Consider the following 72,089-nt stretch of genomic DNA (forward strand, 5'->3'; position numbering starts at 1 on the left):
TTCAGATAGAAGATTACTTTATATTCTATACAGACATAAGTGGTAGTAATCCACTAGACATCAGAAAGCCAGATCCCATGAGTACAATGATTAAGATTAGGAATAGTGACATATATATCACATAAGTAACAAGAGTTACATCAAAAATTGCAACAGTACAAATCACCCATCATTGGGTCATCACCATTACAAAGATATTATATCACACATAGATCAAATAAATATCCAACGTCTTTACAAACCAAACAAAATCAATCATATCACATTTCAATAAGGGCCCATTTGGTTGCTAGAATACAACTGAAATAGGAATAGGAAATTAGAATATGATTTGTATTCTTTATTTGGTGCGTGGAATATGAATAGGGAATAGGAATACTTATTCTCATTTTAGCCCCAAAATGAGCTTTTGTCCATTTGAAAAAATACCTATAATTGGAATTGCTATTCTTGCATTCATTTTCACTTTCTCAAATTTGATTAAATTTTCAAATCTGCTTTGACCTGGGTGAGCGCAGGAACTTTGTTTTCAATATTTTCAAATATTTCAGCGATTTTCCAATGGCGCCGATTGCATCTTCAAAAATATTTTCAAACGGCGCCGATTGCAAGTTAACCCTATTCCAATTTACGCTTGCATAACCAAACAAGGGATAAACAAGATTGGATTGCATTTTTCCATTCCTATTCTTTATTTTCCATTCTCATTCAAATTTTCTATTCTAATTCTCAATTCCTACACTTGCAACCAAACGGGCCCTAAGGCAAATATCAGATACAGCGAATAACTTCAGACCGGTATGGTAGATATCACTTTTACATTATGATAAATCTGTAATAGTGATTATTTGGTCTTGCAAATTGCTCTACAGAAATTCTAATGATACTTATTGTAGATCAGTAATCAACATTAGATCGTCAGGATCTATGACATTAGGTCATTTAGTTGACTATCACTATACTTCCAACTTCAATATATATAATCCTTGTTTAGTCTTTAATATTGATTGGATTGAGAATTTTCACAAAGTCATTTCCATCATTATTGGAAGAGTTTTTGGTTATCAAAGTTTGATTGAAGATATTAGAACTACTTAAAAAGACATTTGCATATTGTTCGTCTACATTCTTTACCAAAGATTAGTTGCATCTCTCTAGCAGTGAATTAAAGAATATATTAGAAGCATGGGTGATATTACTTTTACATAACATCAAGATACATGCACAATTGTATTGATATATCTACCTCGAAAAAATATCATTATTAATACCTAACATTTATTTGTGGCAAAATAAAGAATTGATAAAAGTAATAATAGAAAGAAGTTTATTGTGATTTAAAATATAAGGATTTAGTCATAGACCCTTAGGAGTCATATAAGGGAACATCAAACATTAGCTCTAACCTCAAATAAGGGATTATTAACAAGCTGAAAGTTATCCTTGTTTTCTGAAGTCAAATCTCTCTTCTTCCAAACTTTCCTTGTCTGATTTCTCTGGACAACATTTCAGGTCATAGGTCTCAGCTAGGTTGTCCACTTTATCATTTCTTCCTTTGTCTTTTGGTTCCTTGAAGTTTTTTGTTCCTACACCTTGATTTTCTATTTTTTATGTTTTCATGAACATCTATCAACTTATCATTTTTTCACTTATATCAATCCTACGATATATAGTTGTTGATCTATTCTTGCTTACTGTCTTGTTACCTCATTCTTAAAGGACTTCAATGCTATATGTTGAGATTTTTGACAAGGTAAATGTGAGTGAAGTTATTGAAGAAATATTTGAATTACAATACTTAGTCTGAACAATCTCTCCTATTTAATTTTTTGCAACTTCTCTCTTTCTTGTGAAGCTATCGTCTTGGCATGCCTAGATATCATAGTTCTCTTTCAACATCTTCAACATGATCCCTTAATTTCCCTAGTTCTTCACTTGCCATAGTTTCATCAAAACATTTTCTCACCTACTTGTTCCTATCCTTCACTATCACATCTCTTTGTCTATCTTCCTCGAGGTGATTAGATTTGACACACAATGTATTTTTTGATTGACTGACATTAGAAATATTACTCTTCTCATGCACAAACACTGACATGCTAGTCAATGTCATGTACTTTTTAAAAGGTGAAGGATAATTTTGATCAACATCCTTATCTCCAAGTAGCTTCACATAATCTGAATGATGACCCCTAGATTCAATCCCTACAATGTCATCCTTAATGTATGATGTTGAGATGTAGTAAGAACAATCTCATAATCATCATCAATCCATGTACTCATTTCATTTGTGACAAAAGGAGGACTCAAAAAATTAACTACTTCTATTCCTTCCAAGTGTCAAAAACTATTTTCTCTCCATTTATCTTGTTACCACTATCTTTGAGAGGGAAAGGTTCCTAAGAAAAGAGGAACATGGTGAAGCAATGGAAGATGTTTTGATAAAAAAGGATGATGCTTTGAAGCAAACAGCTAATGAGAATGAGGTTGAGGAAAAGAACCTAGAAAAGGATGATATGAAGACAAGTTTTCCATTTGAAGGACAAATAAAAAATGAGCAACAATCAAGTGTTGAAGGGCAAGGAGAATCTAACACCAAAAAGGTTCAAAAGGTTGTAGAAGAGGTAAAGAGAAAGGATGCTGATGAAGATAGAAAAGGATTAGGTCTTGAAGGGCTTGAGGGAAAGGAGATGATTGGAACAAAGATGAAAAGTACAAATGCTGATGTAAATAGCAAAGGAACAAGGCTTGGAGAAGTAAATATGATATTGATTGGTTCTATATGGTGTCCATTGAAAGTTGGACAAAGAAAATTCACAAATACAATGATGACTTAATCGAATAGAATAGCCACCAACCAGGAGTTGGTATACCAAGGCAAATGGCAAGGGTGTGAAGACATGTTGCAGACAGTAGTAGAGGTCTCAAGGTGCAAAGAGAAGGATGAAAAGACAATGGAGATGAAGAGCCAAGGGAAGGCTAAAAAAGGTGATTATATTCCAAGCATGGAGAAGTATGAAAATATGAGTTATTTTTTGGTTAGTTATTCTAATTTTGTTGTAGGCATATAAGAATATGATGGAGATTCCTAGTGTGGGGAAGATAGTAATAAGTGGGAAGAGTTATGTTCTAGAAGGAGCTTGTTATTGCTTCTTGTTTCTACCTATTGTTAGTATCTTATTGAGCTTCACTTTGTTTCGAGAATAGTTTAATATTCTCTACTAAATAGGGCCAACCATGTGAAGGTGGAAGCTCATTTGGCCCCACCCCCCTCCCCCTAACATCACTCTACATTCCCCATTAACATCTAACACTCATTCATTCTTTCAACCATTAATAAAATGTAACATTCAATCAATATCACATGATAACATTCATTAACACATTAGAGTCATTAACATGCAACATTCATCAATATTCTACATTAACACATAATTCATGAACATTCATTAGCACATAATTAAATTCATTGAGACATAAAATTCAATCATTATCAATTAAGGTATGTAGATGACAATAATTTATTTTTTTTCTTTCTATTTCTTTTTTCTATGTAAGCTCTAAGAGGAGCATCAGTGTCATCATCAATTCCCCCCTCATCAGTTGTTCTGTTCTCTGTTCTTGATGATCTCAAATTCCTATGCTGTTGCAAAGGGGGGTCCTTTGAAATAACAAATAAAAGAGTTAAATTAAAAATAATTTATTATAAGTGTTACAAGTATTTAATTATTTTAAATAACATAATTGTGGCACTCTTTACCTGATCTAACCACATCATTTTGTCTGGACTCAACGTCAACACGGTCATGAACATCGACCCCTCAATCCTCTATAGTTGCTATACAAAATGTTACTTTAATCCAAACACCAATTGCAATTACATATAAAAAATTTAATAGCAAATGTATACCTCCACCACTGGGATGCACATCATGTGAACCTTCGGCATCCACAGATTGTGTAGAAGGATTGTTAGGTTGCATTCCAACATCCTAAGCATTGTTATCATTGCTTGCTTAAAATAGATATACTCACTTTATATTGGAACTTAACATCAAATAGACTAATTGGTAAAGTATTCAATTTGAAATAAATTTCATTTAGCTTATTTCCCTATGGCTCAGATGCATCATTATTAGAAGCTTCCACACTGATTTCAGCTCGTAGCCGTTCAGCCATGGCTCTATAGCCTTGTTGGAAGCCAATTCTCTTATCCTCTTCTGTGAGGTATCTCTTGAACTTTGAGCCCTACATTTTTGTGTGGTATGGTGAATTTTACTTGCATTGTTTCATCAACCAATGGAGGGTAGTTAAAATATCAACAAAAAATCATCTATATCCATCACAATATAATAGGAGAAAAATCGAGCAGTTTTGATGGAACAATCTACTATATAAATCTTACATGTTTGTATTCTTTGCTTGTACCAACATATTTTCTCCAAATTCTTAAGTTGGGTAAGAGTTAGTTCAGCTCTTTGGAAATAAAAATGGCTGCAAGTGTTGCTGCATTCCCTCATTCATCACTGCCTTTATTCTCAACTATTGCAGGAAAATTCAGTCTCAACCATGGCCTCCATTTGTGAGATTTCTTCATATGAGGATTTTGTGAATGAAGAGGAAAGTAAAATATTAGTGATTGGAGCCACTGGTTATATTGGTCACTTTGTTGCTCTTGCAGCTATAAATGTAGGCCATTCTACCTATGCTCTTATTAGACCCATCACTACCCATGATTCTGCCAAAGAAAAGTGCCTCCATGAATTGAAAGATTCTGGTGTTAACATTGTCTATGTATGTCACTAGCTCTATTCATAACTAAGATTTTGTGGTAGATATGTATGGCACAGTTGTAAAGTGTGTGTACTTGTTTAAAATATTGATTTTACAGACTGTAGATTGTTTAGATTGGTCATATAGGTTTAGAATATATGATTAAGCTTTGCTTGTTTGTTCATGGTAACTAGTATTGTAGCTATTTGCTAAATTGTTAGATAGCGGTCATCTCACAAATAATCATGTTTGACTGTCTTGTTGTGAAGTTGGGTATTTAGAAATTATGTTAAGAATGGGTGTTCGGTCAATGATCTCCTTATCAATGAGTCTAATTTGGTTGGGATCATGAGCTATATTATAGTTGTAAAAATTTGTGTTATAATGGGTTTTATTAATGTCTACATGTTCTGTAATGGGTGTTCTATAGGGAGATTTAAGTGATCATAATTCAATGGTAAAGGCCATGCAAGGCATTGATATTGTTGAACTTTGATGCAGAGGTTTCTTCCTTTGAAATTTGGGCATGATATAGATAAAGCCAATCTAGTAGAACCAGGGCTAAGCTTTGACAAAGAAAAGAGAGTTGTTAGGAGGGCAATTGAGGCATCCAACATTCCATACACTTACATCTACTGTAATTCTATTGCTGGGTGGCCTTACTTTTATCATACCCATCCCTTTGAGCTTGCTCCTCCCCAAGATCAGTTTGAAATCTATGGAGATGGAATCATCAAGGGTGAGATTTTAAATAATGTCATATTAGTAAATGAAGGAATCTTCACTAATCTAGATTGCAGAGTCTGACTTCAATTGTTGAATTGTTTATATTGAATATGAAAATCCACTACTGTTATTATATTCTATTCACCTATTTATAATTGATGAGCTAAATAAGGGAGTCCTAGCATTTCCCATCACATTATATTAAAAATTTGATACAAATTTTCATTTACTAATACTTACAACTCTTGCTTGAAGTTTCGAAAAACCACCAGAGCTGAGCTTGTGTGTCCCATGCTTTTCTAGTCTTGCCTTTGTTGCCTTTGATCTGTCAGGCAATCTATGAAAAGTTTGAAATATGTTAGATAGTATAAATATAGAGGTTAATTAGTACATAATTAGATTCTCAATAGTATCACGTACCTTTCTATACTCTCCATTGGTGTAATATTATTTTTCTTGTCAGCTTTATACTTTCCATCCAAAATCAAAGCCTGCCACTCAGCCTCAATAACATAGGGCAGACGCTCGTACCTAGGGTTATCCCATAAATTTTTTCTATATTGGTTCCTAATATACTTCAAACATAAACCATATTTTTCAAGGAGCTTGTTTCTCTCGAATGCACAAGGTCCAAAGAGTTGGGCCATGCTCTCTATAAGATCATCCTTCAATGGTTTGCATTGATTATTCCACCTTTTAAGTAAAAAAAAACATGTTAGACTCATAAATGAAGTTAAGCTACCTTTAATATAGTTCAAGAAATGGATGAAAAGGAAAACTATTATAGCAATGATATGAAATCAAAATAGTGGTTTGGGATTTTAGCTAGGATATGATGTTCCACCAAGTACGCATGGTGGGCTTGAATATTGCAAACACTCATCACCAAGTTTTCTCCAAAAAAGATCATTTTCTATAAAACAATCATGGGATCATTAGTCGATGAAGAGTGATCAAAAAGTAAATTACTATTATATCACTATAGAATAATAATAACTTTAAAGTACCTAGAACTTTATCTACTTTTAATGGAATGCCTTCATCATCGCTGACGATCAATGTGACATCCTTCATGGTTCCTATACTAGGAACATAAGGAACATCCAGGAAATGATGTTGCAACTCCTATTGCAAAAAGTTTCATAAGTTTCATAAGTCTTTGTCACGAAGTATAAAAGAAAAAATGATAATTGATGTTAAAAAGTTGTAAAAAAAAACTATTTGTTGCTGTCATAAGAGACAAAAAGAGGGATTTGTGTACCAGCAGATGGTGCAACAGTTGATGCCTGTAAGCTGCGTGTTGCTGACTCAGTAGTCAAAAAGAGATTTGTGGTTGTCCTGGATGGAGGCAGTGTCATCATAGGATTCAATTGATGTGAAGCTAAAGAATAAAATTGTTAGAGCATGCATAAATATAGAACGCGTGGACTAGCATGGACAAGATTGTTAGAGCATTAAAAAAAGGATTGTTCGAGCACGTATTGTCAATGATTATGATCATTCCTATATATATTCAGTGGAAAATAGAAGTGGGGAATGGAACATGTGATCTACCTAAAGCAGCTGCAGCACCCTCATCATGGGAACGAGGCTCAAAATTAAGCAAAAAACTCTGTAAAGACAACACATCCATATTTTAATTAATGCCATACAAGAGCATAACATAAAAACCATTATTGAACTCTTGTTATAATTAAAAATTTCATTAATACTTACTTTTAAGGTTTCAGAGGTGTGCATCAATTCAGCTCCCCTTTCTCTTATTTCCTGAGTAGTAGGCTTTATGGTTGCCAAACGTAAAATTTATCTACCAATTTTCTTTAGCAACTTTTTAGTCAAACTGATCGAGTCATCGGTGTCTACTAAATCAATATAAAAGGGTCCTCCTCAAGGGGACTATTGATTAGGGACTATAGGTTCCTTTCCCTCCCTTCGACCACTGGCCCTTTGTGACAACAATAGTATTAGTATTATCAAAATTACTCCAAAACAATGAAGAAAACAACATTAAAAAAATAACATTTGGCTTCTATCTAGTTTGCACAATTACAGTGAGTTTTACCTGCTCGTGTGTAGATGATTTGAGAACATCTCCAGCATCCCCTCCGGGCGGTTGCTCCATATTGTGCCCCTGTGTCAAAGATCAAGTATAAAAATGTTAGCCAAAAACTTATTGACTAAATGGTATGTTTGAGTCATTGATTAGAAGTTGGTTTAATAGTATGTACCGCCCCCATGATAGTAGCCTTGTTTGTATCTATGTGGTTCAAATTGTAATCAATAAGAAGCTCTTCCCTTGCACATATTGATTTTATCGCACAGATGAATACATGATTTCCCTCGCACGCCTCAAATATGCAATTGGGTTGCTTTATAGTTGACCCAAGTCGTGTACTATTTATAAAACTTGCAATATTCCCTGTTGCTTTTGGCCTTCCATTAATGCATATAGCCACACTTTTACTTTGATTATTGTCTTGCTATTGTATATAATTTTCCGAGAGGGCATACCTACGCATACTTTTTTTATATTTAACAATATGCATCCAACTTTTGTAATCGTAACATGGTCCAACATACTCCATCAATTCAGAAACTTTGTTTTAAGACACCTTTATGCTTTCCATAGAAAATAGGCCCAAACCATGTAGTGATGATGGTGCTATGCGATATATCCTCTCGTTAACACAAAAATCATTGTTTATTGGAGGAAGTTCCTTGGGTACCCAATGTTTCCGTAGATGTTGGTACCTCAAGGGCACCTCGATGTCACCTTCTGTCTCATCATCATAAGAACACGATCCCCCTTGAGAAAGGAAAAATTTCATGCATTTATTGAATTTCCTTCTAGTCCTTTGACCTCTAGTTAATCTCCCTATTCTAGATAAACTGCATGTCTCACTTTCCTCTTCTATTCCTATATTTCCCTCACTCGAGGAAGACACTTCTAAAAACTACCTATTCACTGGTACCTGAAAATGGGAGAGATCTTAGAAGACATCAATCTTATTATTGATAAGTGTATTAAATAGACTATCTATAAGGAGTATTGACTTATACCTGTCGATCCATGAGACTGTGCGGGATGCTCCTGAAAGGGGTTCAGTTTCCTGTAAATGTAATTCAATTATCATGAGCATAATCACATCATAATCATAATCAAATCCATCATTAGCATCACACAAAAATTAAAAACATTAAAAGGTACACAATAAAACACTTAAATCAGGCTCACATTATAAGCCTACTAGGGAAGTAGGCCTAGTGAAGGGCTAAAATTGGATTTTTGTATCAGCTGATGAGTTGAGGGCTTAGTCACCTTGGGGACATGCTATTTCAAGTTGTTTGATGTGTGTGGAGGTGGAGGAAACACTTAGTTAAGGTGAAGTCAAGTTTGGCACCTATTGAGGCATTGTGAGCATTTGATAGTATGTTGATTAGATTGCTTGGATGAATCTATTGGATGGATTGAGGGACATTCATGGGATTATTCCAAAGATGTAGAACCTAAGGTGGCATAAGGATTTGGTGTGCACTCTGATAGGTTATGGAGTTGGCTTGGATCAAGGAGAGGGATCTTATGAAGATGCTTGGTTGGTGTTGTGAGAACACTATGGAAGTCCCTCTTGTTATGAATGATTGCAAGACCACCTAGGGTCTCTGCATCACCTACGAAGGCAGAATTATTAACCAAAAAATTGGGTAAGAACTTATATTATGTTTTCCCTATGAATTTTATTCTAGGTACAACTCCCTTTTATAGATATTTAGTGAATTCTCTTTTCTAAACTAAACACTTACAAATGCTTTTGACCTAAAAGAAAATAAGGCTCAATACATTCACGCATCAATATGTGTTTTAAATAGTTTTATTTAATTAATTTAGATTAATAGTTAATTTAGATTACCAGTATTCTATTTGTAGTTGAAACTTGTAGCTTTTAAATAGATAATGAATAAACTATGTAACCATATATATAAGACAAATATATTTCTATCAAGAAATGAATATTAAATAGATTAAGGATTGATGGCATACCTCTAAATTACATCATCACCATCCTCATCATCATCGTCATCATCATCATCCTCACCATCATCGTCGTCGTCGTTGTCGTCATTGTCGTCATCATCATCAACATCATCATCAACATCAACATCATCTTCATCATCATCATCAGTAGCAACATCATCGTCATCATCTTCTTCTTCTTCTTCATGAAAATTTGTGTCAGGAACATCATCCAATTACTATCGATCGTGATCACCATCTACATCATCTTCTACTTCTTCGGTATCTTCTTCTTCCATCGCATTATACTTTATTGGCCTTCCTCTCGGTTCATGTCTAACAACAAATGACCAACCCAATTTATGTGGAACCTCTAAGTAAAATACCTGCTCACATTGGCTTGGAAGAACATAAGGCTCATCCCCAACTGGCTCAAATGACCTTGTATTAACCATTGTAAATCTATTATCATGTTCAATAACAGTTCTAGCAGGATCATTTGGATTAAGTTATAGCCTGTACCATTTGACAATGAAGAGTACTAATTTGAAGGAACTAAAGTCACACTCAAGTATTTCATCCAAAATGCCATAGTATCAATTTCTAGACTCTTGAGGATGTAAGTCATTTCTAGATGAAATATTAGTCACTTGAAAGACTGTAGTTATTCCTGAATCACAAGTTTTCTTTGTGTCATCCAACACTTTGATGCAAAATTTCTAACCATTACAGAACATAGCCTTGTGGTGTTTAACCTGCAATAATATGTGAAACATATCAAAATTATTGTATCGTGAGTTGATAAACATACAGGTGATTAATAAATTTGTACATGCCTGGAAATCTCTTGAACCACGTGCTAAATCTATTTCCCTTTGCGTAACATTGGAATCTCCATTATGATGAGCTTCTTTAACCAATGAAGATACACCTTCCCATGTTAATGTGCGACCAAAATGTTGACATCATTCAATCCATACCATCATCCAATCAAGATTGTTTGCAATATACAAATGTAGTGCATCCCACTCTTGAGCACCTGTACAAAAAAAAAATAGACAACTTACAACTGATTTATTTCGAAGATTAAGAAATAATTTATTACAATAAAATCTTATAATTTATTACCTCTCACTTTCCTCAATGTACCTTTCCCCATCAAGTACTCCCCTTCTAATTTTTTAAAAGGCTCGAGATCCAAAATGTGATCTACATGGATATTTGATGCAAACTTAGGAAGATATTCAGTAATGTACACCATAGTTTGGTATACCATATATCCCTCTACCATAGAACCCTCAGGATGTGCTCTTTTTTGAATCAAAGCCTTCAAAGATTTCAAATGCCTCTCAACCATCCACATTGACCAAGTGTGTATAGGTCCACACAATTCAATCTCCTCATCTAGGTGTATGAGGTAGTGTTCCTGTGCATTGAAAAAAGTTGGAGGTAGACACTTTTGAATTTCACATAGTAAATGAGGAATTCTTCTCTTCCAATAGTTTATATCTTCTTTATGGATTTCTTTAGATGACAACCACCTACATTAAGAGATTCAAATAAAAAAAATATATAGATATGAGACTTTACAAAATAATATACAATAGATTACATAGCAAGAAAAAAAAATCGCGAATATAATAAATATATAGAAAAAATTGAACAGATATTATTGCTTACCTCATATTTTCCAAGATCGTATATCACTTGTTTGATGTTATTGTTTAAGTGCTCTAGGAGAGATAGAGGAAGCACATACTGCAATAATTATAAACCAATCATTTCATTGTTTTCTAACATAACATAATGAATAGTACACGTAGTTTATGAATATATTGTAAATATAGAAGAACATAAGTTACCTTGACGAAAGTATGCCAATCATGCATTTTGAGCCCTGGCCCAAATTCACTTTTTTTTGATATGAGATTGTTTATGTTTGCAGAAAATCCTATGGGAAATCAAATTTTTTGTATGACTTCTTTTATGGCATCACTTTGCTACTCTGTTAATAACCATGGAAGGGCACTTATATTAATCTTATCTTTGTTGCTATTTGAGTGAATGAAATTTTTCAATGCATGATTGGATTCATGTATGTCATTAAAAATTTTGACAATTTTTTCTTTGTCATGCCTTCCATCCAATATTTCCCACAATGTCTCTATTATATTCTTTCTGATATGCATAGTATCAAACAAATGCACAATTTGTAAGTTCTCATAGTAGGGAAACCTACTAAATTTTCTGGGATAGCTTTTTAGTCCCTTTGGAAGGTTTTTAGTATTGCCTTGATGACCTTCACGATCATCAATTACACAATTAGTCAACAAAAATCACAATAGAAATATATAAATTAGAAACATAAACCATTAGGTGGAACGGCATTACCTCGATAATTAATTCTATTATATTCCAACTTCCATAGGTGAGGTTTCATTCTTCATAGCTTTGATGTAGTCTCTTCTTTCCCATTGAAAAGAGGTTTTTTCGTACTTCGATACTTATGATTCCTATGGAGGAAGTGTCTACACTCATCAAACACCTGCTTTCCTAAACTTTTTGAATGACGAGATTTCATCTTTGGACCACAAAGTGGACATGCAAATTTTCCCTTTGTTTGAAAACCTACAAGATAATGATGTAATTGGATTATTAAATATGTTGATTTTTATAATTAGAATTATTGTACGCAACTTGAATTCACTATAACATACCACAAAAATGTGTTAGCCCTGGGGCATCATGTATTGTCCATGCAAGTAATGCATGGAATTGAAATTGTCTTTGTCATATTGGTCCAGACACATCATACATAGTGACATCGTTCCATAACTCCACCAACTCATCGATAAGAGGCTCAATATATACATTCATATCTTTTACTTGATATTTACCTACTTGAATGAATAGTAACATTACATAATTATTGTGACCATTTTAGTACAAGATTTGTAAGTACATGTAAATTAATAACTATCAAATGATAAGATACCTAGAACAATCATTTCCAACATAATGTGCTCCCTCTTTATTGACATCCATGGAGGAATGTTATTGTTGATAACGAAAATAGGCCACACCGAGTAAACAAATCTCATCTCTCCAAATGGATTGACACCGTCCGCTGCCAATGAAAGCCTGAGATTACAAGGTTCTTCTTTGAAGTGTTGCCACTTTTCCTCTATGTGCATAAATGCCAGACCATCTATAGGGATTCAAATAATGTCATCTCGACTTCTATTGCGTGCATGATAATCCATAAATTGAGCCAAGCTACTACACCTGAATAATTGTCGCATCTGTGGAATAATGGGGATATAACGAAGAACCTTTGGAGGCACCTTTTTTGTTAGTCGATCTGTTCAATATCTACTTGTATGACATACAGGGCATTGTGTTGAAAATTCATGTTCTTTATAATATATAATATGATCATTAGGACAAGCATGTATTGCTTCATACTCCATTCCAATATCTTTCATAACAATAGTTAATTCTCGATATGAGCGAGGTAGAATATTTGATGATGGTAACAAAAACTCACCTATAAATCTACAGAAAAAAATATAAGTTGTTAATATAAACAATATTAGTGGTACATTATTCACCCTTTGTTAACTATAAAGACATTTATGACATACCTTAACATACGTGACATTGTTATGTTGGATAAACCATTCATAACCTTCAAGTTCAACAACAAAAATACAATAGAGAGAAGATTTGTTTGGGAGTCTTTGTATAGGGGCTCGTATGCCTTCTAAATTAGAGGTATATTGAGGCTATCATCATCATCATGATCAGATATGCTTGGACTAGATGTGTCATGGATCAATGTATTTATACCATCCTCTTCAATTGTGTTTTCTGGCGCATGATTGTCATCTTCCATGGGATCATTATCTTCACCTTGGATATTTGCACCTCCATGTTCCTCCACTTCGAAAACCATATTCTTTGTATTGTTGTGGTTCATATCATGTACTTCCCTGGGAAGATCAACCTATATAAAATTGATTAACATAAATAAACCATGATCATCAACTCATCATCAAGTGATTTCATATGTATATAAATTGTTAAAATGATATAATGAATGACTTACCAGTGGATGATAGTCATGCCCCCCTTCAATGTGACCATTCTCCCTACAATGTCTCTTAACTATTTTGATTAGCAGTCTTCTACAGTTTAAGCCCTTACAAATATTGCAAGGACAATAACATTTTCCATCACCTTTTCTTTTCAAGTTAGACCACAATCTAGCAATTGTCTCCCTATTTTGTTCTTCACTTATATTATCTGACATGATCGTTCTTTGTAGGAAGCAAAAATTGGGCTATGAAAACTTGGGTCTAAAACTTTCACAAACTAAGCAAAACTGTCGAAAGTACACAAATCTTCTTAGACCTAGCTAAATACATTAATATTTTAAAAATACTTTCTTTGACTTTATTCCTAAGATTATTTGTAAAACTTTGACCAACCACCTAAAGGTCTTATTTCAAGAGACCTTACAACATTAAGCCAGTAAAAGCAATTTCAAAACATATAAGCTAAAAGTCTAGTTAAAATATACATTAGAATAAAAAAAAAAACAATTTTCATACCCGAGCGCGCGGCTATAACTCATGCAACGGCCTTCTTACTTAGTTGTAGAAGCTCTCCAACAATCAAATTATACAAACTACAAGGCCTAACAAAAATTTCAAAACATATATGCTACAAATCTAGTTAAAATATACATTAGATTAGATTCAACAATAGCAAGCAATGTTATTCAGAATTAGATTCAACAAACCTTAGCAGTGTAAATAGCCATCTCCTCTAAACTGGACTCTAGACATGAGGGGGCATTCACATACTCTTCCCCTAAAGGTATCCTGAAGAACAAAAGCCACTATTCTTGAGTTTGTGAATTGCACCTCAAGATGAATGAAGCTTAAAAGGAATGAAAATTGTTTTCATACATTTAAATTAGGATGTAATATTTATTCATAAGTATATACCTTGCAAGCACTTAAAATTGTTGTTATATGTGTTGTGGGAAAAGAAGAAGTTTATACTTATGTGTATAGACACACTTCCTGTATGCGATCCAAAGCTTGAATGTTATGAAGTGTGTCCAATGATGGGGAGAGACCTCCATGCAAGCAGAAGATCTGCAATGAAACAAAAGAAAAGAAAATTTTCTTATAGTAAGAACAAGTTTGTTATGCTACACAGGGTACCAACAAAATAGTGTATAATATCTTTTTCTTTACTTGGCTTTCAATTCAGCATGAGAGCCTTTAATAGAAAAGTCAAGTTGATAACATATTTAACAAGAGCTGCAGGGCAGCATAGTTCCTGCGTAAGTCCAAGAAAATGTGTGAGGATTGACATAGATTTGCGTAAGTCCAAGAAGATGTGTGAGCATTGACATAGATTTTGTGAACATTTTCTATGTAATGAAGATTTTACTGCAAATGGAATGAACCTAGGGGTTGATTGGTAAACTGATTATTTGTATCAAATGGTGTAAAATTGAAACTAAAACCATTTCAACTGGCCACACCACTCATTGACTGTTCCTCCATATGTTATAATACTTTCATCATATATCACAAATATGAAATAGAATATGTAGCACACTGAAATAAAGCATTAAAAGATAGTGTCTAAATGTAATTAAATATATGGAACTGGTTATAAGAATACGTACAAATCAATCAGAATGGGTCGAAATCAGTGCATCTTACTTCAACATTTCATGTAACACAACCAAATCCAAAAGAAATTTCGTAGACAAACTACCTGAGATTTATAACCTTTATCTTCCAATTTCCAATGGCTCCTTATAGGCGTTAATACAAAGAAGCCAACTGTCAAAAACTGTGGCAGTGATAAACATTTTGAAAAATAAAATTGTAATAGGTATAAATAAAAAATAGTGAAGAATGGTGTAGACTTGTAGCCAGAAGATAACACAGTGAAAATTGATGATCTCTTTGTTATCACCCACCTCAAAGAAACGTGTATATCAACTCCAAGTGTCAAATGTCAGCTATAAGTGCAACAATGCAAGTTTTCATTTGTGTAACTTGTTTTTCTGCTACAATCAATGCTGATACATCCTGCTTTAACATAAATAGATTAGTCACCAAAAAAATTATCAAGAGACCCTATGGTCATCATCATGATTATTTGCTAAGCCAATTTCAACATTAAAGCCTCTAATATGAATATAGAGGATCATAACTAGATCCCATGTGATTGTCAAAGAGTGAGATCTGAAACATTGTGATTCAAAAAATATATACAATCTCTTCTAGAAACAACATCAAGTAAAATCCTGGATAGCAGAAAAATTGTTATGTATAATAGAAAGTTGTTTTTAAATAAACTGAAGCAATTTTTAATTTACCAAAGTTTTTGCTAAGCCCACATTTTCCAACTGTGTAAGGAACTTCATATGATGCTACGAGGAATGTGTTGATGAAGCCAAAAAATGTGATTTTTTGATTAATCACTAATTGCCAACATTCATGATTATGTAATTGTAAAGGACATGTCTGAATTGTATCTACTCTGATTTAAAATCAATTTTCATCCTATCACTATGAAAAATGGTAGTGTGATGTTGCTTGTATTACAAAAGGGATGTTGCTTGTCAATCTTGCTGAGGGTACTAACCCCAAATCCCTATAAGGGACATTGCCTCTTGACCCTTTTAGGTGCTCCATCCCTAAACCTGTGCCAACGATTGTCCCCAAATCAACCCTTGCTAACCACCATCCCCAAATCAAGATCCTAGGTCCCACCCTTCCCAAGACTCTAAAGGAACATAGAATTTTTTGCAACTTTGTACTTAGCTTTTAGGTTGACTTCATACAAACGAAATTGTAATTGAAAACTATCAACAATTAGTTATCATTTATGCAATGTGTAGTATGTGTTGTGCAATACAATTTAATCAAATACAATATGAACATAAATAAGAAAAAATGTATCTCATAGTTTATGGAATAAGCTTTCATTTTATTTTATTTTTGTATCTCTATTCTATAAAACCATGTTTTGTTAATTTTTTCATCTTTATTTTACGTGTGTTGAAAATATGATTTTTTCTTGATTGATTCATGATAGTTCGATAATTTTTGAATCTTTTGGTTTGCCTTTTTTTTACTAAGAAGATTTTTACTACTATGGTAGATAGTAGGAAACCACTGCAAACTTTCGTTTACATAAAATATAATGCCATGATCAATAATGTTACAGGCTCTTTTAAAAAGAGAGAATTACAATTAACTCTTGAAATGAGCTGGCCTATTACAATTAACTTTATCAATGTGCTGGACTATTAAAATTTTGATTGGAATTACATGATATAACAATGCACTTGCGGTCTGGTCTATTGCAAATTGACCATTGTTTCCAAAAGAATATGTTGCATTTTATTCCATTATACAGAATATGATACTGCGAGCCTGCATTCCCTTCCAAAAACTACACTGTATTATGGTTATGGCACACAACTTAGGAATTTGACTTCAATTCTTTTGGCATCTTTGCTGCTCTTGTAGAAAAAAATGATATTGCAAATATATAACCATGTAGCTCAAGACAAAATTGTAAACCTGCTATATTATAAAACCCGTTACAACCATACAAACTCAACAAGAGAATCATCAATAGGACAATGCAGGGCTGTTGTGCCTCCTACCAACATTCCTCAGGGTGAACTAAAGAAATAACCAACTCAGATCACCTTGAAAAAAGAAGCGACTAGGTTATCCCCAAATTTTCTCAACAATTGGGTTGCTACCATCAAGCAAACCCATAGTTAAAGAAAGTGGTCAGACCAACCATCGATTGGAAAGCATACAACAACACCATCAGCGACTACCCAAAAATTAGATCCTATATGGACAAACAGACATCATCCATCTATCTAAAAAAAAATTGCTATAGATGAGACAATGTAAGTCAGATATAAAGAGGAAATTTTCCACTTGGAGCCAAATTGAGGGCCAAGTAATATTTACACATCAGAAAACTAGATACAAAACATATATAAACAAGTGCCATGTTGAAATATCTACATTTCTCAACCCATGTAGTGAACATCACTCATTGCTCCTTTCAGGCTTTTTGTCAACCAAATGGTTGTTTCTCTTGGGGAGACTTTACCACATCCAAAAGGCCTCAAAACTATGCCAAGTTCTTCTAGTCTCTGCTATTGGAGTAATTGTGCACTAAGCGCTAGCAAGCCTTCAAGAGCTTCTACTCTTTGTTGATATGATTTAAGATCTATTCCTCCTTTTACTCATTTTTGAGAATAATCAGAATCTTTGCTAGAGGTTAAGGTTGTCTTAAGGTGCTGATATACAATATGATGGCCAGTAATAGTTGTCCCCATGGGAACTAATAGGACATCTAAATCATTATTGTCTGCATCTAAAAATGAATTCACATCTATTCTTCCTTGCAGCAAGCTGCTCACAATTCCTCTCTCTGACTCAGCTTGATCTGTACCAACTCAAAAAGCACTATGTCTAATTACATGAATAACATCATTGAAGGTTGGTTTCATGTGAACAGAAGTAGGAGCTTTTGCATTGATATGGATCATGCACTTCTCCTATGTTCTATCATAGTTTGCATCATCCCTATCTGAACCTGAGCTTGATGAGGTGGACCTTTCTAAATGCAATCCATATGGGCTACTCTCTACTCTCAAATGATAACTTTCTTCTCCAAGAATTTCTAAGCAAGTACTCTTAACACGCTATTTTGCAGCAGGCAAAAAATTTTTAGAAGGGGCTATGGAGAACTTCGCAATTTGATAAAGTCTGGGTGCATTAACTGATACATCAGGACACTGCATAGCTCAAAGCCCTGAATATTTTTTTCTGTTAGAATACCACAAAGTGGTAGCTTTAGAAACATAAGGTGACTCAGTAGTTGCATCTTCTGGAGTAAGGTTTGATCTCTCAGTGAGTGCTTCAATTCTTCCAAATGAAGATGCTGATGAGCGTGAAGTTAAAGAAGATTTTTGTGGCCTAGGTGTTACAAATTCATTGTTAACAACTTTTACTTTAGGTGTTCCATTCTGAGGACTGTTAGTAATGAATGTAGACCATGAAACTAATGGATTTGTTGGTAGGGGCAGGGAGGCCTTACGACTAGAAATACCTGGAGTTGAACCTGGTACACAAGATGGACGTTGAGATTGTTTTGTGTGTGAATATTTACCATCCAATTTTGGTGTCAAGACAACTCGTGGTGAAGGTTCTCCATAAGTTAACTGTCAAATTTATGACTTAAGTTAACATTATAGTTAAGATAACAAAAGAAAATTGTAGAAATAATAAGAATTTGGAACTTATAGATTGCCTACCTTGAGTAAGATGTGCCTTCTTTATAGAATCTGTTTTTACTCTGGGAGTGGGAAAAAATCGATCAGGGGTCCGAGGGCTTCCCACTCCAATAATCTCTTTTGCAAGTCACTTTATTGCATTTGTAGGAGAGCTTTTCTTATGAACCATGGGGTACTTTACTTCTTTATTTCTATCTACAAGACTTTCCAGATTTTCTGCAAGAAAGCTATGGCCACAATGCCTATCCAATGGAACATCCTCTAAACACAAATTTGATTCCTCTAGTTCCTGCACAACTAAATATTTATTTTAAAAAAACTGCTTGGAAGATTTTGGTAATTACTTTCTTGTGTATGACCATGTACCTTCACTTCCAATGTTGTGTGAAAGGCTATCATGCAATGCACTATCTCTAGCATTCACATAATCACGAGGGGGCCTTACTGGACAAGTTAGATCACTATTAATGGAACCTTCTCTATCACAACTCCTATTGCTTTCATCTATATTTTCCTGTTCAAGATGGTATCCACCCCTCAAGACCCTATCTAGGGTTGGACATTGAACAAGGCCAAAATGTGTCCTACCTTTATCAATGTAAGGCTGAAAATGAGGATGCCTCAACCATAGATGGAAAACTCATAGATTACTCAGCGAGTTTTAAACACTCGCCGAGTATTTAAGCTGGGCGAGTAAATCCCAAAAAAAATTGCCGATTACTCGGTGAGTTTTTACTAAAAACTCGGTGATTTTTTTTTTAAAACTCGGCTGCATTGTTTGATGCCAAGAACTATTTACTATTTTGCTTCTTGCCATGAGCATTCCGCATGAGAATGCAATTTTGTACGCACTGTGCATTTATATTTATCTAAACTCTTCTTGTTTATTTTGTATTCTCTTTAATTAACTTATTAGATGCATCTTCTCATTAAATTTTGCAAAATAAATGTATTTTTAATTAAATTTCAACAGTTTTTTTAAGTTCCCGAGTTTTCCTGAGTTTATTTTTAAATCGCCGATTTTTTCCCGATTAAACTTTTGGGGGGCTTGGCGAGTTTTTGCCTTTGGCAAGTTTTCCAACTATGGTAGATACTATAGACCTTTGCAATGAGGGACATACTTTCATAACTATGCCAGATATATAATACCACTGCATTTCTATGTAAGATACATGCAACCAAATGTACTTTTTATTATTGGCCATTTTGTGGACTTAGGGCCTTTCATTTCCAATGAAAATAATGTTCTATTATTACTTTTATACTTGAATTAATGAATATTGAGCAAGGATTTTTGAATTTTATTCATTATATGAACGTTTAAACTTGAATCTTGATCTCATGTAATGGGATACTTGTAACAATTTTCCAACTTGTATGCCAAATTTTTAATATATAGTCGTAAATCTGTTGCTACCATCCTACCATAATGGGATTTGGGAGTGAGATCTTACCACCCAAGGCTATGCAAAATAAAATAAGCTTTGATGCATTGGACTATGAGGAACAACAAATTTTCATGGATTTTGCATGTCCTTTTGTTGACAAATCCAAGCACACTGCCATGGAAGTATGGGAGGCATCAGCATGGAGCTCTCAGCATGCAATGCAAACACTTAAAAACAAGTGTCTTGTTCAAGAAATGAAAGGGCATTCATGAGAAACATTAACAGTTATAATGAGAATGCATGACCATCTTTGGGACATGGGAAGATAAATTGCAAATAGCTTGAGCCTAGTGAACCAAAATACAATTACCAAAATGAATTTATCTCATAAAGGTTGATATTTTGCAATTTTCTGTGGTCAAATGTAGATTGCCATATTGTTGTCAAGACCATAATGTCTTATGATGTTTAAACTAGAACTTGATGTTACCAAACGTTAATTTCTTGTGATGTTACTGGAGAAGGATGTGCAAAAGACATGCAGAAGAATGCATAGAGCTCATTGGCAAGAGCCTCTCGCCAAACACAACAAAAGCTCACCAGCCCCAATTGCTGATGTGAGGAAAACAAAGGATTCATTAAGAACTGGTTTTATGGCCTCTTTCTTCTCTGTGTGTACCAAGGTTGAAGTATCTAAAATGAAGAGTGTGAATGCAAAATATGTTGATAATTCCTCATAGTGCAAACACATTCACCCACCATGACATCAACTAGGGGGTGATCATGACAAGTTAAAACATAAGGGAGCAACATCTTGTATCACTGTAAGATAAACATCCAATTATGGTGCAACAGCATGGATTGTTGAAATAAAAGTAGTGGAAGAACTGTAATTTTTTGGCATTTAGATTGCTCTCCTATTCATGGGAATTAAAATTTGTTTGCCTGTAAGTTGCTTTCTAATTTAGGTGTATTCCTACTACCATAGATATTTTGTGCCTATAAATTGAGAAATATACTGATTTGGGGCTAGTTTGTTTAATCAAAATGTGTTTAAGATGGAGGAATTTAATGATCTCTAAGGTTTTTCAAGATTCTCAAATTACCAACAAAGTAAAATTACCATTATCTAAGTAACCAAAAATGTGTCCTCCATCTTAAAGAGAATTATTGGTCACCAACTTCTAATCTCTATATTTTCAGCCTTAGGAATGAATTTGATGTTTCATTTTTCACAATTATTTGAAGAGAAGTAGTTATATAAGCTTCATTATATACCTACAAAATGTTGAGAGCAATTGTGTCCCATAGAATTATAATAGGCATTGAAATGATAGTCAACATAAAATGTAACAAAAACTTAATTTGGCCACAACAATCATCACAGGGCTGCATAGCATAGTGGATTAGCGCATTTGACTTTGGATCAAAAGGTCATGGGTTTGACTCCCACTGTGGTCGAGTTTGTCAAAATGAATTTTATCATTTCATTTTTGACATGTTTCTCAAAGTTTGCTGCAAAATGCAAGCACTGCTATGCTTTCTGTGAGTTTAAATCTCTTCTTGTAGCATGGTCTTAGGTGACACTATCAATATGGCTCTTTCCTTATCTTTTGCAACTAGTTTTCTAAATGACAAGAGGATTTTTTTAAAATGTTTATGTTACCATATATGCGAAGGTAGTGATAGTGAAATGCATATTGATGTTTGTTCATTTGTACATATTCATAGATATATGCCATATCTTAATAGAAAAATTGTTTACCCTAAATGTCTACTAAAAGGCCTCGTGTTTGCCTCTTTTGTTCTACAGTCATTAAAAGACTTGAAGGAGCTCAAACATTTGGACATTGAAATGAATGGGCATGCTTTTGATCCTAAAAAACATGGAGAAAAAAGGAGTAATGGGTTTATTTGTCTTACACCTTGCCGATGCGCATCTCTGCCCAACCCTCTGAATGCCTCAAGTTTGCCTCAATGCCCCTCTCAATGCTGCTGAAGTGATCTCCCGCGCACGCACCTTTCCTTTTGAAGAACCCTGTGTCACGCGATTTCATTCAAATGAGGGTTTTTGGCTTTTTTTCTCTTATATCCTGCTGGCATTGCAATTGTGATGCTTGCTGTCATAATTGTGACAACATTGGGCTAAAATTGAAAAAAAAAAGCCAAAACCATATTACCTTTTCTTGCCGTCGCAAATTGACCCCTAATGTATCAGTGGTTGGTGTTTGAAAATGTTACTAGTTTCCAATTACCCCAATGAGAACTAGACATATCTAGGGACAACTAACTCCCATTTTTTATAGATCCTTTCAGACACTGAGCCAACTATAAGGCTTGACCCTTCTTCTACTTCAAGATCTACAAAACCTAGGTGGGTGAACCTCAGATCCAATTAATATGGTACCAGTGCAGAACATATCCTTAGATCTAACAAAGTAGATTAAAATCCCCTATATCTCCTAACACCTATGCAATGACACAGACTTGTAGTAGCTAAATGCAAATACTATGATATTCACAAGCTGAGTGAGGGCATCACATTTGGATTCTTCAACATGAAAGGGAAAAAACATTTGATTAATAATGTTGAATTCAACAAAACCTCAAATATGCAGCAGTGAGACTTAATGATATTGCAGTTGACCAGTGCCTAATCCATTGGGCAAATCCATGAATTCAATACATACATTTGTGATATTAGGACATATTTGATATACCTAGACATCATATCTATCTAATCACCTTTTGATTCAAACATCAGTGTTCATTTAGACCTCATTCTCACAAAATATCCTTCTCAACATAACCAACAATCCTATCAAACACGTCAAGCATTTACTTGGTCCTTTGTTCCAATAGCAAAACCTATTTGACATTCAACTTTAAAGGTATGCAAATGGATCTTAGATCCTTCTCCTAGACCACATAAGACTACAAATTACTGAGGTAGGAGACAATAATCAAAATAAAACTAATGAATTTCTTGCTCATTTGTATTCATTTCCTTGAGATAATACCATCAAATGCATGAAATCAAAACATGAAAACACCTAACATATTACAACTTGCTGTATTGTGTTTCCTACTATTGTTCGTACATGAAGAATTGCTAAAGAATGGTGTCTCAGTATTGGGAATACATCAAGATTGGAACCAAAACCTGGTATCATAGCAATGGGCAATTTTTCTCCAAAACTAGAACCAATTGGTTTCTCAGTGACAAAAACTAGAACTCTTACGATGAGAAAGAATGAGAAAGATATAGAAAGATTTTTTTTTGGATCTACTCTACAATTGACAAGTGTCCACTTGAAATTCCCTCTCTTTTCCATGAAAAGACTCTTTCTAATCTCTCTTTCCTTTGATCTGATTTGGTTCTCATCGGTATTTTATATTTGACTTGAAAATATCCTTTTCAATGATGAGAACCATTCTGTTTGCCAAAATTTTAAATACCTCATGGGATGCTTAGTAAAATTTGGGTTTAAACCTGAGTATAAGTGATCAAAATTGACCCTACCTACATTTTTACCATATATTTACTCATTACCATGCTAGAAATCAGTTTTAAACTTCAAAACTAGAATATAATTACAAGTTAAGAATCTGGTAGAAATCCTTTTGTAGCTTGAACAAACTACTTCCTGTGAAAAAACTAACCTCATATTCCTAAAATTCAATTTCTTCCAATTCTGGTGATATATAACATTGCTATGTTAGCCTATAGGAAACCCCTTAAAAGTAAGTTTAAAAATGTCCTCCTCTACCAGAGCTGTATAGATTGCAACAGAATTAAAAAATTTCTAAAGTCTAAACTTTAGATTAAACCCATTTTGAATTTAAAATTCTTTGGCGTGTATACCCTTTTGAAAAATATTTTAAATGATAATTTAAAATATTGTATTTGTTTGTTCACTTTCAAATTTGGGGTCAACTCTCCTTTCATTGATTGTCATGTGGTCAACCCATGCATTTAGCACCACATGTCATCTCTTGATTTTCCAACCTTGCCATCAAGTGCCATCTCAACATTTGAGTGAGGTTCGCTAACACATTTAAATAGCTTTCTTACTAGCTTTCCTTAACTAGTGTGCATCTTCAAAATCCAGGTAATATGGTGCATCCATGTTGGTTTAAATCTATGGTACCACCTCATCACCAACCAAGACCTGCTGCCACTTGTCACAATCCTGCATTCTTGCATTTTTTAACCAAATCATATCTTAATCTTGTGGGCATGTGCCCGATACTGGATCAAGACACTTGTCACAATCTAAGTGTATTCCTACCACATCATCATACTTGCTAGTTCGTTCAAAATTATTTATCTATTCCCTCTAGCTAAATCATCAGTGGGACCCCTATGCAAACTTGGCTTGCAAAAGCCTTCTCTCTTGAAGACATAATAGATGGAGTGTAAGAAAGTATTTAAATACTTTAAAGTCCCATTCCCCCACCAATGTGGGATAATGGGAATACCATTGTTCCCCTCAACTTTTACTCTATGCTTTTTAAAAAATTGTGGGTTCTTCTTCTTACTGCCCGATCTATCCACTTGCATGAGGTTTTCCTTATTGTTCCAATCTAAAAATTTGATTCTTTGTACTCAACTTCTTCTTCTTTTTCTCACATGGGTTACTAGTTTAAAATTGTGGGTTCATTTTTACTTTGGTCTATGGCTTCATTTGTTTATCCAAACAATTTATCTTGCTCCTTTTCATACCTAATCCTGGGTTGCTTGCTCGACTTTTCTTAGCTTTGACCTGTAGCTTATATCACTGCCAGCTCCTTCCTCTTTTCTATGTCACTAGAGTTTTTTCTAACACCTAGCTCCCCTTTGGATGGCTAGAATCCTTGTCGTGGGTGTGGTCCTTTTATTTGATGCTAGTCTTTGAAAAATGTATTGTGTCTTCTAGCTATGTGTGGAGTGTTCTCTTTAAAAGCATGGGTTTTGTCTTTATAGCCAATGGCTTCTCTTCCCTTTTTTCAAGAATATGGTTTCTTCTTTTGTTGTTTTGTGGCTACTTCCAAGCCAACCCTTTCTTCCACAGACCTCCTCTATGTGTTCTCTCTGTTTTAATAAAGGCTCTACCACTGTTTAATTTGGGCATCTCATTTTTTCTCTACCTGTGGCTTGCTCCCTACTTATTGCATGAGGTTGGGTCCTCTTTCCACATGTTTTTCTGTCATTACATGAGCTACTTCAATCAGATGGGGGTCTTTTTCTATACTAGGCAGCTTCCAAAGTGGCATGAGAACTTTTTTTTAGCATGGCAAATTGTTTGTTATAACTCCCTATTGCCGTGTCCTATGGATTCCTTTTTTTTACATTGTGTTGAATATGGCTTTTTGTATATGGTGATCCTCTCCTTTAACTCCAACCCTTGCCATGGTTTTCCTCTATTATTACCTTGGCATTGGGCATTCTTTCATTATGGAGGATGATCTCTTTGATGTGTGTTCTTTCCCTGGTGTTCCTACTTGGCATTGTCTTCTTCTCCATATGCAATGTGCTTCTTTTTAACTATGATCCCCATTCTTTACACATGTGTGGAGCTTCTTTTGTTTAATTGTTGTGTTTGTTATTATTGACTATGTGATCCTTTGTGCTTTACCTAGTGTTTGTTGGCTTCTTCAATGCCTTCAATCTGTGGAACTCCTTTACTTAGTGTAGGGTCTCTATTATCATGGCTCTACCCTACCAGGCGTGAACCTTCAAACTTTGACTTTTGACTGCCCATGCCATGGGATTATAGTTTTTTATGCATGCCTAGGCTTCATTGCTTTGCCATTATAACCTTGGCCTTTTAAAGTAATTAGAAATGTATTCTCTTTAAATGTTTTTCTTAATTTCATTGATCAGAAAGATTACCATGCCCTCTTCATTTGGAAAAGTGACCTTTTTATCACTATCTTCATAATTCTTCCTTTAGCTTGCAAGATCAATGCTCTACCATTGAGCTATGAAGGCAAGGTAACTAAGTGCCAATAGATGCCAATAAATACAGGGGCCAATTTCATCAAACAATGCAATGTCTTTACTATCAAAAAAAGCCTTTTGAGAGTGACCCTTCTTTCATTGACAATCGACACATTCTCACTTCATGGGTATATAGTGTGCAATCAATAATGGGCAAAGATGCAATTGGATTGCTATTTTGCAAAAATTTCAAATAAAATTGAAGAACCAAACCAACCTCTTTAATTGCTTCAAGATGGGCAACATCCTTTATGCTCAGCTTCAAACTACTCTCAAGATAGAAAAGGTCAAGTGATGTGGAAATAGCAAGCTCATGGAGGCCTGTGTAGGAAGAAGAAGTAGATCATGGGGATACATTTGGCATTAAATTTCTAGCTCAAGGAAAAGATATTAAAGTAATTAAATAATGATGAGTCAATATGGAAACATTAAACCAAATCGAATTACTTGCCACGTATGCCCTTAAAGATCTTTGGCTTGCAAGAATTTTATCGGTTTTAATAGAATTAGTTGGACCCCAAAGTGGGTTTGACTAAAAAGAAAAAAAATTTCAGACACCTAAGATTGTAAAGTAACCTATTGATCAATCTGATACTGATTAAACTTGAATATGAGCATTTCTTGATCATTTAAAACTCATTTTATCCTTTTTGCAACCTCTCACTTTTGCGCCAGGAGGTCCATTGATTGGCCTTAAAAATGGACCCAAACACCTGACCAGGCTCTAAGAACTAGCACACTGACTCTTTGTTGTACACACTTTTACGCCATCAGATCTCATCTCATGAAAGATTTGGGGTCAAAAGACCATCAAAGTGACCCTTTCATAACTGCCTGCAAACAAACATGTTAGAAAGCAATAAATTGGGTTCAAATTTGGCTTTGAAAACTGGGCAAATGGCCACATGCAAAGACAAAAACTGGGGCATTGATTCTCTGTCACGAGGACAATATGGATCTACAATTTAGGCTCATGAAGAAATACAGGGCACAAATGGTGAGCGGTCAAATTAGGCTACTTAGATTTTGCAGACTGGAAACATTGTCTGAAAAGTGATTTTTGCAAATGGAGTTGACCTAGAAAAGTGTGCGTACATAGTTGTTATGACTTGAAAACTGACACACTTAAAATATTTTCAGAGGGAAACATAGTGGTATAATCCATTTGATCTTACCAATCATGGATCTCAAGTTATGATGTCATGAACAGGGGTACCAAATAATCTACATTTCTCAACACGAGTAAAAAGATAGAAATTATACTTGGAATCACATTTGAAAACTGATCAAATGGATTCATCATAAGCTCAAAATTGAAACATAATAAGTCTTTGATATCTAGAATTCAATGCAAAAGGAAATTTAGCATTTGGGTCAACTGGGTCAAAATTATAACAAGTCAAATAGGGCCTTCCAAAATTATGTGCAAAGTGCATTAGCATGACATTGATAAACAACCAACTTTGAGGGGTTCAAAACCTAGACAAACGGATTCAAAATGACTCAAAATCTAAAACATAGGCTCTTAGGTACAGACACTAGACACTTCCCAAAGTGGTATATTACAACTCATTTCTGGGTGCAAGATATTCGGTTGCGAACATAGCCTCCTATTATTGTTTGGCACTTAGGTGAAAATGCAGATTTAATACTAGCTCAAAATAGGACTTCACTGAATGGCTAAGAATCTCAATTTAACTTCATGGAACAAGTAAACAAACTAAATGGAGGGTGTTAGAAACATTAAACACCTCATGGGGATCTAAGGTACATTCGGGTACAATCTCATCAAAATGCATTTACAGGCCTATTCTTTCTCAATGGTACTCAAAATTGACCATGCAATTTTTAGTCCCAACAAACATAATATCCATAAAGCATGGGTAGATAAAATATTGTATTGGGAAGTCATGTAAGTAAAAAGGAAAGAAAAAAAAAATTCAAGAATCAGTTGTTATGATCAATAACCATCAAGGAAAAGAAATAAATATGCCAGTGGAAGAGAGAAAAAGGGTTTTGGTTCCAATTTTGTTTTAGTTTTTGCTAGGTAAGATTGCCTTTTTCTATAGAGTTTGGGCTTCTGAGAGGGAGAGTTTTGCTATTCTTTTCTATTATGTTGTAATGCAAGGGAAGGAAATTTCTATTTCCAAATAGTGATTACTGTACAAAAACAATAGAATTTTTGTCATTTTGTTCTGTTCAAAGAGGGGATAACAAAAAAATATTAAAACTTTGAATTTAAATATATGTTTTCTGATCAATATTCAACTTGGAGTGGTATTGATCTTCTCTGAATGTGGATCTATTGTATTTAATTGTGATCATGATTATCCTTTGGACTTCATGCTATGCTTATCATGTATTTGGGATGAATATTTTGTCTTTTATTTGTGTTATTTCCATAATGTAATGCTTGAATAAATGGACTTTGTCTCATTTATTTCCTTTTGGTTGTTTAGTTTTTCTGCATATATTTCGTGTTGATGGATAGATGTTTGTAAACCTTTTGTGCTTTCTAATTAAAAACATCCATATTTTTATTTCTATGAATTCATTATAAATCTTACATGGGGAGCTATACCTAGATAAATTCGAAGGGCTCTTACACTCTTTGAATAGTGAAGTAACCCAACTGTTAGTGCATTTTCAAGCTTCCTATCTGGGCTTTTGGGGTTAATTTGTATTTATTTCTTTAGGGGACAATTTGTGAGATTAGGTAGGGGAGAGAATATTAGAGAGTAATTAGAGGAAGAGAGATAAATAGAATGAAATACTAGATACTAATTTCAACCCCCATCTTATACATATTTGAAACCATTTGCTAAGAAACATTAATTTCTAACAATATTACTAAAAAAAACTAAATTAAAAGATATAGCCCTTAGAAATATTTAGCACTTTCTCTTAACCCAATTGACATAAGCAAACAAATTGGTAATTTTCAAAGTTTTGTGTTCAATTTAATATTTATTAGTTAAATTATTAAAATTTACTAAATTAAACAGTTTTAAATTATTTCATAAAGAAATATAAATAAGTGTATATATTTTTAAGTAAATTAGTTATACTATTTAAAATAATATTGTATTCATAAGACATTACATTTTAATTACTTTAATTTTAAAGAAAAGATAATCTTACGTATTAAACTAATTAAGACCATATAAAATATACTAAATTAGAATTTACCAATGACCAAATTTAGATTCAAACCTAGTTGACACAACAATACTACCACACTATATCGAAAGTCTTTTTTTAAAATTAATTTTAAAAATGAATATTAAGTTATTTATTAGACATAAAAATTATTGACAAATTATTATGTGGTTCTTTCCACTACTATTAGCTTATGAATTCTCAAAATTTTAATCTAATAATTGACATTGAAAACTATGTATTATAATAAAAATTAAAGACTCATAACTCTCGGCTGCCCTATATATTATAAAAATAATATAAGCTAGCTAAACTCAATTTAAACAACATATAAAAAATTTATATTAGAAACATGGCATTGGTAAAGATTCCATGGATTTCCATAGATTTCATTTCCTTCATATTCTGTGTGTATCTATAGATCTTTTATATTAATTATCATATATATACTTGCTACCTAGATATTTTATCATGATAGTTAGTTAAATTAATTAATTTTGGAGAGAAAGAGAGAGAGAGAGAGAGGGGGGGGGGAGGGTGGGGTTAATTTTGAACTATTCAAAACTACCTCACTCGATATACTTCTCTCTCTCCCCATACTAAAACTTTTCTTTCTCCCCATACAACTTTTCAAAACTACCTCTCTCTATGTACTACTCTCTCACCCTATACTCAAGCTACCTCTCTCTATGTACTAAATTTTTTTGCCATAATCCTAACTCAAACTTTTGAACACAAACTCCAAATTTCAAGTAAATTTCTATTGGGAATGAGAGGTAATAAAAGAGACGGAAGAGATATGGGAAAGATAAGTTTCCATTCAATTCAAAGGGACAAGTTTTGGAAAACCTAGTTTGATAATGTCGAAGGACATGGAATATGTGTGCAATTCATGCCAATCAAAATCTTATCTTGCTAAGTTAGGATGCTTTCAAATTGCCTTCTGCCCTATTCAATATCATAGTAAAGATAATGGAGATATCATCTATGTGAGACTATATTTCTCATTGTTTGACAGGATATCATGGCAATGTTAAAGAACATATGAGTGCCATTGCATGTTGATAAAGAACTAGCTGCAAATTATCAAACTATAGAAAGAAAAGTTTGGACATTGTGTGGTTACATTGAAAGCCCTGAAATGCCTATCTTCATAAATGTATTAGAAGGTAGAATGGTAATAGGTAGAACAAATAATGTTCCAAGGATGCATGGATTTTTTTTGACAAAATTCCTCCCCAATGTGTGTAATCTATTTGGTTCATTCCTTGCATCCTCTTTCCAACCAATGTACTCCTCCAATGGCATATTTGGAAATGATAGAATCCATGTTGTGACATGACATGGGAGATAATAGTCCAAGCAGCAAGGAATTAATTTGATGAAACTCCTGTTTGATAATGGGTGTACGTGCGTAAGGAATATTCAAGAGTGTGTAATGAACCCTGTTGGGGTCCATTGTTTATTTACGAATTTTTGTTATTTGTCTCCCTTTTTCAATATTATTCCTCAATGTGATTCTATTTATATCAGTTGATGCTGATCCTAATGCCCAAATATTTGAAACATATATAATCACTATGAGATCTTATGACATAGCAATCAGTTGAGGCTCATGCTTGATTCCATGGCTCTAATACTATTAAATTACATTTTGAGTTCTCTCCACTAATGTCGATGGCTGTTAGGAATGGTCATACCCTTTGTTTTAATATGCTTCAGTCAATGTCTTCCCATTCATATTTTCTATCCTTCTTTAGTATAGTCAAAATATATAGGTTTTGAGGAAAAGGTCACGACTTTTCTCTGGGTCACTAGGTATTGGTTATCATTAATAAATGCTAATATGTTATTCTATGAAATAATATTTAGTATGTTAATATTTTATTATATAATAGGTCATTAATATTATATTCCAAAATTCTCATTTATCATTTGATATATATTGCATTGTAAATTTTGAACAAAGTTATTATGTTAATATATAAATGGTATTCAATATATGATTATATATTTTATTGACCATTGATATTATTATGATCATATCTTACTTATTATATATTATTTATTAATTATAAATCACTAAATTATTATGTATTATTTATAGTGATTATTTGCTTATTACTTATTTTCAATTTAATATTATTGCTTATCTATACTATGATTATACTATACATTTGAAATAGTACTTCTTGTATTTTCTTCATTTCTTTACCATTCTTCCCATGTAACTATAATTATATTAATAACAACATTATAATATACCATATATTATATTAATAAAATTACTAATATCATTTTTCTTAATACTATTACATAGTATATTTCTTTATATATTATTTATAATAATATTTAATTCTTAATTATTATCATTATATAATATATTATTGAATATTCATATATCCTTTTTAATTTGGGCTCATTACAAGTCCACCCTTCCTCAAATTGCTTGCCCTTAAGCAATTCCTAATTTTTGCTCAACTTAAATATCAATGGCCTATTCCTTGATCATTTTTCTTTGGATTATTAAAATAATGATTATCCTAACAAAATTATGAAATATAGATATATACAATGTATAAACCACTAATGCATAAAGACACAAAGTAGACACAAAGTATACACATTAATGGAAGAAGACACAAAGTAGACACGATGTAGACACATCATGCATAACCTTGATTAGATCCTAAAATTAACAATGCACAATGACTATACTTCTTCATTAGGCTTATGAACCCTGCAACCACAAAATAAGCATTAGTACATGCATATAAATATATATAAACTTCAAAGAAATTCAAATAATAATAAGTTAATCCAAGCTAGTTCCATACTAAGCCCAAGAGCAGACTTTGGCCCCCTTGGCCCCAGTGGCAGGTGTTAGGCATCCACATGAGGTGGTCTACTTAGTGGATTGCTTGTTTGGGTAGAAAGGTTCTTGTGAAAAGGAACCATTACTATCTTTCCCTTAACTAGCACTACAATAGGGTGTCCTAACCAATCTTCCTTGATTTCAGACACCATATGAAGGTTGGTAGGGTGCCCTTACTATCTTCCCCTTAACTAGTACTACAATAGTGTTCTCCCCTGATTGCAGACTCCATAGGAAAGTGGTAGGGTTCCCTTACTATCTTCCCCTTAACTAGTACTGCAATAGGGTATCGTAGCAGCTCTTTCCCAATTGTAGACTCCATAGGAAGGATAGATGCCCTTATAGTCTTTCCCTTAACTAGTACTACAATAAGGTGTCTGAACAGACCTCCCTTAATTGTAGACTCCATAGGAAAGCTAAATATGGCCTTTCCCTTAACTAGTACTACAATAAGGTGTCTTAATAGACCTCCCTTAATTGCAAACTCCATAGGAAAGTTAAATATGACCTTTCCCTTAACTAGTACTACGATAAAGTGTCTTAACAAACCTCCCTTAATTATAGATTCCATTGGAAAGTTGAATATGGCCTTTCCCTTAACTAGTACTACAATAAGGTGTCTTAACAAACCTCCCTTAATTGCAGACTCCATAGGAAAGTTAAATATGGCCTTTCCCTTAACTAGTACTACAATAAGGTGTCCTAACATACCTCCCTTAATTGTAGACTCCATAGGAAAGTTATATATGGTAGGGTTTCTATATAGTCTTTCCCTTAACTAGTACTACAATAAGGCATCTTATAGACCTTCCTTGATTGTAGACTCCATAGGAAAGCTACTTGAAATCCCTAAATCATTTCTCAAATAATCAATTTTACACCTTTATGATTACATTAATTAAGAAAAAATACAATTTTATATTTTAACTATGGTTGAACTTCCTTGAAGCTCCATTGGCTTCCCTCTTTGTTCATTCACTGAATGTTATTGATGTTCCCTTGATCATATCTCATCTTCTTCTAAAGACAATATTGAAAAAGGATGTTCAATGTTTGTCTCACCTACTTCAGTATTCTCTTCCACATATACCTTCTAATTTTATGTGCTCCTCATCTTTTGATCTATTTTATGCTTTATTTGGCTTCATATCTATTCCTTTCCCACATCGTAATGATCATTTCTGGTCATTTATTAATTTACCTCTTTTTATTAGCTTTTTCCATGTTTCTTCCCCATGTCACACTAAATGCTTATTGTCACCTAACCATAGCCAAGAAAACCTGTATGCCTGATATATGTGGACTTGGCTCATGGGTTGTACATTTTCTGTGGCTGACATTGGTTTTTGCAGTTGTATTTACACTCATTGCATTGCATCCCAAGGTATAGTTAAATCTTGCTATTGGTTTTACAAATGTTTAAAGATTTATATGTTTGAACAAAGGATTTCCACATCAAGAACTGAGATATATTTGAATAGAATATGGAAAATAGGAATTGACTTTTCCTTATTGATGCTAAGAGTACTTATAGCTTGGACAAGTTGTGCTTCAACCTTGACAATGCTTTGGAAAAGAACATAGTTGCATTGGTTCTTATTAATGCAATGAATTGTAGTAGCAACCCTAGCCTATCCATCCATCTTCAAGAAATCAGCAGCCACATTGAGATACTTTCAAATTCTTGATAAAAAGATTAATTTCTTGTGAGAACATTACCAAGTTAAGACTAGTCAAAATTGTAAGGAAATTGAATCATATATTGTGATTACTCATTTGAGTTCAATTTTTGTGGCTCTTTCTATCATTTTATCTTGTGGCCAGTCTAAGCTTTTTGTTATATTCTTTCAACTCTAGTTTCTAAATTTTAGGTGAAACTCACATAGAGTAAAAAAGTAGCCACTGAAAACTTGTTGCATGTGTTGATGGTTAAAGGAATTATTGCATACATAGATGGTCCAATTCTTCATGTTTTTTTTTTTTTTTTTATACCATGTAAACCTATTGGTTAGTGATTGGACATGGACTTAAAAGTGTTGTGGTATCATAAATGTCTGTGGCGGTAGGTGAATGGTAGACTCTTGCTCGCTTCTGTCATCTCTCTATATCGTGCATATGTGTGCTACACTGGACTTTCAAGTGAACCAAGTAATTATGATCATTATAGGCTCCATAAACATACAAAAGCTATCTCTACTGGTACTCTTATTACTGGGCTTCTAATAATGGTTCTATCTATTGTCTATTCTCTTGTTCGTGATGGATCTTCAACTATATTTCTTTCACGGCCATCCTCACCACGACAAGGCACACCACAAGGTATCTTTTTGCTTATGATATTTGTCCCAGCATTTTTGTGAAGTCTTTAAAGTTCCATACTAGATAAAGAACATAAGCAATCTTCCATAATCCTTATCACCATATCTTGTTTTTTTTCCTATTTGATCTCTAAATGTGTTTCACATTGATTAAGTTGAACATCATTATTTGTCTTCTTATTATTGTAGTCATACTTATTTTGACTTATGCTCGTAACTCTGTATTATTGACTTTATGGTTGAATCAATTTCGATAATCATTGGCTAATGACTATTGTTGCTTCATTTCAATATATCAATATACGAATATGAGAATCCATGGTATTCCCTAAACTCACAATGATATGCAACTAAACTGTTCAGATCATATGAATCACTCGTGATTTAATTAGTGGACACTAAGATAATGTGATGCCAAGAGACAGTGATGCTTCATCCATTTTCACTATTCCATCAACTTCTGATTGGAGTTACTCCCAAGTTGTTTGATATGAGCCAATATCAATCTGCACAGAAATCGTGTATTCCCAAATTATTTTTGTTAGGTTTTTATATTATTTTATGTTGAGGATGATTTGAACGTTGTGTATGAGACAAAAATTTGGCTAGTTGCATTAGGCTTGATTTCAATTCTAGTCATCAATTTGCCTTCATTAATTGGCTAAGCTCTGAAACATATGTTGTGGCTAGTTTGATTCTTTCAATGTGCAAATATTAAATACTCTTCATCAACCTTGCCCTGCTGACATTGTATTTGTAGCAGATTTCATCTTTTTCCTTTCCTTCTATTTGGATATATTATTTTCTTCACGAGATGGCAAAATCAAGCTCTGATACCATTTCTAATGAACCTTCTTGGGGTCCATTATTTATTTATGACTTTTGTTATTTGTCTCCCTTTTTCCATATTATTCCTCAATGTGATTCTATTTATATTAGTTGATGCTGATCTAGATGCCAAAATGTTTGAAAACATATATCACTATGAGATCTTATGACATAGCAATCAGTTGAGGCTCATGCTTGATTCCATAGCTCTAATACTACTAAATTGTATTTTGAGTTCTCTCCACTAATGTCGATGGCTATTATGAATGGTCGTACCCTTTGTTTTACTATGCTTCAGTCAATGTCTTTCGATTCATATTTTCTATCCTTCTTCAGTATAGTCAAAATATATAGCTTTTTAGGAAAAGGTCACAACTTTCTCTAGGTCAGTAGGTATTGGTTATCATTAATAACTGCAAATATATTATTCTTTGAAATAATATTTAGTATGTTAATATTTTATTATATAATAGGTCATTAATATTATATTTCAAAATTCTCATTTATCATTTGATATATATTGCATTGTAAATTTTGAAGAAAGTTATTATTTTAATATATCAATGGTATTCGATATATGATTATATATTTATTGACCATTGATATTATTATGATCATATCTTACTTATTATATATTATTTATTAATTATAAATCTACTAAATTATTATGTATTATTTATAGTGATTATTTTCTTATTACTTATTTTCAATTTAATATGATTACTTATCTATACTATACATTTGAAGTAGTACTTCTTGTTTTTTCTTCATTTCTTTACCATTCTTCCCATGTACCTGTAATTATATTAATAACAACATTATAATATACCATAGATTATATTAATAATATTAGTAATATCATTTTTCTTAATACTATTACATAATATATTTCTTTATATATTATTTATAATAATATTTAATTCTTAATTATTATCATTATATAATATATTATTGAATATTCATATATCCTTTTTAATTTGGGCTCATTATAGAGTGTACAAGCCATATCCAAAGTGAATGATCACTTGAAATAGTAGATGATTGTCAAGTGACATCTTAGGCCACTGGTATGAGATCATCGACTAGTTGATAGGCATCATAAGTTGTTATGAATCGACCATATGAATCACCATGCAATAGTTGTAGGTAATAGTGCATGATACAGATATGTATATCTGCATGTCAACTATTTGATCAAATTCTTCAACTCCTCAAATGATGCAAATGATAATTTCTTGATGCAATCTCACCCATACAAAATAGAAAGCCATCAATGAGACATGAAATCCACTTGACACTTGCAGGTGAGTCATGGAGATATAATTCAAAATTACCTATGAGATGTTAGAATGATCATTATTCGACAGCTTCCATGAACACTAAGCATGACCCCTAAGATTCACAATTTAGAATGGAATGACATTGTAGAAGAGATAGCATCCAACTGTGTGACAAAATGCATGATGAAATTTTAGCATACCAATATATAGTCTCACACAATACATAATGGATAGGTGATTATATGTGGCATGCTGACTATTTTAGGAAAGCTATGAGTACATAATGTTCTAGAAATAATGACTAGATATAATTTCACATCAACACTTTTTCTTAACTGTTGAGGCAAATTCTAAAGACATGTCAAGTAGTAGAAGGTCTCAATTATCCTAAGTAATTTTATCAAGTCATAAAGAAATAAAAAATCATCTACACATTAGGAAGATACTTTGAAGGTGAATACTGCGACACACAAATTATGGATATATGACAACCAAATTGGTCCCTAGGAGCCCTATGGCCCCTAGGGACATATTTTGTCATGAAATGCATCAAGATGGGTCATAGGTTAACCTATTACAACTCTTGATACATTCAAACCAACCAAATGCATCCCTAGGGGTCCTCAAGCCCCCAAGGACATATGTTGTCATGAAATGCATCAAGAGGGGTCATAGGTTAATGTATGAACCCTCTTGATCCATTGGTACCAACCAAATGTGTCCCTAGGTGATCTAGGGCCTCTAGGGACATACGCTTTCATGAAATGCATTGAGAAGGGTGCCCTTTTGAAGCATTAAAACTAACCAAATATGTTTTCATGAAATGTATCGAGAGGGGTCATAAGTTGACCTATGACCCCTCTCAACACATTCAAATAAACCAAATGCATCCCTAGGGGCCCTAAAGCCCCTAGGGACATATATTGTCATGAAATGCACCGAGATGGGTCATTGGTTAACCTATGACCCCTCTCAACACATTCGAACCAACAAAATGCATCCATATGGGCCTTAGGGAAACTAGGGACATATATTGTCATGAAATGCATCGAGAGGTCATATGTTAACCTATGACCCCTTTCGATACTTTTGAACCAACCGAATGCATCCTTAGGGGCCCTAAGGCCCCTAGGGACATATATTGTCATGAAATGCATCAAGAGGGGTCGTAGGTTAACCTATGACCCCTATCAATGCATTCAAACCAACCAAATGTATCCCAAGGGGTCCTAGGGCCCCTAGGGAGATATATTGTCATGAAAAGCTTCAAGAGGGGTCATAGGTTAACATATAACCCCTATCAATATATTCAAACTAACCAAGGGTATCTAGGGACATAGATTGTCATGAAATGCATTGAGAGGGGTCATAAGATAACCTATGATGCCTCTCAATTCATTCAAACCAACCAAATGCATCCCTAGGGGCCCTAGGGCCCATAGGGACATATGTTGTCATGAAATGCATTGAGAGGGCTCATAGAGAAACCTATGACCCCTCTCGATGCATTCGAACCAATCAAATCGATCCTTAGGGACATGTGTTCTCATGAAATGCATCAAAAGGGTTCATAGGTTTACCTATGACCCCTCTCAATACATTTGAACCAACCAAATGCATCCCTAGAGGTGCTAGAGCCCCTAGGGACATATCTTGTCATGAAATGTGTTGAGAGGGGTCATAAGTTAACCTATGACCCCTCTCAACACATTGGAACCAAGAAAATCCATCCCTAGGGGCCCTATGAACCCTAGGAACTTTTTTTGTTATAAAATGCATCGAGAGGGATCATATGTTAACCTATGAGTGCTCTTAACAAATTCAGACCAACCAAATGCATCCCTAGGAGCCCTAGGGCCCCTAAGGACATTTGTTGTCATGAAATGCATTGAGAGGGGTCATAGGATAACCTATGAACCCTCTCGACACATTCAAACCAACCAAATACATTGCTAGGGGTCCTAGGGTTGCTAGGGAAATACATTGACATGAAATGCACTGATAGGGATTATAGGCTCACCTATGACTCCTCTTGACACATTCGAACCAACTAAATGTGTTCTTAGGGGCCCTAGGGCCCCTAGTGACATACGCTGTCTTGAAATTCATCAAGATAGGTCATAGGTTAACCTATGACAACTCTTGACACATTTGAACCAACCAAATGCATCCCTAGGGGCCCTAGGGCCTATAGGGAAATATGTTTTCATGAAATGCATATAGAGGGGTCATAGGTTAAATTATGACCCCTCTTGACACATTAAAACCAACCAAATGTATCCCTAGGGGTGCTAGGGCCCCTAGGGACATACCTTGTTATGAAATGCTTTGAGAGGGGTCATACATTAACTTATGACCCCTCTCAATGCATTCAAACCAACCAAATGTTTCCCTAGGGCTCCTTGGGCCCCTAGGGATATACATTGTCATGCAATGTATTGAGAGGGGTCATAAGTTAACCTATGACCTCTCTCAATGCATTCCAACCAACCAAATGCATCCCTAGGAGCCCTAGGGCCCCTAGTGAGATATGTTGTCATGAAATGCATCAACCTATGACCCCTCTCGAGACATTTGAACTAACCAAATGCATCCCTAGGATTCTTAGGGCCTCTTGGGATATATGTTGTCATGAAATGCATTGAGAGGGGTCATAGGTCAACCTATCTCCCTTCTCAATGAATTCAAACCAACCAAATATGTCCCTAGGGCCCCTAGGGACATACATTGTCATGAAATGTATCAAGAGTGGTCATAGGTTAACCTAAGACCCCTCTTAAACATTCAAACCAACCAAATGCATCCCTAGGGGACCTAGGGACATATGTTGTCATAAAATGCATTGAGAGGTGTCATAGGTTATCCTATGACCCCTCTCAATGCATTCAAACCAACCAAATACATCCCTAGGTGCCCTAGGGCCCCTAGGGTCATATGTTTTCATGAAATACATCGAGAGGGGTCATAGGTTCTTGACATACTAAAACCAACCAAATGCATCCCTAGGGGTCCTAGGACTCCTAGGGACATTTGTTTTCATGAAATGCATCGAGACAGGTCATAGGTTAACCTATGACCCCTCTCAATGCATTCAAACTAACTGAATGCATCCCTAGGGGCTCTAGGGCCCCTTGGGACATATGTTGTCATGAAATGCATCAAGAGGGGTCATAGGTTAACCTATGACCCTACTTGATACATTTAAACCAACCAAATGGATCCGTAGGGGTCTTAGGACCCTTAGGGACATACATTGTCATAAAATTCATTGAGAGGGGTCATGGGTTGATGCAGTCAAAACAACCAAATGCATCCCTAGGGATATACGTTGTCATGAAATGCATTGAGAAGGGTCATAGGTTAACCTATGACCCCTCTCGATGCATTTGAACCAACAAAATGCATCCCTAGGTGCCCCAGGTCCTCTAGGTACATATGTTGTCATGAAATGCATCGAGATGTGTCATATGTTAACTTGTGACCCCTTTCGACACATTCAAACCAACCAAATGGATGATAGGTCATAATAATAATAACAACAACAATAATAATAATATGTATTTTCTATACTATATTTAATATTATAGTAAAAGTCATAATAATATAATATAATAATCATATATATATATAATATTTATAGGTCACAATAATGATAACAATAATCACATATATTGCATTATTATATTTAATAATAATAGTAAAAATCATAATAATATAATATAATAATTATATATAATAATAGTCATATATAATAATCATATATATATATATATATCATACATAGTAATGAAATTTATTTACATTGCCCATAATTCGCTCCAAAATTTGCGAATCAATTTTGGGTACCCTATCTAATATTGGATATCTGATTTGAGATTGAATACCTGATAATACTAGCATGATTTTACCAACATATTCCTTATCATTGTAGACTCAACAATATCACTTTTTGCTGGCTATTTTCATGGATTTGGAAAAAATTGACTTTTTGGGTCTCATACGATTGAAAAAGGTTTGATAATATATGATTAGGTGTCTGATATTGTCATCTAAATGGGGAGCAATAGTCATCAAAAGGATAAACAAAAAAGGAAGGTATTGAATGAAGATATTGCAACATATAGGGAAAGGAAAAAGCCAATTCACCAAAGGAAGAGACAAGGTATGTTAAATATGAGTCAAGTTGATGATGTATTGGTTGAAGGTGAAATCATAGAGTTAGATAATGAATATGTGTAGTTATGGAATGAAAATTTACCAACTAATAACGATAATGGCATGATTGAAAATTTAGAGAATGAAAATTTGGAGAATGAAATGCCACTAGGTCATAATGTAAATTGCATGATTGACCATGTCGAAAATGACAATACACAAGAACCTTATATATCTCCTAATTATAATTGACATGAAGGTTCTAGAACACCAAAATGGATAACTAAAATTGATGAAATGATTACTACCAATTTGGAATGGAAAAATTAGAAAGAACCATTTTCTTATGGGCTACAAGACTATATAAGATGTTTTTCAACAACAAGATAGTGGTGGAGCAATGTAAACATTTTATGCACTTATTAAAGATAAAAGACATGAGACTTGTGCTTTCAAAATTGAAGATTCAATAAAAAATTGGAAAGAAATGTCATTATTGTGAAGAATATTTTTAGTGCTCTCAATAGCATTGGAAAAAATAGTAGGGAGAAGGATGAGAGAGCTACTCAAAGGGTTATTGCAACCTCTTTGGTAAGTCATCATTTGAGAAAGGGTAGATATATGAGTAAAACTTGTATTGACTTGAACCTAAATCATTCTACTTTGAGAAGAGCACTTAGTAGACAAGAGAGAATTGATGATCCTCTTCAAAATGAAACATGGGCTTTTGGTGGGAGACTCACACATTTTGATAAGAAGCTATCCAATGATGTGAAGGAAGAAATTACACAACTTTGGCACTCTAGCTCAAGAGTATCACCCAATGGTAAAGATGTGTTGAAGTTGAGAATTCACATGAAAGACTGCATGCCATATCTTAAACATTATTTTTAGGTAAGTCAAACAATGTTGTTCAAACAATTTAGAGAGAATCATCCAAGTCTTCATATATCACAAAGGGCTTTTGAATCGTTGAAGCCATTTTATTGTGTGCCACTTAAAATTCAAAATAAATGTTGTTGCTAATATCATGTCAAGTTTTTTATGCACCATGAACTATTATGCTCCATCCATTCTACTTCACATAGTAAAGAAATGTTGGAGAATTGTGGTGCTAGTGGTCTTCCAAAATCATCAAGAGACTTTCTAGATCAATTTTTATGTCATAGAGTCGATGGTTTGTTCTTTCATAGAAATACTTGCTTGAATGAGAAGTTTTAGGAATTTGGTGGCTTATCCAAGTTTGACATGTGTCTATGAGGGGTGTGAACAAGATCTTGGGAAGACAATAGTAAAAAAAAAGATATATGAAATGGTGAAATACACATTGAAGAGTGGGGTGAGGGCTCTAGATGTGAATTAGTTGCAAAAGAAATTTGTGTGGCTAGTTTTATTTCAGATTTCAAGACAAATGTTCTCTACAAATATGCAAGACATAATCATAGGTCTCAGTGGTTGGATAAACAATTTAAAATGTGTAAGGAGACTTTTCCCATTGGCACTATTAAATTAGTTGTTGAATTTGCTAAGAACTACATATTGTAGCCTCAAAATGAGACACAATCTTAGTATTACAACTCCATTTAGATTGCTATTTTTTTCCACATAACATATAGACATGCCCCTAATAGTGTAGAAGATAATCAAAAGATTATTAGAGAGTACCATTTTTATATGAGTGATGATAGATCTCACTCTCATGAGTTTGGTCAAAATTTTTTTGAGAATTATTTTGATTTCTTACAAGAGCATGCAATTGCTATAGATAGACATATGATTTAGTTAGATAATTGTACAAATCAATTGAAGAATGCTTGCATTCTTTATTGGTTGTGTAGGATGCATGTAGAGAGGGGGTGCCTCATATTTGGAGTTTTTTTGAGTCTGGCCATGGGACAAGGGAACATGATGGAGCAAGGGCACGTGTGAAGAGAGCTCTAGTTAAGGAGCAATTGAAGATTTCAAGAGAAAAGATTCTTGATGCTTGTAGCATTCTTGATTGGTGTAGTTCATGATTATCACAAGGGGGATTCCTAATTTACTAGAATGCAAGTTCTTTTGGTTGGTTGAGGAAGGGTCCATAGGTGATAGATTAGATTGTTCTACAGTGAGAGACTCATAAAATATGCATTCATTCCAGAGTTTTTATTCTAGTACATGGACCATTTGGAAACTACAACTAGCTTGATTTTGTCCTAGTTTTTTTTAGTGTGATTGGGATCAATGTGAGTCAAGTGAGTGGGTGGACACATGGGCTCCACATTATCTTACCCCATTTTCTATCCTACCCTCTATTAGAAATGATGGCATGGAAAGTTCACTTGAGCATAACTATCTATCAGATCTTTTTTAGCCAAGACATGTCTTTGCATTGGTTGTACTACAAGACAATGATGAGAAATAAAATTATTGGTTAGCATATAAGAGTTAAACAAAAGCTTGCACAATCGATCATAGATGATGATGGATTTACATATCCTACTAGTTTAGTGGTTGTCACTAGAACATGGTTGTGGACATACATGATTAGAAGGAACGAAATTCTTGCATTCAAAGACTATCAGAAGAACAAAATAATTCTCATATATTTGCATCATATTTTTCTATTACTAATGCTGATCATGAAGCCCTATTGGAGAAGCTAAAATAGAGAGGACCGTACTAGAACACTCGACTAGGTATATTTACTTCATAAGTTATTTTGTTCATAATGATTCAATGAACTGATGATTATCTTGTATAATACAATAAGTTAAAAATAAATTTTATGATATTTGAATGTAAGTACATCATGAGGAGTAGCCATGTATGAAGATTAAAAAAAAAAAGAAGCTGAATGAAGAAAAATCTTTTTTTTTTTTGACACTATGATTTTTAACAATACTTTTATTGACACTATGATTTTTGACACTACTATTTTTGGTAGTTGTGTATTGATTTAATAATGAATAAACACTTGAGATATTATAAATGTAAACTTTTTTTTTATTAGGAAAACAGGTTTTGAGAGGACCTAAAACCCCATACAGATGGATTTTGGCAGGGATCTAGAACCCACAAGATGGGACGCTTCCTAGGATAGGGACAGATTCCCAAATCCAAAAGAAAAGAATAGCAGCCAAGAGAAGAAGATCCACAAAATAGACTACAAACAGAGGTAATAAAGGAGCCAAAGACCCCAAACTATTACCAGATCAGCATAGAGAAACAACCACTAACAACCTACTCACCTGAGCAGCATCTAGGGCCAACAAACAAGCTAACCGCTAAAACTGTTGCACAAAGATAGGAAGAAAAAGCTAGAGCAGCATGTAGGGCTAGGAGGAAAGAAACCACCCTTTCATAATGATACAACTTGCCAGAAAATGGATGAGAAAGTTAGAGATCACTGGCATACACACGACTCTACAGATATGGACAAGCCCAAAAGGGTTTTGAAAGGCTTCCCCAACCTTTAATGAAGAGGAAGGAGAGAGGAACACTCCCCTCACCACCTATTCATAGCCAGCCTGACAAAAAATAATAATACAATCAATGATCACAGGCTTAAAAGAAAATCTCTAGTAGCGGCCACCCAAACCTCCAAATCTCCAGCCCACCTCTTCCAACCATCTTCTTGCCACCTCTATAGGCTGAGCCTCCACCTCTAAAAGAACTTCCACCTCAAAAGGAAGTATGAAAGAGGAGTGAAGATTTAGGGAACAAAATCCAAAGATTAGGAAGAACCACCACTGAAGCTAGGGGACAGCCTTGTAAAGGCCTCTCCCTGAAGGGATTTGAGAAGGAACATCTCCTTTCAGTAGAACAAACTGTAGCAAAAGATAAATAACAAGATATGGAGCAGCTGCATCATAACACTTTGGGCATAACCCAGATAACTTCCCCATAGAAGAAAACTCATATGGACACAACCAGCCACCAAAAGACAATATGAAAAGAGGAACCTTCCAAAGCAATTGAGATCCCTCCTACAACAAAAATCCTCCTCTATCGGACTTGTGTCCACCTCCAAAGAAAGCCAGAGTAAGGGAACCAAGTGGCAAGAAAAGCACCCCCACCATATTGCTTAAAGAACAGAGCCCACCTCTAAAGGGTTTGACCCCACCTAAAATAGGGGCAAAAATGGAAGAAATCTAGGAGGAACATGATTTTTAGGACCAACAAGGAGCCTGAGCCAAAAAAAAAATCTGAAAGACCAGGATCCACAAGCACCCTTGCCCCAAAAGCCACAACCCCAACAGCCTCCTTCACCCCCACAGCATCCAAGGCCAAAAACTCTACAAGAATGGTAGAGGACCCTATGAAAAGGAGCCCAGGCATAGGCAGAGAGAGAGTAGCCACTAAAACCTAATGAGAGGCAGCCAACCCACTCTCCAACTCCTCGACAACCCAAATAATAGGGAAAGTAACCTCCCCCCAGCAAATATAGTCTAGGAGAGCAGAACCCCCCGCATAAGGAGACATAGAGGAGGAGAGAGGAGAACCCCAAACACAAAGCCAGTAGCCCTCATCCTCAAGACCACCCACAACCCCATCTGAGTCGACAAAAACAACGGTGATGCTACCATCACCAATGGCAAAGCTAGGGAAAACTCTCGCTCTGCATCCTCCCATGCTTCCATCTTTGCAGTCAACAGTCAAAGGGGGTGCCCATAGGGAAGCCCCAGTCATGAAGAAACACTAGGAAGGCCAGGAAAGGGCCTATCAACCCAAGCTCTCGATGTCAGACACATCACCAACCTGGGAGACCAACCTTGCTGCATCTTCATCCGCCTCACCATCGTCTTCTTCCTCTTGATCAATATTCAAAATCCTACTCTCGCTCCCGCTCCCGCTCTTCCCGCTCGCCATTAAAAAAAAAGTAAAAATTACACTTGTTAGTACTAGATGTAAATGTAAACTTGTTGATATAGTCTAAGAAACAAAGATGATTTTACTTAATGCAATTTATGTGGAGGGGCCTAAAAAATGTTGATTTTAATACATACTAACACCAAACTTGCACTATATCCAATTCCAAAAATTTGAGAGAGGTAAAAAATAATATTTTTGCTTAATATTAACCCTAGTGACACTCTTGTTCCAGCCATAGAGAGCCTCCATCATCCATAGCCACCTCATATAGAAGAGTCTCCAAGGTGCTCTAAGTTCTTGTCGAGGTCGATCTTCTAAGGGTCTTAACTCAAAGATCATGAGGGTTGTCGATTAAACATAAAATGTTATAGGGTGGTCATTGTGAGGCCTAAAATAACCTATCTCATTTTTGAGAGATCACATTCTGTTTGGATTTGGCATAGTGATCTCACTCGATGCCAAAACTCACAGTATGCCTCAGTTCATAGGTGCATCATAGTGTAACTTTGAAACCACTAATCATGACATCAAATCATTAGTGCCATTAGCTCTAGATGGGTAGGTGAGCCCTAGTGACACCCTTGTTCTAGCCATGAAAAGCCTCCATTTTTTATGACCACCCCATATTGAAGAGTCTCCAAGGTGCTCTAAGTGAGGGACGAGGTCAATCTTCCCAGGGTCATAACTTGGAGCTCATGAGGGCTATCGATAAAATGTCAAATCCTATAGGATGGTCATGTCAAGGCATAAAATAACATATCTCATTTTTGAGAGATCACATTCTATTTGGATTCAGCACAATAATCTCACTCAATCCCAAAACTTGTAGTGTGCCTTAGTTCATAGGTGCACCACAATGTACCTTTGAAATTGCTAATCTTGGCATCAAATAATCAATGCAATTAGCTTTGAATTGGTGGGTGAACCCTAGTGACACCCTTGTTCTAGTTGCAAAGAGCCTCCATTGTTCACAACCACCCATACTGAAGAGTCTTCAAGGTGCTCTAAGTGCGTATCAAGGTCAATCTTCTAGGGGTCATAACTCAGAGCTCATGGGGGCTATGGATGAAATTTTGAATGCTACAAGATGGTCATGTCAAGCCCCAAAATAACCTACCTCATTCTAGAGAGATCACATTTCATTTAGATTTGGCACAATGATCTTTCTTGATGCCAAAACTTGCAATGAACCTCAATTCATAAGTGCACCACAACATAACTTTGAAACCAGTGATCTTGGCATCAAATCATCAGTGTCATTAGCTCTAGATGGATGGGTGAGCCCTAATGACACTTGCTCTAGCCACAGAGAGCCTCCATCATCTGTGGCCACCCCATACAAAAGAGTCTCCAAGGTGCTCTAAGTGCGTATAAAGGTCGATCTTCTAAGGGTCGTAACTCAGAGCTAGTGAGGAATCTTAATGAAATGTCAAATTATATAGGATAGTCATGGTGATACTTAAAATAACCTATCTCATTTTTGAGAGATCACATTCCATTTGGATTTGGCACAATGATTTCACTTGATGCCAAAACTCACAGTGTGCCTTAGTTCATAGATGCATCACAACATAAGTTTGAAACTGCTAATCTTGGCATCAAACTGTTAGTACCATTAGCTTTAGATGGGTGGGTGAACCCAAGTGACAACCTTGTTCTAGCCACGAAAAGCCTCCATCATCTATAGCCACCCCATACCAAGGAGTCTCCAAGGTGCTCTAAGTGCATATCGAGGTCGATCTTCTGATGGTTGTAACTCAGAGCTCGTGAGGGCTATCAATGAAATATTGAATGCTACAGGGTGGTCATGACAAGGCTTAAAATAACTTATCTCATTTTTGAGAGAACACATTCCATTTGGATTTAGCACAACAACCTCTCTTGATGCCAAAACTCGTAGTATGGCTTAGTTAATAGGTGCATCACAACATAACTTTGAAACTACTGATCTTGGCATCAAATCATCAATGTTAGTAGCTCTAGATGGGTAGGTGTACCCTAATAAAACTCTTGTTCTAGCCACAAAGAGCCTCCATCATCCACAGCTACCCCATACCAAAGAGTCTACAAGGTGCTTTGAATTTGTATTGAGGTCGATCTTCTGAGGGTTGTAAGTCAGAGCTTGTGAAGGCTATCGATGAAACATCAAATGCTACATGTTGGCCATTATGAGGCATAAAATAATCTATCTCATTTTTGAGAGATCACATTCCATTTGGATTTGGCACATCAGTCTCACTCAATGCCAAAACTCGCAGTGTGCCTTAGTTCATAGGTGCATTACAATGTAACTTTGAAACCACTGATCTTGGCATTGAATCATCAGTGCCATTAGCTTTGGATGGGTGAATAACTTAGTGACACCCTTATTCCATCCATAGACAACCTCTATCATCCACGACCACCCCATACCAAAGAGTCTCCAAGGTGCTCTAAGTGTGTATCGAGGTTGATCTTCCAAGGGTTGTAACTCAGAGCTCATGAGGGATATCAATGAAAAATTAAATACTATAGGACAATCATGGTGAGGACTAAAATAAGCTATCTCATTTTTGAGAGATCACATTTAGTTTGGATCTGGCATAGCGATCTCGCTTGATGCCAAAATTTATAGTGTGCCTGAGTTTATAGGTGAATCATAATGTAACTTTGAAACCGCTAATCTTGGCATCAAATCATCAGCACCATTAGCTCCAAATGGGTGGGTGAACCCTAGTGAAACCCTTGTTTTAGCTAGAAAGAGCCTCCATCATTTGTGGCCACTCCATATCAAAGATTCTCCAAGGTGCTCTAAGTGCATATTGAGGTCAATCTTCTGAGGCTCATAACTTAGAGCTTGTAAGGGCTATCAATGAAACATCAAATGCTACAAGATATTCATTGAGAGGCCTAAAATAACCTATTTCATTTTTAAGATGTCACATTTTTCTTGGATTTGGCACAATTATCTCGCTCGATGCCAAAACTCATAGTGTGCCTCAGTTCATAAGTACATCACAACATAACTTTGAAACTACTAATCTTGGCATCAAATCATCAGTGCCATTGGCTCCAAATGGATGGGTGAACCATAGTGACACCCTTTTACTATCCATAGGGAGCCTCCATCATCTATGGCCACCCCATACCAAAGAGTCTCCAAGGTGCTCTAAATGTGTATCGTGGCCAATCTTTTGAGTGTTATAAATCAGAGCTTATGAGGGTTATCAATGAAACATCAAATGCTACAAGATGATCATGCTAAGGTCTAAAATAACCTATCTCATTTTTGAGAGATCACATTCTATTTGGATTTGTCATAGCGATATCGCTCAATGCAAAAACTCACAATGTGCCTCTATTCATAGGTGCATCACAATGTAACTTTGGAATAGCTAATATTGGCATTGAATCATTAGTTCCATTAGCTCAAGATGGGTGTGTGAACCCTAGTGAGAACCTTGTTCTGGTAGTGGAGAGCCTCCATTGTCCACAGCCACCCCATTCCAAAGAGTCTCTAAGGTGCTCTAAGTGCATATCAAGGTCAATCTTCCAAGGGTTGTATCTCAGAGCTCATGAGGGCTATCAATGAAATTTTGAATACTATAGGATGGTCATGCTAAGGCCTAAAAGAACCCCTTACCAAGTTTAGTAATCTTCTCTAATTAACAATTTTAAATTATAGCAAAAATTGCTCAAAATTACAAAAGTTGTGAAATTGCAATTATGCAACTTTTGCAACTTTTTTTTGCAAAGTGAAAATGAGTGCAAAGCATTAGTTAGGGATTTGAGCATGACCATACAAGGTTGCAAACACCTATATAAGGTGTGAAATGAGCTTGTTATGATTGTAATTTTAATGTGCTAACAACAACATCTAGTTGAAATTTGTTTGAGATATTGATTTTTAGTTATTTTAGAGCTATTGGTTGATCCAAACTTGTAAATGTCAATGTCATGATACTGATGGAAGCATTGAACCTTTCTTGTATTTCCAAAATGTCATGTGGGCTTGGTAAGATAAATATGTAGTAAAGTCTCATAATAGCACTTGTTCTCAGTTTTCTTTGTAAAGTTGATGTACCAGGGTAAAGGAGGTGGATTGTAGAAATTATTTCAAATTAAACATTGCATCAAAATTTGATAATAAAGATTGTTAAAATGTTATTCACAAATTATTGCATTTGAATCAAATATAACAAACATGATCAAAATGAATGATATTCCATAAACATCCAAAATACAGATGATCCATGATAAATTGAACAATACTATACTAAATTAATATGTATATCATTGTGCACATAAATGACAAAAAATTTATATCAAAATAAATGTATCTGTAGACAAATTACACAAATATATATATCAAAATACATAGATCAATATAAAATGTGGCTAAGCATGCCATCAAAATGTGTATAATATCAATGTTTCTATAAACAATGTGGCATATACCATCTCAAAATGCCTCATGACACATCCTATGACAAATATACTCTCCTAGGCTGCTGGTGAATGATCAAAATGAAGCCTCTTTGCTACATTAGGTGGATCAAATGCCTCCTACATAAACAAAAAAGGAAAACCCAAAGTTAGACTACTAAATTTATATGATTCTTTGTATATAACATTGAATTACTCAAATGCATAATGATAATTTTTTTTAATGAAGATTTATAGTTTTAAACTTTCATCACAAATACATTTCTCATTAACCTCTTGTACTAGTTAGGAGTCCTCTCAAATGTCCTTAGCAATGCCTATACCTCATTGATTGTGGCAGGTGTATGTTCAAATATTTTTTTCAAATGAATCTACAATTTAAACTATAATATTGTAATTCATAGCATTCTAAATTTATAACATATAATCAAGAATTCAAACTACAACTTACCTATGTTGACTCCTCCTTAGTATATAATGGCTATGTTAGCAAATATACCAAACTTTGTCATCCAACCTTGTGTGCACTAGGTGTTTCCTATGAGATACAAAATATTAGTTGTTAATATCACATAAATTAGTTTTGAATTTATTTATGAAAATAAGAAAAATAAAAAATAAATTATACTTATACATGCAATGGGGCTCTTAGTGCAAATGGAAATGCTAAAGTGTCTATGATGTGGAATCTGCATGGGCTCATTTCTAGTAGCCACACCCTATACAATAAAGAATGTAATTAAATTTTAGTACCATAACTATTTTATAAGAATGCATTTAAATTTAATCAAATAGAAAGCACCTAATTACCTTTCCCTTGCCAAGGGGTCCTACCTCATCTCTCACACTCTATCCCCCAAGGATAGGTGATACCTGTAAGGAAAAAGAAAGATTAGAAACCATATATGCTACAATACCAAATAGAAAAAATAATGAGAACACAACATATTGTACCGTAGATGTCTCAAGACCAAATGAAATAGCAAAAATCATGGCATATATCAACCTATATGATCTCCTCCTTAGTCATCAACTAAATACAAATGAAGATCACATATATGTATAAGTCAATATGGCTTAAAAATTAAAATTACTCTTTTATAAAGATTAACTTTAAATCTCATATTTTGTAATAGAAAATGTATACATGTACTAAAACAAAAGGAGTCCATGCCTCTGCATGCCCCTCCTCTCTCACACTAGGGTCTATAGCCGCTATACATGTGTCTGATGTATCCTTGTCAAATACAAATTGATACTCAGAAATATCATCTATGGGACCAAGAAAAATGTTCTTGCATGTTATGCAAGTATGGGGCACACAAACATGTGATGAGTTCACTAATGATGAACTTGTGCTAGCATCATCAACACAAGGAGGTAGTACTAACCTAGCCTAGGATATCAATAGGCTACTCAATCTATGGATGGCTCTAATCATCTAAGAGCTAGCCTCTGCAATGACATTAGGATGTTGCACTTAAGGAGGAGGGGAGACATCAGTAAGGGGGACAAAAGTGCTAGGTTTCTTTTCTTGGGCATAGGGTCTATGCTAAGGAGCTCCTCCTCCTACACCCATGTTGGGCTTCATGCTCCAATAGTTCACCTTGAGGCCCAACACAAATTTTGCATACAATCTTCTAAGGAAATAAAATGGCACCTCTAAATTGCTATGTGGAGGGATGTCAAAAACCATCCATTAATGATCCCAAAAGTTTGCATGTTTTGTGAACCATTTAATCGATAGTTTGGGCTTTTTGTGGTCAACTTGTAAACTATTTTTTGGGTTCACAAAGAGGGAAACCAAATTATATTTACTTATATTGAAGGTTGCAACCTCATCATAGTCCAACCCATCATCAAACATGGCAGGCATTTTTTCATGCCAATAGATAGTGACATTTTATTCATTGGTTAGTGTTTCAATATTATCCACTATAGTGTTTAACGTGGACAACATAGGAGCCAATGTGGGTACTTTATTATATGTGGTTCACAAAGCCCTTAATTTGGTGAGATTTTCAAATATCAAATCTTTGATTCAAGGAGGGTTTTGAGGGGGTAGGGGATCATTTGGTGGATGGTTTTGAGGAGCCACTAGATCATTTGGTGGGGGGTTACAAAGAATATTATTTCTTGTTTCAATATCATCATTTTGGTCAGCCATACCTATTAATTTGCAAAAAATAATTTCTATTAAAAATAACCTAAATTTCAATAATTGCTATTTAAAAAAACCTAATTGTTAACAAATTCAATTAAAACTAACAAATTTATTATAAAATTCATTGAAAACATAAAATAAATAAATAAAACACTTACTAATATCATATAACCATTTGTTGATCAGATCTCAAAGCTTCAAGCCAAAAAAAAGTAGTGTGAAACAATGCTCGAGTTTTTGTTTAAATCACAGTCATAGGTATTAGGTATTTGATTTCATATTAGATATCCAATATGAAATTAGATACCTGATAAAGCTTTTTCCTAACTCTTTAGATTTGGTATTAGGATGGGTGGAAAAAAGTCAGAGAAGATTTTGAAATGCTTTTAGACATTTTCAAACTCTATTTTTCCACATCGCCATTTTTTGGCACACAATGATCCTGCACATACCCATATGAGAGACTCAAAAGTAAATATTGATTAATTGATCATATGTTCATGCCATGAATAGGGACATCTCTAATCTATTAAAGGAACTATAATGATAAGGGGATAAGCATTGAGAAAGACAATGCAGTGATCTATTTGATGTAAAGTCCATATTCAAACCTTGATGAATAAACAATGACAATGACATGTTCAGCACAATGCCTCTACTATGTGTAAAATGTGTTTAGTTTTCAAAACCTTTAATAAAAGACATACATAATATGGATGAAGCCTAATGATGTATCTAATTGATAAAGGCATAGGTTAGTGGAACTGGTAAAGATCAAAAATTGTGCTATGATGGTGAAGTGATGATAAACAAAGAAGATGAAGATGGAAAGCTAACCAAAGTTAGGATTTTGTCCTTTGACTTTGTAAAAGGTTTAAGTTTTTTGTGAAATGCATTCCCAATGTCCAATTCCAAACTTTTTAGGTAGTTGCAAACTAGAAAAGGTAGTTATGCTAGAAGAGATTATAAATTTAGAAATAATACATGTAAGAGGGGACTTTTTGGAATTTGGAAGAAGGGAATGTTTATGTTTTTTATGATAAGACAATTTTTGGAAAGTATGTACAAAGGTTGTCTTTGTAATCAATTTCTTCTTATATTCTTGGTGCAAGGAAATAAAGGAACATGCATTTTGTATTCTCTTTTCTTCAAATTCTAAACTACTTGGTTGTTGATTCTAGTTGTAATTAATGTTTACATAGTATGGTGTAGGTGTTAGTGAACCATCGAATAATCACTAAGCTAATGCTAGCCTTCAAGCATAGTTCTTGATCATTCTTATTACCAATTTATGTTAATTCAAGAAAGTTGTGAAGTTGTTTTGTGCATTCGTCATTAGTAGCTTTCTCTTTAACCTTTAAGTTTCAATAAATTTTATTGAAAAATAAAATACACCCATCATACAAGGGAGCTTTCCCTCTCAAACACAAAGGAAGGTTGTAATTTGATAGTGATCATTTGCAATCTCTCCAACTATTGGCACAATTGTCACTGTTTAGGGTGAATAGAGTTATTTTTTAAAGGAAATTTTACAATGACAAATCTATTTACCAACATATTTTTGGTGACTCCATTGGGGATTCAAATAAGAAATATTATTCAATCACCTATAATGAAGCAAGATGGTATTTTTGCATGAAAATTTATTTCTAGTTCTATAACTAAATCTTGGCTTCCATGACACACAAGAAGACATTATTTGAACATAGTAGCCTAAACATGTAGACAAAGTGCTCAACAATATCATCAAGTGAAGTAGGTTCTAGAAGAAGAAGAAGAAATCATTGAAATCTTGTGAAGAGATCCTATTGGTCAAACATTATGGTAATCGAAAGAATAGTTATTATTCCAAGAAGAAACAAGAAAAATCTTGGTCACATCCAAGACCAAGTGAACAATAACAAGTAACATGGTTGATAAAAGGTACCTTCCCTAGAATGAAGGTTGGTGACTCTATCTAAGGTTTGAATTCAAAACATGGTTTAGTACAAAGGAAAAGTTGAAAGTGATAGTGAAAGTGACAATGGTGATGAATGCTTTTCATATCCCAAGAAATAGATTCTTGATGAGCCTTTACAAGTTGAATTATTGAAGAATTTCTATAGAAGCAAGAGGCTAGATCCTAGAATGCTTGATTCCTACTTGCTGCAATGTTTTCTAAATAACAAAGAAGGTGACAACAATGATTATTGGTTTCTTTCTCATGATCATGATTCTTTATTTGAAAAAGGTTCAACAAATAAAGATTATGGTCATTTTGAAAATTGCCTTTCATCTAAATCAACAATGAAGAATAATAGGAATGTCTCTCATTCACCTATCTCTCAACAAAATTAGATTTTCATCAATCCTAAGCAAGGTGGCTTTTGAAGAGTTTCTATGGTGGATGGAAACTAGATCTAGAAAAGATTCATCCATCTTTTCTCTAGACTCTGCAAAAGGATAGATGAAGAAGATGGTAAAGATAATTAGTTCAACATGTAATTATAAGGAAGAATTTGATCAAAAAAATGATTCATGCGACTCAAGGGTGGATAATGGTGGTCAAAATATTGTTTCAACACTTGCACATATTTCTTGTCAAAATCATAATTCCATTGATCCCAATCTAGTTGAGTTTTTAAAATGCTTCTATGGCAATGCACACCCAAATCCTCAAAAAAGTACATCCTTCTTTACTTCAAGCATTGCAAAAACTTGAGAAAGAAGACCCATGCAAGAATTATTTTCTTGATAATAGAACATCTCCTAATCCAAATGTTTGAAAGGACTCATCTGAGTATTCATGTATGAAAGAATATGTGGATTCTATGTCTAATAAAGGAGATGGTCAAGAAATGGAATCTATAAGAGAAGAAAGGTTTGCTAATGTATCAAGGCATCCCTATGAAAATTTCAAAATCCAAGAGAAAGTATTCAATCACCTCAATCCTAATGAGAAAGAAAAATAAATATCAATGTCTCATGAAACTACACTACATATGATTAAAGATGAGGGAAATGTGGATCAGAGTGAATCTCATACTACTTTGATTCTTACTCAACGCCTCAATGCTTCAGATGATGACTTCCTATGTGGAGAAGATCTTCCTGGTCATCCTTCCATGATCATTCAAGGTGATGAATATATTGACAACATGAATACTTTAGATGTTATAGCACTAATTGAAACCACTACCATTGATGGAGATCGAGACTCCAATGAACAACCACAAATATCTACTTTCCCTATGGAAATGGAGACCTTTACATTTGATGACATTGATGAACTTGCAATTAAAAGATCAGTTAATGAAAAAGCTAAAGATCAGCTTCAAGGAGAAGAAGATGAATCATCTAGCCTTCATTCTTTATCATGCATGCAACAAGAATATCAAGGTGTGTGCACCAAGTTGTGCTTCCAAATAAATGACAAGCCCTTTTTTTTTAAAATGGCGTATGTGCTATAGTGTGTACGTGCTATAGCATGTACAAGCTTTTAAAAATAAGTAATTTTATAAATGGGTTGCAAACCCATGATCCATTTCATTGTGCTTGTATTTCCTTCTCATAGTGTGAATGCGAATTGAAGAAATTGAAAAATTTCACCACTTGCCTCCTCAAAATGCCTCCTCGTTACCAAAGTTTGAGATTGAGACCATGTCATATGATTTCTACTCTTGTTTTTGCATTGATTTATATGATTTTTCATTATTTTGTAGGTTTTTTTCAATTTTGATTTAAATTTGTTTATTTATTTAGATTGCAATTGGTTTCTTATTAGGAAATGTGAATAATGAACCACCAAATCCTCAACCGAATCAACAAGATTAAAACCAAAACCCTTGACAAGATGAGAATCAAAACCCTCCACAACAAGAGCAAGAAATTCTACAACTTGCATTGATTGGAAGACCTCCTCCTAGAACACAAGAAAACATAATAAATGAAATAGAAAGAGGGAAAAATGAATTAGAAGCACTCATTGGTAGGTTGAAAGTTTATGGAAAAACCAATCCAATGAGAGCACAATTGGCATCCTCCCTCAAGTCCATTATGACCCATGCAGCTTTTTTTAGTGGTTAGTTGGATAGTTGGCATGTTAAGAGGGATGAACAAAGAGATATTATACAAATAAATTATCATATCAAGATGTAAAAGAAAAATGAAATAGCAAAAGGTAGCATTTGTGCATTGTCTAAAAATCCTAGTGAACAAAATGCTATTAGAGAGATAACTAAAAGGTTCTCCATCCATTGGTGCATACATGATGGTATTAGAAATAAATTTTGGGATAGATGGTGGATGGTCTTTGATACCCCTCCCTATAATAATCATGAGGTTCCAATCTATTTCTTCAAGAAATTGTACTATGAATTTATCCTTGGGGAGATCCCCAATTATTTTGATATATTAGAATCACAAGGTACAGGGGGGGATCATCATTTGAGAGGCCAAGGGCATGTCATGACCCTAATGTAGTTAGGGCACCTATTTTCAATCCATAAGGTGAGCATGTGATTATTCTTTTAGTTGTGAAGGAACATGTAGAGACCAGCACTCTAGGGACTATTAATTCTTTGACATAGACCCTCATTCATTGCATGAACAAGGAGCCTTTTGTACGTCACAATCACATATGCACATCATGTGGACCCTTATAAACATTTGGCAGTCATGTTGGAGATAGTATGGATGATGGGCTAGTCACTGATTAGTTCTTGAGTTAGACATTTGGCATTGACACTCAAGTAAATTACAATTATAATAAACTAATTTGATCAAATTTCCTATGTATAGCAAATGACTAATTAATTAGCATATATTGACATTGTTCAAAATTTAGGGTAAGAGTGTTCCTAGCCTTAGCAGAGATCCCCTAGCCCCATTTTTCATCCCATCAACAAGTCTAGAGGTATGTATGGATATAATCATTTAAATTAATACATATAATTATTAAGTAATCATATGAAGGGTTGAAAAAAAATTTTATGCATGTGCATCAATTCTCTATAGGACCATCAACATTCACTAGGGACCTTGAGTGTAGGCATGATATAAGCTTCATAGAGGTACATTTGTTTCATATTAGTTTAATTCATTTGATTATATTTGTTTCATGTTTCATGTTACATGTAACTTGTATTGTATGACATGCAGATCTTGACATCTAAGAGTCCTCATCTTTGCTAATCCATCAATCATGGTGTTGCTGTAGCAATGGCTAGTTAAGAGCCATTAACTAAGGTATGAAATAATTTTCTTGATTTTAGTTGTTGTTTATAATAGTTAGTATTGAAATTTCTAATGTTATTTTTAAGTGATTATATTGATTGAATTGTTGTAGGACCTTGTTACACCCAATCATTCACGAGCCTTTGAGGTGGATGTACAGAGTGACTATTTGATGGCGGTTAGAAAATAATTAATTTTTTGTGTTCATATATTTGATTTCAATGTATAATAATTATTGATTCATATCTACTTTTTTTGTATCAGCTCAAGTTAGAGAAGAGCCTAAGCAAGACGACGAGCGAGCATGTGAGGAAAACCCCATCTCCCTTCACATGACAACCAAAGACCTCTAGGGATTTGTTTCCTTCCCCTCATGGAAAGGAGAAGATATAGTTGATAGACACACATGTATTGGCATTAGTGGAAATATATGTTGGATTTTATGTCGGTGGACATATTCGATATACATTTGATGTATATATGACATTTTATATTTCATGTATGACATATATTTGGTGCATGAAATTATTGGTTAATATATGATATGTTTGTTCATGTATGACTTTTTTTTTTGGCAAAAGTGGACAAGCCATTGGATATATATAATATATTAAGTAAAAACTAGTTCAAGAGCTCAACTGGGAAAGATCCAAAAAGAAAACCCAACATTGTTGCCATATTTACAATTGACATAACATCGATACTTACAATCTGGCTATATCAATGAACAACCTATCAAAATTCTAAATTTTTTGAATTTAACAAAATTTCATCACATAGCAGGCGTGATGGTCTCCAAATCAGTCAAGACAAGAATTTCAACATTCTAAAAAAATGCCAGAACTGATGAGAAAAAAGCCCAGCAATGTAGAAAGATACCACTATGATATCTTTCATCCATGTTTTCATTGGAAGCAACCATTATAGAGAAGTGCCATCCCAAATATAGAAGGGCAACATCCCAACCCAAGCTCGAGCCCTTAGCAACAACAACGTCCCATCCCAAATCTAGATGTGATATAGGGCCAAGAACCCAACCTGAGCTCGTTCAATTAGTAGCAACATTTGAGGTGCAAGTAGAGAAACCCATGGATGCAGTCGCGTCCCAACCACTAGGTATAGTGACATCTGGATGTAGAGGTCGAGTGGTTACTACTGAAGCAAGGTGACCAAGACTAGGTTCTTTGGAAGTCGAGAACAAACAGGTGCCAAGTTCACTAACCAAATGAAAAGGAGTGGTTGAGGGTGACTTCATTTGAGTAGTTGTTCATGTATGACATTATTGGTTATCATAATATATTATGTGTTTGTTAATGTATGACATTATTGGTTATCATTTTATATTATATGTTTGTTCATGTATGACATTATTGGTTGTCATAATATATTATATGTTCATTCATGTATGACATTATTGGTTTTCATAATATATTATCAAGGTTGCATGGGTACTTGTACCCACAACCTTGGTACTCATATCCATGTAACCAAGTACTAGGTACACGTATCCCAAGTACTAGGTACTTTGTGGAGAGCATCATAGCTAAGGACCTTGATTAAGATTTCTAATTTTTTTTTAATTTTTAATTTGTTTGTGTATCAGCTCATTATTTATCAACCTTAATTCAATACCTAATTAGTTTAAAACTTTGATAGGATATTTATTAACAATAAACTTTATCACTATTTAAGCATAAGTTTATCATTTCCAATATGTCATCATCATATGATTTATGATCTTGTTCATGTTTAAATTTTTTCTTCTCTATTATTTGTTTATCAAGCTTAATTCAATGCCTAATCAGTTTGAAACTTTGATACAATATTGATCAACAATAAATTTTATCACTGTTAAAGACAAAAATATATCATTTGCAATATGTCATTGTCATATGATTTATAATCTTCTTTTTCATGTTTAAATTCTTCCTTCTATGTTACACATCTAAACATTTATCATAAATTATTATTACAAACATATAACAAATCTAAAATTGAAAACAATACATTACATTTGCAAACTTTATCATTGTTCTTGATTTGAAAAATCATTGTCATGACTCATATATTTAGCTTTTCTATAAATGTAAAAGTATAATTAAAAATAAAGTTTGACATACCAAAGTACCCCCATCCTCTATTATAAAAAATTGTTGTACCCATTCTCGTACCTATACCCTAAGTACCCCAAGTACCCCCATCCCCATGCAATCTTGTATATCATATGTCTGCTCACATATGACATTATTGATTATTATAATATATATCTTATTTTTATTGTTTACATTTTAAGTAAATTGCATGTATTTAATTTTAATGTAAATTGCATCCAAAATGATGTAGAGTGCTCACACCAAAAGCTAGTGGATTCCCAACAAGAACACATTTAAGGCAAACTACATTTCCCACCTTTGTAAGTGTCTTCAAAGAATCTTTCCAACTTGGTTACAATATTGAACAAACTTCTACCCAACATCACAAAACTACTTGATCACTTTCCCTATTCAAGACTTGGGAAGCAATAAGTGAAAAATGAGAAAATTTGAGAAATAGATCATAATCAACTTCTTGCTTCAAACTAACATCTTAGCCACTTCAAGGAACATCTAATAACTATCTCACAAACTTTAGTTTGTCATATATTCCATCCTTAAAAGAGATTCTTCAACATCTTATGAGTGAAAACATTCTTCCAACATCCTATGAATATATTTTCTTTGCAACAACAAGTAATTTGCTGATTTTCAAACAACTCTTCACAACGGGAAGTGGTTATGTTTCAAACCCACGAAATGACTATTAAGACAACCAAGAAGATTGTTAACATATTCCACTAACTCCATTTAGTGCTAAAATGTAGCTTTATAAGGTGTAATGACTCTCAAAACACTTATTGAGTCAACTTATTAACAAAAACAACAAAAAAGGGAAAATTGTTAGGACTAAGGCAATTTGGGTTTATTGGTGACCTCAAGTTCCTTGACCTTATAAAAAAAGATTACCTTATTACCATTAAACAAAAAAAAAAAAAAACATGTTCAAAATGATGTGTATGATCACCCATTTACCTTCTATCACGAGTCTCCATCATTGGATGAGATGACATATCCAGTTGCCACAATCAAAGATCGTTTCCCTATAGCATTTAGTGACTCTTAGGAACAATACAATTTGGTAAGCTCAAGAATTTTTGAGTTCTCAATAGGATAGGAGGATCTTGGGGCTAGTTTTTACCTAGCCACCTAGAGCTAATGAAATAGATAGTTTCATCCCATGACAAAAGGTGAGAGAGATTTGGTAGCTAGCAACTTTGTATTGGCCAAGACTACAAGTTTCAGCATCACCCGAGATGGCATCACAAAATCAATATGGAGAAAGATCACCAAAAAGTGAGAGAGGTTATTGTAGGTCTTTGTAACATAGTTCTATAACACATAGAATCACATCCATAATTTGCATGACCTCTGAGATATTCCCTATCAAAGATCGCTGCCCTATGGCATTTAGTGACTCTTAATGACAATTTAGTATGGCATGCCTAAGAATGTTCAAGCACTCAATAAGATGGGAGGAGATTGGGACTAATGTTTGCCTAGCCACTCAAAGCTAAAAGAATAGACAGTTCAATCCTAGGCTGAATAGTGAAGGAGATTTAATAGTTGGCAACTTTGTGCTAGCCAACATTATGAGTTTCAGCATCACATGAGATGGTTTCACAAAATAAACATGGATTAAGATCTCCAAATAGCCAGAGAGGTTATTGTAGGTCTCTACAACATAGTCCTATAGCACCCAAAATTGCATACATACCTCACACGAGCTCTAAGATATGACCCATCAAAGATCATTTTCCTATGGCATTTAGTGACTCTTAGGGACAATTTGATTTAGCATTCCTGAGAACATTTGAGCACTCAACAAGATGGTACAAGCTTTAGGCTAGGGTTTAATTAGCCAACTAGAGCTAACATAATAGACAGTTTGATCCCATGATGAATGATGAGGGAGATTTAGAAATTAGCAACTTTGTACTAGCAAACACTACAAGTTTCAACATCACCCGAGATGGCATCGCTAAATCAAAATGGAGATCTCAAAAAAGTGAGAGAGTTTGTTGTAGGCCTCTACAACATGGTCATATAGCATCTAGAATTGCATCCATACCTTGTACGAGCTCCAAGATATGCCCCATCAAATATTGTTTCCCTATGACATTTAGTGACTCTTAGGGATGTTTTGGTTTGGTGTTCCCAAGAATTTTTGAGTGCTCAAAGGGACAAGACAACATTGGAGCCAAATGTTTTCTAGCCACTTGGAGCTAATGAAATGGGCAGTTTGATCCCATGACAAATGGTGAGGGAGATTTGGTAGTTGGCAACTTTGTACTGACCAACACTACGAGTTTTAGCATCACCTGAGATGGTGTCACTAAATCAAAATAGAGAAAGATCTCTAAAAAGCAAGAGAAGTTATTGTAGGTCTCCACAATACACTCCTATAACATCTAGAATCACATCCATATCTCATATGATCTCTAAGATATACCCCATCAAAGATCATTGCCCTATGGCATTTAGTGACTCTTAGGGACATTTTCATTCGGCATTCTTGATAACATTCAAGTGCTCAATGGGATAGGATGAGCTTGGGGCTTGGGTTTACCTATCCAAAAAAAGCTAATAGAATAGAAAATTTGATCCCATGACAAATGGTGAGGGAGATTTGGTAATTGGCAACTTTGTACTAGCTAATACTATGAGTTTTAGCATCACCCAAAATGGTGTTGCAAAATCAAAATGGAGTAAGATCTCCAAAAGTGAGAGAGGTTATTGTAGGTATCTACAACATGGTCCTATGACATCTATAATTGTATCCATACCTTGCATAAGATTCAAGATTTTCCTTGTCAAAGATCACTTCCCTATAGCATTTAGTGACTCTTAGGGATGTTTCAGTTTGGTGTGCTCAAGAATGTTCAAGCACTCAATAGAATGGGACAAGCTTGGGGCTAGGGTTTATCTAGTCACTAGAGCTAACATAATAGATATTTCAATCCCATAACAAATGGTGAGGGAGATTTGGCAATTGACAACTTTGTACTAGCCAACACTATGAGTTTTAGCATCACCTAAGATGGCATCGAAAAATCAAAATAAAATAAGATCTCCAGAATGTGAGAGAGGTTATTGTAGATGTCTACAAAATAATCTTATATAACTTGGAATCCTATCCATACCTCACATGAGCTTCAATATATGCCCCATCAAATATCACTACCCTATGGCATTTAGTGACTCTTTGTGATGTTTCAATTTGGTGTGCCCAAAAATGCTCAAGTGATCAATGAGATGGGACAAGCTTGCATCAAGGGTCTAACTAGCCACTTGGAGCTAAAAAAATATAAAATTTTATTCCACAATGAATGGTGAGGGAGATTTGGTAGTTGGCAACTTTGTACTAGCCAACACTATGAGTTTCAGTATCAGTCGAGATGACATCACAAAATTAGAATGGAGCAATATCTCTAAAAAGTGAGAGAGGTTATTGTAGGTCTTCACAACACACTCCTATAGCACCTAGGATTGCATCTATACCTTGCACGAGCTCTAAGATATGCCCTATCAAATATCGCTGCCCTATGGCATTTAGTGACTCTTAGAGATGTTTCAGTTCAACATGCTCGAGAATGTTCAAGCACTCAATAGGATGGGACAAGCCTGGGGCTAGAGTTTACCTAGCCATATGGACCTTAAAAAATAGATATTTTGATCCCATGATAAATGGTGAGGGAGATTTGGCATTTGGAAACTTTGTACTGACCAACACTATGAATTTTAGCATCACCTGAGATGGCATCGCAAAATCAAAATGGAGTAAGATCTCCAAAAAGTGAGAGAGGTTATTGTAGGTCTCTACAAGATGGTCCTATAGCAGCTAGAGTCACATCCATACCTCACATGAGCTCTGAGATATGCCCCATCTAAGATAATTTCCCTATGGCATTTAGTGACTCTTAGGGATGTTTCAGTTTGGCATGCTCGAGAATGTTTGAGCATTCAATGGGATGAGATGAGCTTGGAGCTAGGGTTTACCCAAGCATCTAGAGCTAATGAAATAGACAATTTGATCCCATGATGAATGGTGAGGGAGATTTGGTAGTAGGCAACTTTGTACTAGCCAACACTACGAGTTTTAGCATCACTCGAGATGGCATCACAAAATCAAAATAGAGTAAGATCTCCAAAAAGAGAGAGAGGTTATTGTAGGCCTCTTCAACATAGTCCTATAGCACTCAAAATCACATTCATACCTTGCACTAGCTCTGAGATATACCCCATCAAAGATTGTTTCCCTATGGCATTTAGTGACTCTTAGGGACATTTTAGTTCAACGTGCCTGAGAATGTTTGAGCACTCAACGAGATGAGACAAGCTTGGGACTAGGGTTTACCTAGCCACCTAGAGCTAATAAAATAGACATTTTGATCCCACGACAAACGGTGAGAGAGATATGAGCAAGATATGTATGCCTAGGCCACTTTGTGCAAGATTAAATGAGGTGCCAATTCTGAAAATAATATTGAAATGATTCCCATTAGTGGCATGGCCAAGAACTACCTTTTTAATATAGTGACCAACAATTGGCCTCACTCCCCACGCCTTCTCAATTGTATGGAGGAAAGCTTAATATATAGAGGAATATATACTGAGGAATTGCAGCTACATCTATTAAATATACAAAGGAAGATATAGAAAACCTACTTAATAGAGAGATTAATTTGAGAGAAAAGGACATTTTAGAAGAAAAGTGTTATCTTAGGGTCATCCATGGTATGCCAATTACTTAGGATGAAGAGACAAAACCTATAGCTATTGAGAAAGAGTGCACATGTACATAGACACAAAATTTTTAGATAGAGAAGTAACAAGTGCTAAAGAATTTTCCATGGAGCAATGTGAATTGAAGCCTCAAATTGGATCACTAGAAGGAAAAGAATCTGGTCATGCACTTCATTCTAGCACTATAGATGTTTCAATTAGAAATGCCTATTCATCAATGGCCTTGAATTTACAAGACTTGGGAAGCCAAGATACTCAAGCTAGGCATGATCCCTCAAATTTATCATTGTGATATATTAATGATATTAATAGAACAAAAAAAATCTCATTGCCACCTTTAAATGGAGACTTCAGTTTAAATGGAGATTGTCAGTTCCCAAACATGTCCTAGTCAAGTAGATGACTAGTTTACGTAGCAACTAGTAAGAAACGGGGTCATGGAAATGAAATCAATTCTCAAAAAGATTTGACAACACTAAAATAACTTATTTCTAAATGATAATCCCTTCACCAATTCCCAAACTCCTACCATTCACAAATCAACACACTACAAGAGGTCAAATCCTTCATGGTACTTGACCTAGGGCTTGATTGGAAAAATCACAAAACACATCCTTTAGTCTTGAAACAATAGAATGTTAAAAAGGACCCTATTAATTACCATTTCCCAACTAGCCATGAAATTTCAACAAATGAAATTTATGTTAGAGGCCCATTTTTACTGTGTGCACCAAAATGGTTTCCTAAAAACCTAGTTTCACTAAAAATGCAATAATTTGAGTTAGAAAACACATAGAATGATGATACCAAAAGTAAAAGAAAGCTGATTTAGAGATATATCTAAAAAATTCATCACATCTAGTCCAAAAGTCAATACATTTTTTACAATGTGCAAACAACAGTAAAAATGACTTCAAAACTAAATTTCTTTCTTTGCAACTTCTTCCAATCCATACAGTAATGCCCTTGAGACCTAAAAAATAAGGTATATATATCTCCTATGTATATTTTAATTATTAACACCAATATGTTAATAGTTATAATCCTTTTCCCACTAAGTTGCAAATTTGAGCAACTTTTACAACTTTCAACAATTCAACTTTGCACAAAAAGTGTAATTTTTACATTTCTCACTTGATTCCACTTTCAGGACTTGGAAAAGGTTCCAAAATTCCTAAAACCAACTAAAAACTACTAATCCTAGGATATTTTGACCAAAAATATTAGAAATCCTAAATTTGCCTAATGAGCAACTTTTGCTTATAAATTGCATAAAGTGCCTTAAGCATACAAAATGGTGTCTTTCTTTGACAACCATGGAATTCTCATCCAAGGGTTATTTATTCTAGCCTAATTAGGTTAATTAAGATTCATTTGGGTAGTTAATATTCCTTTTAGGCTCTAAAATGTAAAAAATGCAATAAAAGTGCAAAATTTTCTATGCAACTTTGCAACTTTTTGCATAACTAAGAAAAATTATTTGTAATCATTCCTCCAACAGTCACAACCTTTCAAATTTGGTTGGATCAGTTAGAAAAGACCTTCATATAGCCCTTTCAGGCAGTTGGAAGGTACAATGTAATATTTTGGCATTAAAATCAATAAAGACAACCTTGTTTTCCTCATTTTTAGTTAGTTTTCTGAATGGTATGGATGTGTACAAATACCTAGGGATATGTTCCTAGTATGGTTAGATGCATGCTTGAATAAACTTTCTAATGCAACTAGTTTGAAGTTCTGAGACTTTGTAAAACTCAATTTATACCTTATTTTGTACAAATAGCCCAAATTTTGAGGGTTTGTAGGGTTTTGAAGGAAATTGGATTATAACTCTAGATTGCACCATAGGAAATTAATGGCCTTTGGGTGGTATCATTGATGATAGGGTATTATCACTTGGAGATGTTGAAGTACATTAGGAATAACAATTGTTTGGTGGTTAGTTTCATTATTTCAATCCTAGGTTTTCAAGTTGCAGGCCTTAATCCACTTTCTTGGGCTACTAGCAATCCAAGGGAGTATTGAAGGAACTATGCATTATTTTTGTTTTAGAGTCCTAAAATCCAATAAACATGAACCTACTAGTGAAAGAAAAATATTTTTTGAGTTTGGTTTCATGATTCCATGTTGGCAATAGGTTTCATGCATTAGGAAATTTCGGTGATTAAGGTGCAAGTGTGGGGTCTTAAGCCTTGCTTGGGCTTTCAAACCTTGTGAAGGTGCTCTTATGGTTGATCTCTCCCAACCTACCTTGTCAATAACCTAACCATTTGCATCAAATACAAAATTAGGATCAATAAGACAATTAGAGGATAAGGCAAATTAATTAGGATATACAAAAGCCTATAATGGCTTTTTGAATCTGCAAATCCTAGGAATTGTTAAAAGTCCTAAAGGGACCATATTTTCTTTGTAAGGAGGACCAATGGAGTCCTTGGGTTAAATTGGAATGTTTAGGGTCTAGGAAATTTTAATGATCATAAATGATCAAAATGAGTAAGTTAGTGGTATTTTTGTTTAAAAGAATTCAATAAAATGTATGTTAGTATTTTGAATTTTCAAATTCTAATGGCTAGTTTAGGATTTAAAGGGAAGTTAGAGTTGTTATTGTTTTAAAGCATTAAACCTTCAACCTAACCGATGAGAGTTGGTTGAAATAGTTTGGAGAAGTTATTTTGAAGCTTTAATATATATGAGAATCAGGTGTATGGACAGGCATAGTGAGATTGGTGAAATGTAGCAATAAAACTCTTCATGTTTGTAAGTTCGTTCATTCTTGAAAATATCAACTCAACTTGTTTTGATATGCCAAAGAATCAATAAATTTATTCACTCAAAATCATTATTTTCAATAATTTAGGGCCCAATATTCATGAGATGACCAAACTAACTTGTATTATTAAGTGCTAATCGAGCATATGCAGATTAAGACAAGTTTTAGGTAATTTACTTGGATCATTTAGATTTTTCATAGGCCCAAATGCCTAAACCACTAAAATTTATAAAAGTTATTGTATATTGAAGCCCACCACCCTAGCTTACTAAATCATTTTGCCTTCAAATATCATGCTATAGCATGTTGGTCATACACAATGATATTAACTTCTCTCATTTTAGGGTTTGGAAAGTCTTTATATCTCCTCCTAGGTATTTCCCCTTCATCCTTATGGTTTGCATTAGCCTTCTTCAAGTTTTAAAAGGAAAATCCACAATTTCTTGCAAAATCAACATTTTGCAGAAATTACAAAATTGCAATATAGCAACTTTTGGATTTTTCTTGCTTTCTCAAGTCTTAACATTTCTAACTTCTCTCATTTTAGGGTTTGGGAAGTATTTATATATCCTCCTAGGTCTTTGCACTTCATCCTTATGGTTTGCATCAGCCTCCTTCAAGTTTTAAAAGGCAAATCCACAATTTCTTGCAAAATTAGCATTTTGTAAAAATTGCAAAATTGCAATATAGCAACTTTTGGATTTTTCTTGCTTGCTCAAGTCTTAACACTTATAACTTGTTATTTAGGATATCCCTAAGAAATTTCATTCTAGGAATCCTTCCCTAAGCTAATGACTCATCCCTTAGTTTACTCATTGCCCTATGGCAATGTATGCCTTAATTTTTAGGCCAAAATAATGACTCTTCTAAGGACATTAAATGGCATCCAATATCATAACTACCACAACTAGGCCCAATGATGCTTATTCTACTTACAAGGCTCACTTGGAGTATAACACAACAAAAATGAAAAGGTGAGGGCCCTATGATTGGTGCAGGAGCACCCCACTTATGAAATCATGTAATCAAGTTATTTGGGTCATTTATGACCTATTTCTAGTTTTCTTTTCATGTTTTCAATAAGGTCATGATTTTAGACTCCTAGATTTTCCATTAACCCTTTTGTGTGGTCCATTAGCAATATTGGGAGTTTTATAAGCCCATTGCTCAATGAGGTCACAAGGACACAATTATTGTATTTTGAATGTATATGCTTGTCATCTAGGGTCTAATAGTTGTATTGAGTCAATTAGGACTCATTTACCTAGTTAAAATGCCTTTTAGGCACAAAAATGCTAAAATGCAATAAAAGTTACAAAAGTTGCTATGCAACTTTGCAACTTTATGCATAACTAAGAAAAATTGTTTTAATCATTTCCCCAATGGTCACATCCTTTCAAATTTTGTTGAATCATTTGGGGAAGACCTTCATATAGCCCTTTCAAGTGGGTGGAAGGTATAACGTAAGATTTTTCTTTGAAATCAATAAAATATATCCTATTTTGCTACATTCTAGGCTATTTTTCTCCATGGTATGGACCTGTACAGATGAATAGGTGTCAAATCTTGGTATAGTTAGATGCATGCTTGAGTTACCTTTCTAATGCAACTCGTTTGAGGTCCTGAAACACTATAGAACTCAAGTTATTCCTATTTTAGTGCTAACAGTCTAAAATTTAAGGGTTTCAAGGGTTTTGGTGGAAATCACGTTATAACTTGAGATTCTACCATAGAAATTTTATGGCCTTTGGTGGAGTCCTTGTATTATTAATGAAATTTTAGATATTTTTGCTTTTAATTGTAGAAATGTAGGTACAAGGGAGAATGATGATGCCCTGGGTGCATTTAACATATATGCACCAACTCACTATTTTTCTACAGTCAACAATTGGGACCTTAAAACTCATTTCCAAAACCTCAAACTTGGTATTTATGCTATTAGAACATTCCTCAACATTCCCAATTGGTTTGGTGGTTCTTGCACATGTTTAAATACTATTTCCTTTGCAATAGTGGCCAAATCAACCCTTTAGCCTTAATTGTTGTCTGCACCTGTTAATGCAACATTTTTGTGTATGCAATGTCAATAGTTTACAATCTAATAGTAAATTAGGAGTAGGAGGTTTCTTGGTGGTTTTTTTTTTCTTCCATTCAACATTTACTATGTTGCAGGCCATAACCTTGCTTCTTGGGCTACTAGGAATCCAAGAGGTTAATGAAGGAACTATGACTTTTTCTCAAATTGAGGCCTTCAAATTCAGTCCATATGCCCTTGCTGATGTAAAAACAACATGCCTTAAGTCTATTTTCATGCTTCCATGTTTGGAGTAGGTTTCATATGCTAAGACTTTATTGTTGTCAAGGTGCAAGTGCAGAGTTTTAGGCCTTGTTTGGGCTTTCAAACTTTGTTTAGATGTCCTTATGGGTTGTAATCTCCCAACCTTCATTGTTAGTACATTGCTACTTGCATCAATGATTCAAGGTGGCTCTGTAGTGCCACTCTTTCTCTATCTCCCTCTCTCTCTATTCAATCTAGTGAACCAACTAGATCTACTCTACATTTTAATGTCTCAAGTATTGCCTCGTGTTCTAACTCAAAAAATTTCCAAAAAGTCTTATTATCTGGTTTTCCACCATATTTTATCAAGTGGACATTTGATGTGACAAAAAGGTTTGAATAATCAAGAATCCTCCTCTCTATTTTAAAATCCTTTAATAACCACAAGTTAGGGTTCTTCATAGAATATTCTCTAAGCCATGTGCCAGTTACAACCACCACACTGATATGGTACTCTAAACCTTCACCATCTATAACCAAGTGATCCAATTTTTGTATGGCTTGGACATAATGACAGAAATAATAATTTGTCCATTCTTCATTGTCTTTAGGTGCAATAACAACAAAAAAATGGCCTACAGTGATAAATGTACAAAATGTAGTCATTAATTCATAAAATACTCAGGTAAAAATTATAAAGTTACATATTAAAATTACAAGTGTATATATATATATATTACTAGGTTGCACGAGACCAAACAAGCAGTCAAATTCAATAGACAAATCCATCTCAACCATTTCCAATGCTTGTGGGGCATGATAGGTGTCAATTGTTCCAAAACTTGTGTATCCCATTCGTCCACCTATTCAGTTGACTCACAGTCATCCCAATTTTTCTCTGTACATGATGGACAATAGCATACAATTTTTCGTGTGTGGATACTCCATGAACCTACATCAGAGCTTCTAAAAGAGTGCAACTCACTTGACCATGTTAGTGTGCAACAATCCTCATATGGTGCAATGTTAGTATTATCTATCAACCAAAAAAGTCTATGAACTATAGACTCACCTTCCTTACTTGGACCCATTGTACCGTTACACCATTAGAAAATGGATTTTGCATCTATCAATATTGCTCCATCTTTGTCCTTTAGTTCTTCATGAGCTAAGGCTCTTTTAATGCATGCACCTGCACCATCGTGCTCTCCCTTTCCATGACCAACCTCTGTGAAATTCCACATATATTGAATTCTAGACAACCTGTACATCTTTCTCAACTAATAGAACATCTGTGCATTCTTGAATTGAGATGCGCAATTGTCTAACCAAATAATGTGCTAATCATATTGTATATCCTATTAGCCAAATCTACATCAAATAGTTAAAAATAACCATGTACAAACTCTATAGAATGTGATCGATAATCAGTAATGTAAAACTGGTACTCCCTCAAAATCTTCCTATCATCCTCTATACTTGTAGGTGAATGTATGAATGCTATGTGAACAAATATGGAAACCGATTAAGAAGTATAATACTTTGCTTGCACCTCATTTTGTGGTTATAGTGTGTAGTTCTCTATGAAGTCTACAACTAAAACAATCGTATCTAGTAGAAACATATCCTTGCACAATTTGAATTGCAAATCCAGCCATTGAGCTCTATGTGTATGCCTTGCATACTCATAAATAATCTTTTAATGAAAATATTCGTGAACACATTCATTGAAATCTTTTTAATGACTAAATCACATCTTTTACCCTGTTTCGCATCTTTTAGAGCATATGTCACTATCTTATATTTTCTATAATCTACTATTTCATTTGCAATTGCATGTGTAGTAACCATATGTTCACAAGTTGATAAAAGTTGCAAAGAACCACAAAATAAGTATGTACAATCCAAGCATAATGTCTTCTAAAATTTTTGGCCATCCCCTATTTCACATAAAATATTGGATATGGATTCCCTTGAAGACCTAGGCAGCTCATTCATGTCACAATCTTGCAAAACAAAATTAGAATGAAAAAAGACACATATATGCCTAAAACCATCAAAATGGTTCAAAAATTTAATGTATATCCTACAACAACAAGTTGTGCATGTGTGATTTATGTTCACATAAAAAGGTTTACCCATCTCAAAAAATCTTTGACTTATTCAAATTTGAGGATACATACCAATAAATTTTGCAAAAAATTGTGTCTGAGTTGAGTCCAAAAAATGTTTCGCATGTGGGTTGCAATTTTGGCTACCAATCCCCCTTCTTAAAAAATCTCTTTGATTAGGGAAAACATATGTATTATTTGTCCAAAAATCTTCAATCAATAATTTTAAAGCTTCACTAATTTCTTTATCCTTTCATGGTAGTCTACCTCTAAATGTCCATAACTCATTTTTTGTTGGATCTTCCAATCTCTCACACCTTCGCATGGCTCTCCTTAGAGTACCTCTACCAATTTTCATTGTTTTGATTGTGTTTCTCATGAGTCGAGATTTCTTCATTTTGGTACTTACTATTGTCAATGTAAGTACTCATCTTGTGATATCACTATCTCTGGTACATGATTTAGAACCCACTTTGTCTTAAGCACACATTAGATTCTTTATAATTATTTTTTCATTTGAATCATCCATTGTTCTTAGCCCAAGAATCTTCATGATAGGCCTAAATTTCA

The 72,089-nt window shown here is 34.4% G+C and overlaps 1 non-coding gene and 1 pseudogene across 1 annotated transcript; one reads left to right on the forward strand and one right to left on the reverse strand.

Moving 5' to 3' along the window:
- Positions 1-17,603: 17,603 nt before the first annotated feature.
- Positions 17,604-45,712, reverse strand: LOC149570251 (uncharacterized; annotated as a pseudogene).
- On the forward strand, positions 21,651-21,724 carry TRNAQ-UUG (transfer RNA glutamine (anticodon UUG)). Its single transcript has one exon. It is a non-coding gene; the product is annotated as a tRNA-Gln (tRNA).
- Positions 45,713-72,089: the final 26,377 nt, after the last annotated feature.

This window comes from Cupressus sempervirens, chromosome 3 (assembly GCF_028749045.1).
Source record: "Cupressus sempervirens isolate cs-2001-9-10 chromosome 3, ASM2874904v1, whole genome shotgun sequence".
NCBI lineage: Eukaryota > Viridiplantae > Streptophyta > Pinopsida > Cupressales > Cupressaceae > Cupressus > Cupressus sempervirens.